Raw genomic sequence first — 66003 nt, 5'->3', positions numbered from 1 at the left:
AGAAGGTAGAAAGCCTCTTTCATAGAAGACAATCAAGACAGCTCTAGCAACACACAATCAGGGTAGGAAGAACTTTATACTGTTACAATCTGAGCTCTCTGTGAAAAATTAGGAGACCATGCTGTTAGAGGATACACTAGTGACTTTATTTTTCCTGAGGAGGTATCTTTTTGTTTTAAGAGCTGAAAAGGAAATCTAGCAGAATCCTAGGTTTATGGATAATCAGGAGAGGAAGGACAGTGGTTAGGGTTCTGTTAGGAGGTTGATGGCCAAACAACCTGACTCCTGGCTAGCAGGTCTCTCTGGGTATGGCTGTGAGAACAACTGAAGGGCTGAGCTAAGGGAAGTGCTGTATTCCTGGGCACTGTGTCCCTGGGTGCCTTAACCTCAGCCTAGCATTTTGTGGGTAGGCTTGTCCACATGCATGACTGTAGTTGTCCACATCCGTTCTTGCTTGTACTGAAACTTGGATGTTCCAGTTAGCGGCATAACAAACTACTTGAACTTAGAGTCATAAAGCAACAGCAGTCCTTCATCATCCATCTCTGGGAGACTGGTCTCCGTGAGGCTCTTCTCACATCGGGTCTCCCATGTAGCTGTGGTCAGGAGTTAGCGGGAGTTTGCTCACTCACGTCGTCAGTCAATGCTGGCTGTTGACTGAAATACCTACACCTAGCCTCTCCAAGTAGCCTGGGCTTCCTCACAGCCTGTGCTGTGGATTCCAAGAGCAAGCACCCCAAGACAAAGAGCCCGACAGAAACTGTATGATCCTTTATGTCCTGGTCTCAAAAGTCAGGATGTCACAGCATGACTTTCACACCACCATAATTGTCCAGTCAGTCACAGAGACATGCCCAGTCTCAAGGGGAGGCGTACAGACTTTGCTTTGTAATGCGGGTGCAGCACACTAATAGGAGAGCATACAGAATGGGAGATAACTGCGTCCAGTTTTTGAAAATACAGTCTATTTGCTATAGTGAATTAGCAAATGTCCAGAATCTTCTCTTGAACAGGTTAGGCTCGCTGTCCTCAAAGGGAAACAGGAAACAAAATAAAAATTAGACTAAGCAAACTCCAGGCTTTCCCTACTTAGGTGTTTCTGTAAACCTGACAACTCTTTTTTTTTTTTTTTTTAGTTCTGAGGAATATTAAGTATTTTTTTACATTTATTGTGCACTTTATTTCTATTATTATTACATTGTAATATATAATGAAATAATTATACAACTCACCATAATCAGTGGGAGCTCTGAGCTTGTTTTCATTTGCCACTCACTGATCAGTTTTTTTTTTTTTTTAATTGGGGTATGGTTGTTTTACAATGTTGTTAGTTTCTACTGTACCCTAAAGTGGAGTTCCTTGTGCTATACAGCAGGTTCTCATTAGTTATCTATTTTATACATATTAGTGTATATATGTCAATCCCAATCTCCCAATTCATCCTACTCGCCCTCTTTGCCCCCTTGGTGTCCACATGTTTGTTCTCTACATCTGTATCTCTATTTCTGCCTTGCAAACCAGTTCATCTGTACCATTTTTCTAGCTTCCACGTATATGCGTTAATATACAATATTTGTTTTTCTCTTTCTGACTTACTTCACTCTTTATGACAGTCTCTAGGTCCATCCATGTCCTACAGATGACCCAATTTTGTTCCTTCCTGACCACTCTTTTTGAAATGCTTAAGTTCCAGGGATTCTTGGAAAAATGAAGGGGAAATGTGAACAACTCCTCCCCCACCACCACCACCAAAAAAAAAGAAGAATCTAGATCTTCTGCTAATCTAACGTTAGACACTTGAGATGACATTAATGAGTTATAAAGTAAAATAGGTATATATTTAGTGCATTACATGATAACTGGAAAGGCAAACCAAAGTTCTAAACAATTTCAAAATTAACAAAACTCTGCCTTGGCTGACAAGAAGATTTTGAAGCTACTGGTTGCGATTTGCCTATGGGCTTTTGTATATGTTACATTTGGTGTATGTTATGATCTTTCTTTATTTAAAAAGTATTTATCATATTTAATATAGCATATCATACTTATAAAACACTATGTTTAAAACATGTCGAGATGCATAACAATAAAATAAACATTTGGAATCCCATCACTCGACTCAGGAACTACTCGACTCAAGAATCACTTAGGTAATTCTCATTTTTCCCACTTCCTTATCTCTTTGCACTGCACCCCCCTACTCTCACCCTCAGCCCCAACAGTTACTACTATCCTGATTTTTATGTTTATTTTCATTTTACTTATTTTATACCTTTATTATATGTGTATGTGTGTTTAAACAATACATTTTTTAGTTCTGTTCTTGAGCTTTATAAAAATGATATACTGTATACAGCTTTTTGAGACTTGTTTTTTAAAAAATTCAGTGTTCCTTTTCTAAGATCCAGAATGGAGCTATAGTTTATTAATTTAACTGCCTTACGCTGTTCCATCATGTGAATATACCGCAGTGTTTTTTGTCCATTGTCCTGGTGTGGGATAATGGGGTTGTTTCCAGATTTTTGTTATTATAAATTGTAATGTTTCAAATATTTTACTGCATACTTTCTTGATTAAATGTGCACAAGTTCCTCTAAGGTTTATATCCTTTCAATAAATTACTAGCTCATGGAATATAAAAAGTTTCAACTTTACAAGATAATACTAAATCGAATTTTGTATTGGTTGTACCAATTTACACTGTGACAGGTGAAGAATAAGAGAAGTTCCAGTTGATCTACATCCTTTCCTCCTTGTTATTAGACTTGCTAATTTCTGTCAAGCTAGTAGGTGTGACATGGTTGTGGTTTTAATTTACATTTTCCTGAATAACAAGAGGTTGAACATCTTTTCAAAGTTTATTGGCTATGACTGTTCTGTCTTCTGCAAAGTACTTTTCATGTCTTTATCCACGTTTCCATTGGGTTGTTTGTGTTTTTTTTATTCAACCGTAGCAGCTTTATATGTACCCTGGACACCAAACTCTTGTCCTTAATATGTTATGCAAATATTTTCTACCACTTTGTGGCTTGTCTTTTCACTTCTTTATGGTTCTTTTTATGGAACAAAAATTATTTTAATGGAGTCAAATTTATCATTCTGGTCTTTTTTGTTAGCAATTTTGCATCTTCCTTGGAAAAAGAAATTTCTACCTCAGTGTCAGAATAGTCGCTTTTATTTTCTTCTAAGCCTATTAATATACTTTTCATATTTAAATCCATCTGGATTTGATTTTTGTGTATGTGGTAAGATAGATGTCCAAATTCATTTCTCTTTTTTCAACTGGATATCCAGTTCTATCAGCTGTTTGAAGAGTCCTTCCTTTCCCCACTGGTCTACAATTTTATCTCTGTTATACATTATAAATCTTTATAAGCATTGGTCAGTTTAGCCACTCCATTCTGCTCCATTGGTCAGTTTTATTCCATGTACCCAGATTACACTGTCTTAACAACTATAACTTTATAATAAATCTTAGTTATCAGGGAGATCAACCCCTCTTACCTTCTTTTATTTTTGTGTAGCTGGATCTTTACCTTTCCATACAAATTTTAGATCAGGTTTTTGGAATTGCATTAAACTAAAAAATCATTAGGGATGAACTGATATAGGCTCTCTCTCTATTTATTTAAAGGCTTTAATTTTTGTTGTCAGTCCTCAAGATCACTATCCAGCTAGGTGGTACTCTTAGAAGGATTCACAGGGTACAGAAAAACTGTTACAGTCATGGTTATAGTTTATTACAGCAAAAGGGCACAAATTAAAATTAACAAAGGGAAAAAAGGTCCATGGGGGCAAAGTCTAGGAGAAACAAAGCATAAACTTCCAAATGTTCTCCCCCAGGGGAGTCACATGGACATGAGTAATTTTCTCAGCAACAATGCAAAGTGACCATAGGTACAAAATGTTGTTGACCAGGGAAGCTCACCTGAGCCTTGCTGTCAGGCTTTTTATTGGGAGTCAGTAACGTTAGGCATGTAATAACCTGCATTACTGACCTCAGGTACTCAGACTCCAGCCCTTCGGAACAAAAACAGGTGTTCACCATAAATCACACTTTTAGCATAAATGATCTGATCAAGCAAATATCTGTGGTTCAAGGCCTCTGACATATCAAAACACTTATCAAGCAGAATTAATTCAAGAGCTCAGAGCTCATCTCCCATGAGCTGGCCGAGGTCCAGTCCTAAACACAAGCCTTTCTTGGGAATGTGCAGGATTTGAGCAGCCCAGGACTTCTGACTTAACCCTTTCCTGCACAAATATCTATAAAGAAATTGTAATATTTTTTTCACTTTTTTGAAACTTTTTAAATATACAATTGCAGACTTATAGAAAAGTTGCAGGAGTACTACAAAAACTCCTAAATGTCTTTGTCCAGGTAGCCCAATTACTCACATTTTGTCCCACTTACTTTATCATTCTCTTCTTTCATCTATAATCTATCTGTATCTATCTATCTATCTAACTTTTTTCCGAATCACTTGAGAGTAAGTTGAAGCCATTGTGTCACTTTCCTCCTAAATATTTTAGTGTGTATTCCCTAGGAAGAAGCTCATTCTCTTATGTGATCACAGTATAATTATTAAAAATCAGTGTATACATATACATGTATATATATATACAGAGAGAGCCACATACACATTAATATCAAATACAACAATACTATTACCTAATCCACAAATCATATTTAAATTACCCTATTATCTCATAATGTCCTTTATAGCAAAATTTTTTTTTGTAGTTTAGTATCCAATCCAAGATTACCCTTTACATATTTGTTTTCCTGTTTCTCTAGTGCCTTTTTATCTGAAACAGTACCTTACTTTTCTTTTGTCATTCTCTACCTTGATACTTCTGAAAAGTACAGGCCAGATATTTTATGGAACGTCTCTCAGTTTGAATTTATCTGAAGAGTTCATCATTTTCCCCTTGCACTTAACTTTGATTCTGTTTCACTTCTTTCCCTTCTTTGTACTTACTCTGATTTAATATCCTTCATGACTAGATTTAAATTTTGAATTTTTAGTAAGAATATCGTGAAAGTGATGTATCATTCTCAGTGCATCATACCAGGAACCACATGATGTCAATTTGTCCTAATATTAGTGATGTTAACTTGTTTAAGGTGGTGTCCACTAGGTTTCTCCACTGTAAACTTATTATTTTCCCTTTTTATATACATAATTTGTAGAGTGATATATTGAGATTAATATCCTGTTCCTCATCAAACTTTCACGCTCTGGTTTTAGGATCCATTGATGATTTCCTAACTCCATCATTTCTCCTATAGACTGATATTCTGTAAGAAAGAGGTACTATTTAGATACTAGTAGACTTAGATAATATAGGTACTATGAGATAATGTTAGTTACTATTAACATTATTTATGTTGATGTTCAAATCATCACAGAATTGGCAAGTGGGAACTGCATTAGTCTGGCTCCTTTGTTCTTCTGACATGTCTCCATTATTCTTTGAGCAGTTTTATTTTTAATTGAGGTATAATCGATATATAACTATATTAGTTTCAGGTGTACAGTATAATAATTTGGTATTTGTATATGTTATGAAATGTTCACCACGATAAGTCTAGTTAAAATCCATCACCATACCTACTTATAAATTCTTTTTTTCTTGTGATGAGAACTTTTAAGATTTAATCTCTTCATAACTTTCAAATATGCAATACAGTATTATTAATTATAGTCACCATGCTGTACATTACATCCCCATGGCTGACTTATTTTATAACTGGACGTTTATACCTTTTGACCCCATTCACCCATTTTGACCCCATTCACTGGCAACCACCAGTCTCTTCTTTGAGCACTTCTTTAACCTCAAGATAGAGACGTTCCAGGCTCATCTTGTACTTTCCCTGCACTGTTCCCAGAATCAGCCATTTCTCTGAGAAGCTATGGTATCTTTCAGTGGAGAATTGTATTTAGAAACCAAGATCTGGGTGCTAGGTGTACTTATTGCCACTGCTGTATATTTAATTTTAGACTCTAAAGCTAGAAAATGGGGGGGTGTATTAATATTTATATCTTAACAACCATGATTTATAATGATACCTCCAATTCTAAACTAATATCTCAGACTGTGTTCTAGTGTTCCCCCTTTCTCACTTCTTTTCCCAATGATAAGAAACCTATTATTCTCAGTATATTTGCATATTAGTTCAAGTTTAAAATACACAGAATTTTTTTATAAATTACTAATCCTTGCCATATCTAAAACCAAACCTGACTACTACAAGCAACTCTATGCCAATAAAATGGACAACCTGGAAGAAATGGACAAATTCTTAGAAAGGTATAAACTTCCAAGACTGAACCAGGAAGAAATAGAAAATATGAACAGACCTATCACAAGTAATGAAACTGAAACTGTGATTAAAAATCTTCCAACAAACAAAAGTACAGGACCAGATGGCTTCACAGGTGAATTCTATCAAACATTTAGAGAAGAGCTAATACCCATCCTTCTCGAACTCTTCCAAAAAATTGCAGAGGAAGGAACACTCCCAAACTCATTCTATGAGGCCATCATCACCCTGATGCCAAAACCAGACAAAGATACTACAAAAAAAGAAAATTATAGACCAATATCACTGATGAATATAGATGCAAAAATCCTCAACCAAATAATAGCAAACAAATCCAACAACACATGAAAAGGATCATACACCATGATCAAGTGGGATTTATCCCAGGGATGCAAGGATTCTTCAATACACGCAAACCAATCAATGTGATACACCATATTAACAAATTGAAGGATAAAAACCATATGATCATCTCAGTAGATGCAGAAAAAGCTTTTGACAAAATTCAACACCCATTTATGATAAAAACTCTCCAGAAAGTAGGCATAGAGAGAACCTACCTCAACATAATAAAGGCCATATAAGACAAACCCACAGCAAACATCATTCTCAATGGTGAAAAACTGAAAGCATTTCCTCTAAGGTCAGGAACAAGACAAGGTTGCACACTCTACCACTATTACTCAACATAGTTTTGGAAGTCCTAGCCACAACAATCAGAGAAGGAAAAGAAGTAAAGCTGTCACTGTTTGCTGATGACATGATACTATACATAGAAAGTCCTACAGATGCCACCAGAAAACTACTAGAGCTAATCAATGAATTTGGTAAAGCTGCAGGATACAAGATTAATGCACAGAAATCTCTTGCATTCCTATACACTAATGGTGAAAAATCTGAAAGAGAAATTAAGGAAACACTCCCATTTACCATTGCAACAAAAAGAATAACAAACCTAAGAATAAACCTACCTAGGAAGACAAAAGACCTGTATACAGAAAACTATAAGACACTGATGAAAGAAATTAAAGATGATACCAACAAATGGAGAGATATGCCATGTTCTTGGATTGGAAGAATCGATATTGTGAAAATGACTATACTACCCAAAGCAATCTACAGATTCAATGCAATCCATATCAGATTACCAATGGCCATTTACGGAACTAGAACAAATCTTAAAATTTGTATGAAGACACAAAAGACCTCGAATAGCCAAAGCAGTCTTGAGGAAAAAAAATGGAGCTAGAGGAGTCAGACTCCCTGACTTCAGACTATACTACAAAGCTACAGGAATCAAGACAATATGGTACTGACACAAAAACAGAAATATAGACCAATGGAACAAGATAGAAAGCCCAAAGATAAATCCACACACCTATGGTCAACTAATCTCTGACAAAGGAGGAAAGGATATACAATGGAGTAAAGACAGTCTCTTCAATAAGTGGTGCTGGGGAAACTGGACAGCTACATGTGAAAGAATGAAATTAGAACATTCCCTAACACCACACACAAAAATAAACTCAAAATTGATTAGAGACCTAAATGTAAGACCGGACACTATAAAACTCTTAGAGGAAAACATAGGAAGAACACTCTTTGACATAAATCACAGCAAGATCTTTTTTGATCCACCTCCTAGAGTAATGGAAATAAAAACAAAAATAAACAAATGGGACCTAATTAAACTTCAAAGCTTTTGCACAGCAAAGGAAACCATAAACAAGACAAAAAGACAGCCCTCAGAATGGGAGAAGATATTTGCAAATGAATCAACAGACAAAGGATTAATCTCCAAAATATATAAACAGCTCATGCAACTCAATATTAAAAAAACAACCCAATCCAAAAATGGGCAGAAGACCTAAATAGACATTTCTCCAAAGAAGACATACAGATGGCCAAGAAGCACATGAAAAGCTGCTCAACATCATTAATTATTAGAGAAATGCAAATCAAAACTACAGTGAGGTATCACCTCACACCAGTTAGAATGGGCATCATCAGAAAATCTACAAACAACAAATGCTGCAGAGGGTGTGGAGAAAAGGGAACCCTCTCGCACCATTGGTGGGAATGTAAATTGATACAGCCACTACGGAGAACAATATAGAGGTTCCTTAAAAAACTAAAAATAGAATTACCATATGACCCAGCAATCCCACTACTGGGCATATTCCCAGAGAAAACCATAATTCAAAAAGACACATGCACCCCAATATTCATTGCAGCACTATTTACAATAGCCAGGTCACGGAAGCAACTAAATGCCCATCAACCGACGAATGGATAAAGAAGATGTGGTACATATATACAATGGAATATTACTCAGCCATAAAAAGAAACGAAATTGAGTTATTTGTAGTGAGGTAGATGGACCTAGAGTCTGTCATACAGAGTGAAGTAAGTCAGAAAGAAAAAGACAAATACCATATGCTAACACATATATATGGAATCTGAGAAAAAAAAATGTCATGAAGAACCTAGGGGTAAGATGGGAATAAAGGCACAAACCTACTACAGAATGGACTTGAGGATATGAGGAGGGGGAAGGGTAAGCTGTGACAAAGTGAGAGAGTGGCATGGACATATATACACTACCAAACGTAAAATAGATAGCTAGTGGGAAGCAACCGCATAGCACAGGGAGATCAGCTCGGTGCTTTGTGACCACCTAGAGGGGTGGGATAGGGAGGGTGGGAGGGAGGGAGATGCAAGAGGGAAGAGATATGGGAACATATGTATATGTATAACTGATTCATTTTGTTGTAAAGCAGAAACTAACACACCATTGTAAAGTAATTATACTCCAATAAAGATGTAAAAAAATAGTAATAAAAAAATAAAAAAGAAGATGTGGTACATATATACAATGGAATATTACTCAGCCATAAAAAGGAATGAAATTTGTTCATTTGTTTGAGATGTGGATGTATCTAGAGACTGTCATAGAGTGAAGTAAGTCAGAAAGAGTAAAACAAATATATATTAACACATATATGTGGAACCTAGAAAAATGGTACAGATGAACCAGTTTGCAGGGGAGAAACTGAGACACAGATGTAGAGAACAAATATATGGACACCAAGGGGGGAAAGTGGCAGAGGTTGGGGGTGGTGGTGGGATGAATTGGGAGATTGGGATTGACTTGTATACACTGATGTGTATAAAATGGATGACTAATAAGAACCTGCTGTATAAAAAAATAAATAAAATTCAAAAATTCAAAAAAAAAGAGTAATTCACTTTAGAAAAGCTCTGAAAATTTTAATTAGGTGTTGAAATTAATATTGAAAATATTGCAAAGGGGATGAACTTTTCATTACATTCTATCACTTTTTGGAAACACTGATTTTGGTTGAGGTTCTCCAATTTTAAACACACACATACACACACACACACACACAAGTACACAAATACACAACGACATACACATACATCTCTAACTGCTTTGTTTCTCTGACCATGTAAGAGAGGTGCACTCTTCCTTTTGGACAAAGCTATCAAACAGCTGAGTGACATCCTCTCTTGAACAAATAAAGCAGATGCAGTTGTATGCAAAACAGTCAAACAGGCTTTAGTGTAATATAGAAAATAAGAAAATAAAATAAAACCAAACCTACTAAATAGAATTTAGGAATGTTCTCTGCGTATACCTGTGTATGTGTGTGTGTGTGTGTGTTTCCTTTTTTGTAATCCAAATGGACTGTATTCTGTGTACTGTTATATGACTTGCTTTTTCACATAACAATACATTCGAGATGTCTTTACAAAACAATACATGAAGGTTTTTATCATTCATTTGAACAATTGCATATAGTAAGGTAAGAGTATAACATAATTTATTTACCCTATTCTAAATATCCATGGATATATAGACTGTTTGCAGTTTTGGGCATTTTTAAAGGGTATTATAAAGAAAATCACTTTATATATAAAGTTCACATATAATTGTACACTTCTGGGAGCACATCTGTAGGATACATTCCTGAAAATAAGACTTCTTAGTGATATGTGCATTCAAAAACTTAATAACTATTACCAAACTGAAACCAAAATAAGATGTATTAATTTACACACTTTTCATATACTTATTAATCATTTGTACTTCATTTGCTGTGAATGTCCATTTACATACCTTGCTCATTTTTCATATTCTGTCATCATTTTCTTGTAAGAGTTCTCTAATAAGGAAATATGCCTTTTATTATACATGTTGCAGTATTTTTCTTCTGTTTATCATTATTACTGAGTTTGTGAGTTTGAAATTTTATTAGCATTTTATTTATGTGTTTATCAAGGCCTTCCTAACTCCAACATTATTTTTTTAAGTACCCATGTCTTCTATACTTTTTATGTTTCAGTATTTGATTCATCTGGAATCAAATTGGTTGTAAGAAACAAAGATGTACTTCTTAAAATGAAATCAGATGCACCTTTTATTATTACCTATAACTAGGCCATTGTCTCAACACCATATATCAAATAATACAAACATCTCATATTTTTACTACATTATGCTACCGTATGCTAAATCTGCCTCCCCCCAATTATTCTTGTTTGGAATTTCCCCAGTTATTCTCACATTTAACAATTAATGGTATTTTTATTGATTTTTCATTGTATTCACAGAAATTTAAGAATAAACATCTTTAGTCTATAATACTGAGGCTTTCTACCCAAAGCAAGATTTAAATGGTAATGTTTGTCTTCTTTTATGTGTTTCAGTAGGGTTTTAAAATATTCTTCATGTAGAAAATGAGTATTTTTGTGCTTCCCTGGTGGTGCAGTGGGAGTCCGCCTGCCGATGCAGGGGACACGGGTTTGTGCCCCGGTCCGGGAGGATCCCACGTGCCACGGAGCAGCTGGGCCTGTGAGCCGTGGCTGCTGGGCCTGTGCGTCCAGAGCCTGTGCTCCACGATGGGAGAGGCCACAACAGTGAGAGGCCTGCGTACCACAAAAACAAAAAACAAAAAACAAAAAAAAAAGAAAATGAGTATTTTCTATTTCCATGTATTTGATCTGTTTTGTTTCATTTAGGAATGAGATATCTTCTTCCATTATATTTTCTAAAGAACTATTATTTCCATCACTTATTTTTCCAGTTCATTCTCACTGGTATCTTAATCTAAATAATTCCTCAATTTATAAAGCCCTACATTTTATATCTATGTTTATTTCTGTCATTTTCAAAGTTCCATGTTACTGCCCCCTTTTGTCCTCTCTACCCTGTTAAAATTACACAGACTATCATTTCATTGCATTCACATTTAATTCACGTGCCCCTGTCTTACCTGGCATAATACCAATCTTGGTTAAATCAAATTTTCCTCTTGTGCAGAGCACCCATGCAGCTGAACTTCACTGGTGGAAAATATATTCTTATGATAACTGGTCTTACTTAGAATTCATAACATTTAACACTAAGTGGGGTCTTGATGTTACTGGGGAACCCCTCTGTATTCCTGCCTACCATTTTTTCTCTCACCCTCTTTGCACTTTTCACACATTCTTTTCTATTCTCTAACTTCCAAAGATTCTTCCTTATCCTTTTTTAAGCACATGACTTTATTTTCTGTTTCATTAAGAACAATTAAAGCAGTTAGGAGAGATCTTCCATGTAGTCCCACCAACACATCAACCCAACCATGTGCATCTGTGCTCAGTACCAATCCTCGTATACTCTCACTGTGGGGAGCACTCTGTATACATCGAACAAGACCATCTATGCACTTGTGCACTGTACCCCAATCGCCTTTCCCTTACTCAGGACTTTGCTTTAGCAGTTTTCCTCTGTGTCTTTTGAATCATCAAATTTGCATTAGATCACTTTCATTTACAAACTTATTTGCTTGTAATTTTCCTCATCCTAAAAGAACAAACATAAAGGCCAATAAAAACAACCTTCCTGTGATCCCGTATCCTTCTCCAGCTACGGGTTCATTTATTTGCTCCCTTTTACATCAAAACTCTTTGAAGGAATTGCATTGTCTTCAGTTTCTCTCCTTTGTTCTCTTGAATTCACACTAAACAAGATTTTATCACCATCTCTCATACAGATTTTTTTTGATGAGACCAAACACCTCATATTGCCAAATCTAACAATCAATTCTAACACAATGTACTTGGCATATTGGCAGCATTGGACCCAATTGACTAATTTCTCTTCCTTGGAAATCTCTTTTCATGTGGTTTCCAGGACACACACTTTTTTAGTTTTCATATTTTCCCCTTCCAATGTCATTTTTCTTTTCTCCTCGATCTCGTGATGTTGGACTACCTCAAGTTTCAGCCACAAACCACTTCTGTATTTACAGTTGCAACCTAGTGATCACTTCCTCTTCTGGCTTTAAACAATTTCCAAACTTAAATCTCCACTCCATACTTCTTTTCAAACTCCAAAGTTGTATGTTCAACCGTCATCTCATTTTCTCTTCTTGAATATCTCCTCAGCATCTCAAATAGAACATGTCCCCAGCTGAGCCGACAAACTCTTCACTCAAAGGGACACTTTGTTCCAAGCTGCCATCACCTCTAACTTGGACCACAGCAGCAAGGTCCTGACTGGCCTCTCCCTGCTTCTCCTTTGGGTCTGGGGGTTGATTACAGTAGCAGTCAGAGTAAAGATTTTAATGTCTAAATCAAATCAGGTAGCCCTTTTGCTCAGATGGCTCTACAATGAATTTTTAACCCTCTTAGAATAAAATTCAAAGTCCTTACCATAGCTTATAAGACCACAGTTTCAATCTTCCCCTTAATTGCCTTGGTCATTACCCTCCAGCCACACTGGCCTATTTTTTGTTCCTCACACATGCCAAGGTTAACCTCTTCCCAGATCTTATCTTAGCTTGGAGCACTCTTTATTCTATGTGGCTCACTCACTCCTTCATTCATTCTTCTGCTCAAACATCACCTTTCCCGACCACCTGATCTAAATGGGCTACTGTTTCCTGCTGCCAGGGATGACTATCCTTTTGTCCTTTCTTCCTTTTGCTTTTTCTCCAAACACTATCATTTCCCAAAATAACAGTACATATGACTTATATACTTTTAAAATCATCTATGTTCCTCTTGGAAAATAAGTTCTGTGACAGCAGGAACTTTGCTTCGTTGACTGCTTGTTTGTTTTTGTTAGTGATTTTTGTTCTCCTCTGTTTGGTATTTGCCTGGAATACAGTTTTCTATCCCTTATTTTCAACCTTCCTGTTTTGTTTTAGGTACTGATAAGTGCTAAAAAACCAAAACAAAACAAAAAAACCCATAAAACACCTAATAGAGTGCCCACATTGATGGGATTACAGTAGATGAAGTGATCAAGGAAGGAATCCCTAAAGATTACTTCTCATTTTAGTTGAGGCTTGAATGATAGAGAATGAACATGCATAAATGAATGAATGGGAATCTGGAGAAAAAGAGCACTCTAGACTGAAGGAATAGCAAGTATAAAGTTCCTAAGTGGGAATAAACCTATGTTGTTAGTTACCGGACTAGTAGGTAAGAGGTTAGACGTAAGAGATGAGGTCATTCTTAATGGCATGGAGTGACAAGGACAGGTAGGGCCTATAGGTCATCATGAGGAGAGTAAATTATATTCCAAATACAATGGGAATCCATTGGGTATTTTTAATTAGGGGAAGAGCATGATCTGATTTTCATCTTTAAAAGATAACTTTGGCTGTTATGGAGAGAATTGATTGGAAAAGAATAAGAATAAACAGGGAGAGTAGATACTGAAAGAAGATTGTTTCTGTATAGGAGCAGTTTCAGTGGAGATGGAAGGAAATGGATAAATTTGTTTTGTAGGTAGAACTGACAAAACTTGTCAGGAAATACTACTCGACATGGCCTCAAAGGCTAATTTTCTCTCCCCTTTCAGTAATTTGGCAAAGAGCTGACAGTGGAAGAATAGGTTGATACTAGCTGCTGAGTTCTTGATGCTCCCTCTTCTAACAAGGATCTTTCAACTAAGAAGCTCCTTTTGTTATGTAATCACTTAGATGTTTCCTGTTCCTCTTTTTTTTTTTAATAAATGTGCCACTCCTGTGAAAGATCATATAATTATATGAACTTGACAGAGACAAACATTTGACAAAATCCAGCACCCATATATGACAAAAACTCTTAGTAAGAATCAAAGGGAATTATCTCAATTTGATAAAGAGCATATCAAAAAAAATCAATAGGATCATAAGTTTCAATAGGATCATAAGACTGGATGCTTCCTTCCTAAAATCAGGGACAAGGCAAGGATATCTGCTCTCACCACTCTTATTTAACATGGTAATGGAAGTTCGGCCTACTGTAATAAGACACAAAGAGGAAAAAAAAGGCATATCGATCAGAAAGGAAGACGTAAACCTGCCCCTATTTATGTGGGTGACATAATTATCTACGTAGAAAGACCCAAGTCATTTGAAAAAGCAAAATAAAACAAAAACACTTCCTAGAAGTAGTGAGTTAGGTAAGGTTACAGCATACAGTATCAACATATGGAAGTTAATCACATTTCTATATACTAACAGTGAAAATGAGGGAACCAAGATTAAAAGCACAATGTCATTTACAGCAGGGGTCCCCAACCCCTGGGCCATGGACCACTACTGCTCCATGGCCTTTTAGGAACCAGGCTGCTCAGCAGGAGGTGAGCAGCGGGAGAGTGAGCAAAGCTTCATCTGTATTTACAGCCGCTCCCCAAGGCTCGCATTACTGCCTGAGCTCCACCTCCTGTCAGATCAGCGGTGGCATTAGAATCTCATAGGAGCACGAACCCTACTATGAACCGTGCATGCAAGGGATCTAAGTTGAGTGCTCCTTATGAGAATCTAATGCCTGATGATCTGAGGTGGAGCTGAGGCAGTGATGCTAGTGCTGGGGAGCAGCTGAAAATACAGATTATCATCAGCAGAGAAGTTTGACTGCGTGGAGACCATAATAAATCAACTGCTTGCAGGCTCATATCAAAGCCTGATCAGTGAGTGGCAAGTGAAAACAAGCTCAGGGCTCCCACTGATTCTGCATTATGGTGAGTTGTATAATTATTTCATTATATATTACAATGTAATAATAATAGAAATAAAATACACAATAAATGTAATGTGCTTGAATCATCCCCAAACCATTCCCCCCCAACACCGGTCTGTGGAAAGATTGTCTTCCACGAAACCAGTTCCTGGTGCCAAAAAGTTTGGGGACCACTGATTTACAGTTTCTCCAAAGAAAATGAAACATTTAAGTATATGCTTAACAAAACATGTATAAGATTTGTATGCTGAAAAATTACTAAATGACGGTGAAAGAAATCAAAGAAGACTTAAATGGAGAGACATACTTTGGTCATGAACTGGAAGACTCAACACTATAAAGTTGTCAATTTTCCTTAAATTGATCTATAGATTTAATGCAATTCCTATAAAAATCCTGGCAAGCATTTTTGTAGACATAGACAAGCTTATTCTAAAATTGATATGGAGATGCACAGGCCTTAGACTAAAGACCTAAACTAAAATAATCCTGATAAAGAAGAATAATGTGACAGGAATCACTCTACCCAAAATTAAGATTTACTATACATCTACATTAACCAAGATACTGTGGTATTGGTGGAGCAGTAGACACATAGATCACTAGAACAGGGTGGAAAACTCAGAATTTGATGCACATAAATACACTCAACTGATTTTTGACAAATGTGCAAAATGGAAGATGGTAGCCCTTAAAAAAAATTGAACTGAAGCAATTGGATATCTGTAGGCAAAAATTTAATCATGATCTAAATCTCACAGCTTATTACCAAAAACCTCACAGTGGATCATTGACTTAAATGTAAAAAATAAAACTGTAAAACTTCTAGAAAAAAATTATAGAAAAATGTGTAAAATATGGAAACAAAAAAGACCCCAAATAGCCAAGACAATCTTGAGAAAGAAGAGTAAAGCTGAGCTATCATACTCCCTGGTTTTGAATTATATTACAAAACTACAATAATCAAAACAGTATGGTGCTGTCATCAAGACAGACACATAGATCAGTGGAACAGAATAGAAAGCCCAGAAATCAACCCACTCTTATATGGGCAATTAATCTATGACAAACAAAGCAATATATAATGGGGAGAGGGCAACCTCTTCAATAAATGGTTTTGTGAAAACAGGACAGCTACATGCAAATGAATCAAACTAGACTACTCTCTCATACCATGCACAAAAATAAATTCAAAATGGATTAAAGACTTAAATGTAAGACCTGAAACCATAAAACTTTTAGAGGAAAACATAGGTAGTAAACTCTTTGACATTTATCTTAGTGATATTTTTTTTGGATATGTCTCCTCAGGCAAGGGCAACAAAAGCAAAAATAAGTAAATGGGACCACATCAAGCTTAAAAGCTTTTTCACAGTGAAGGAAACTATCAGCAAAATGAAAAAGCCACCTAGTGAATAAGAGAAAATATTCACAAATGATAGATCCAATAAGGGATTTTTAAAAAAGTTCATACAATTCAACATCAAAAAAAACCAAACAACCCAATTGAAAATGGACAGAAGGCCTGAATAGACATTTTTTCCAAAGAAGACATACAAATGGCCAACAGGCACATGAAAAGATGCTCAGCATCACTAATCCTCAGGGAAATGCAAATCAAAACCACAATGAGACATTACCTCACACCTGTCAGAATGGCTATTATCAAAAAGATAACAAATAACAAGTGGTGGTGAGAATGTGGAGGAAAGGGAACCCTCATACACTATTAATGGAAATGTAAATCGGTAGAGCCACTATGGAAAACATTATGGAGATTCCTGAAAAAATTAAAAATAGAATTACCATTTGACCCAGAAATTCCACTCCTGAGTATTTATCAGAAGAAAACAAAAACACTAATTAGAAAAGTTACATGCCCCCAGTGTTCATTACAGCATTATTTACAATAGCCAAGATATGGAAGCAACCTAAGTGTCCATCAATAGACGAATGGTTAAAGAAGATGTGGTAAATATTTACAATGGAATATTATTCAGCCATAAAAAAGAATGAAATCTTGCCATTTGTGACAACATTGATGGACCTAGAGGGTATTATGCTAAGTGAAAGAAGTTAAACACATACTGTATGATTTCACTTATATGTGGAATCTAGAAAGCAAAACAAATGAATAGATATAACAAAACAGAAACAGAGTCATAGAGAACAAACAGGTGGTTGCCAGAGGGGAAAGGGATGGGAGGAGGAAAGAAAGAGGTGAGGGATGTTGAGGTACAAACTTCCATTTGCAAAATAAATGAGTCATGGTTATGAACATAACTATGTACATCTTTGTATGGTGACATCGTAACTAGGGTTATCATGGTTGATCACTTTGAAATGTAAAAAGTAAAAAACAGAAGGAGACTTAAACCAATGGAAAATAATACTATGTTTTTAATATGGAGGCTCAAGATCATTAAAATTTTAGTTTTTCATAAATTAGTTAATAAATGCAATAGGATTTCAATAAAATAATACCAGAGTTTGGTTCGCTTGTATGTATGTAACTGTGCTGAGTATGTGTGTGTGTTCGGGAGGGGTGTAAGTTAAATAAGCTGCTTCTAAAATTTATATGAAAAATTTAAACAGGCAAAACACCTAAAAATATTCTGAAGAAGAATAATGGCAGGTAACTATCTCTATTAGATAATAAAACATTTTTAAAAATCTGTGATAATTAATGTTGTTGACACATTAAATAAATATATAAATGCAACAGAATAAAAATTCTACATTATTTCCATATTTCACATTGTTTCAGAGGACTTTCATTTGCTCCAGGGAAGGGTAAGCCCAAAAGAATCCAGAAAAAAAAGGTCAATTGAATTTCAAAAAGAGTTTTTTAAACTCATAACTAAAACATTTGTCTTAAAAGATGAAATAGTTTTTAACTTTAGCAAACTTTTCTAGAGAGGAAAGCTACATTTAGTTTACAAAGAATCATTTTGAATATCAAAAGTCTAAGCACCAAAAGTACTTTGTATGTGAAATGTATAATGTAAACTACTACAGAGTTAGGAATAATTTAGGTTTTTCTGCCAAAATAAAATAAAGGTATCCAGCTTTGTGGAGAAGATAACACTGGAGTTAGTTGGATATTGGGGAAGGCCCACTCTTAGATCTACCAGCAGAGACCAGGTTTACCCTGCTGTAAGGAAGGACCGGTGGCAACGGATAAAGCAGAAGGGATATGTCCCTCACTTCCCAGCCTCAGAAAACACGTGAATCCTGGTGGAGCAGAAACAGTTGAGTGATACATCCAAGTGGGTGCCTTGGTGACACCCCACTTTGTCTTATTTACTCCATTATAGGGTCAAGGGTGCAACTGAATGTCCAATTGCCCTCAAGCAGTGGTTGAGAAAGGGCCAGTGGACCTAGAGTAGTCACAAGGAAGATGAGGTGCAGGAAATTAAAGAGCATGATAAAACCAGAGTCATCACAATAGATAACAAGGATGACCACGGGAGTCATGTATTTACATAGAAATCCAACATGGACAGGCAGAAGTGACCATGGATCAGGTTCCTCTTCCTCCATGCTAAGAAAACTAGAAGGCTTTATTACCAACCCAGGGTTCTTGGACTCCTTAATCAATAGAAATTGATAAGAGGTCAAACTAGAAATTCACGCAAGGCTTTATTGGGACTTGTGTTGTGGCACAAGGGACTGAAAGCAAGTAGCAGGTTCCCTTGCTTGCTCCTGAGTGGGGGTGAGCTGGTCCCTTAAATGGGGTGAGGGTAGGGGTGGACCCTTGGGTCAAGCCAGAGGGGTGGCTTAGGTGGTCTGCGCACCCCTTGGTGGTGCTTTGTGCAGGAATCATGTGCAGGACCCTGATTTTGCTTGACACCTCAGAAGTGGAAGTTGGGTTTTTGGTTGTTTTGTATCTTTTTTTTATGAATTTATTTTTATTTATATTATTTATTTTTGGCTGCGTTGGGTCTTCGTTGCTGCGCACGGACTTTCTCTAGTTGCAGCAAGGGGCAACTCTTCATTGCAGTGCACTGGCTTCTCATTTTGGTGGCTTCTCTTGTTGCAGAGCACGGGCTCTAGGTGTGTGGGCTTCAGTAGTTGTGGCACATGGGCTCAGTAGTTGTGACTCGCGGGCTCTAGAGCACAGGCTCAGTAGTCATAGTGCATGGCCTTATTTGCTCCGCGGCATGTGGTATCTTCCCAGACCAGGGCTCGAACACATGTCCCCTGCGTTGGCAGGTGGATTCTTAACCACTGCACCACCAGGGAAGTCCCAGTCATTTTGTATCTTATTGCTCATAATTGCCTGACTGCCATGTGTGCAGTTACTTTTAGGTCCTTATAGTTTCTTTGTATTCTGTTGCTGGAGGAGAGTTTTGTCCAGGTGCAAGCACTGCAACAAAGGGTCCCAGGTCCCAGGTCCAGCCTGTCTCACCTGCACCAGAACTTGATTCACCCAGAGGATAATGGGAAAGAAAGGGCAGGAGCAGGACCTTGAATTTCATTGTTTACTCATAAAATGACTTAATTACTAAATTGCCCCAGTTTACTTGAAAAAGACTAGATGACTTTTTTTCTGTCAGGCAGATTGGGAGCTCAGAATTACAAAGTAGACTGAACTGCAGAACCGTTTTAAAGTTAGATTTTTATGTGCTTGCATGCATAGCCTATAAAATGCATGATCATTTTAGAGATTTTGATATTTCAAAAATATTTTATAATGAGAATACTGTGTACTCATGTGTATCTTATGTATCTTTTAATAAATAGATCAGTATAATAATTTTTATTTGCTCAGTAATTATCAATTTTGATCATTATAGTTTGATTCAACACCTATCTTGTGTCACAAATTGAGTCTAAAGTTCACCCTGATTCTTTTTTATATCTTTAAGGTGAGGAGCAGTAAATTGCCTTTTATTGTTCCATTTCTAACTCAGTTGCTTTAATTTTATGGAAGTTTTCATGTCAAAATCCTTTACTGTCGACTCTTTTCAGATTTTCAGGACTAATGAAATTACCTAATTTATCAGAAAGGTGTTATGCTGACTTTTTTCATATTTCCGTTTAATTCTCTTTCTTTGCCTTTGTGACTTAGCTTATAAAGGGCAGGAGAGGACCCAACCTGAAGGACCTTTTCTAAACTCTCTTTGGCTCCTCCTGACCCTCCCCTTGTTCTTCTGGCTTCTCTTGCTCTCCTACCACAGGAAGCTCCAATTTGGATCTGCTTCTAACTTTTCTTTCTTTTCAGCCAATTTCACAGCACTCTTTCAGCAGTTTGCTCCCTGAGCTGTTAGTCTTCTCTTCCTCTGAGCCTGCTGTGCATCCTGTCCATGAGGGAGACCCTTCTTTCAGCCCTGCAAGGACTTCTTTATGTGGCTCATCTCTAGCCAGAAGAAGCGAAGCATCAGACCAAGTCATGTGTGCTGCATGCCCATCATATGCAGTTAGGAGTTCTCTCCAATTAACTCCTTCACTTCCCACCCCATGGTTCCCTTTCCTTTGAAGTCCCACATGGTTGAAACTATTCTCTCTAGAAGGATTTTAGCTCACTGCAAACCCATTTCCTAAAAGATATCTATATTTTTGCTTTGTCTATCTTATTAAAGCACAAGGCACTTAGATTTCTACACAATATCCTCCCTAGTGACCACTTGTTCAAGCATCCAATTTATGTTAAAAGAGGATTCAATGGCGTGGCGATTTTAATGTAGTTTATACCACATTAAAAAGTGGACTGGTCACTTTAAATTTAAGCTTGAGGTAAACACTAGATCACATTCTGACCTTGTAATTATCTACTGGAATACAGCCAATGGGTGTCTTTGAGTGACTTTTGCTTTTATTTATGCTAACAAAAGGTTGAGGAAGTGAAAATCAATTATTAGAGGCTAGACCCCGGCTCCACTTTTGCCCTGGCCGTGATGTATGAGACTTCACTAATCATTTGAAATCTTGGTTCTGTAACTTTACCTATATAGGCTTCCTCCTGGAAGGCATGCACACCTATCTGGGTAGGGATTTCATCTTAGGAAAGGGATTTCCTACCCACCACTCTCCACAGAGCATCCTGGACTTCTTTGTTTCTTAGACTACACACAACAGGGTTTTGTAAAGGTGTGATGACAGTGTAGGTCACTGAGATCATCCTTGGTGTTCTCTGACTTGGGCTTGGGGTAGGGAGTGAAGGCACAGTCGTAGTGGACGATGACCACAGTGAGGTAGGAGGCACAGATGGCAAAGGTCTTCTTCCGGCCCTCAGCTGAGGTGATCTTGAGAATGATGGAAATAATGAGGATGTAGGAGATGAAGAGGAAGGTTGCAGGGCCTGTAATGACCAAGAGACTGATAATTAAGGTCAGGATATCATTGATGATTGCGGTAGCACAGGCCAGGTCCAACACAGGTTGAACATCGCAGAAAAAATGCTCAATCAGTGCCTTGCAAAAGGGCAGTCTGAAAATGGCCACAGCCTGAATCAGCGAGAGTGAGAACCCCATGGCACAGACTGAGGATGCCAGCCTGGCACAGACCCTCCAGTTCATGATGATCGAGTAATAAAGTGGCAGATGGCCGCATAGCAAGCATACCCCCTTATTGCCAATAGGAGGCAGTTGGTGATGGCAAAGCCAAGGAAGGAAAAAGCTGAGTCCCATAACCCTCCAGGGAAGTGGATTGGCTCAGACCTACAAGGCTGGAAAGCATGCGAGGGATGATGACCAGGGAGTAGAAAGTGTCTGATAGGAGAGGACACTTAGAAAGAAGTACATGGGGGTGTGGAGGTGATGGTCAATGCGGATTACAGTCACAATGATGACATTGCCAGCCAGAGTTAGAATATACAGGGTAAGAAATGCCACAAAGAGTGTGAGCTGATGTTCTTGGAAGTTGGAGAAACCTTGGAAACAAACTCTTACCTCTGTGTGGTTGGCTGTCCACATTGAAGATCTCAGGTCTGAAAGACAAAGTCAGCACCATCTCTTTGGACCAGAGACTGCCCTGCCCTCTGGTGAGCACACTGTCCAGAGCAAAGATTGAACACCACAAAGACCCAGTTCAAAACTTCATGAATCACCTGCCTTTTCCAGGGACACGGCAGACTAGGTCCTAGAACTGGAATTAAAGATACAGAGATTTTGAGCAACAGTATTTAAAAGTTTGAGGTAAAGCATTCTTTTCAAGTACTCCTGGGTCATGTAAAAAATGACAACCTATGTATGGCCCATGGAATTGGTCTCAAATTTTTCTTAAAACTGGATTTTCTTAAAATGTAGACCACAGTCTCAGGCCACAGTGTAATTAAGCTAGAAATTGTCACAAAAAGGAACTTGAAAACTTACAAATAGTTGATAATCTAACCAGTAGTTCAAAGAGGAGCTAATAAGGGAAGTTAGAAAATATTTAGAATTAGAGAATAATAAAAGAATCATGTACCAAAACATGTACAATGTATTTGGAACATAATTAGAGGAAAGTTCGTAGTTTAAAATGCTTGTGTGTTACAATTTTTTTTAAAGGCTGAAAATTAATGAGTAGAGCATCCATCCTAAGAAGTTATAAAAATAAGATAAAAAAAGACAGTAGAAGGAAAAAAATAATGGCAAAATGTTAATGATATATAAAAGAAAGATAAAACAGACAAGGTCCACAAGGGTAAAAGTTTATAAACTTTAGGTAAACTGCTAGTGAAACTGACCAAGAATAAAAAAAAAAAGGACATAAACTCTAGTATGAATTAATAAAGGGACACAATAACAGAAGTTTCAGACACAAAAAGATGAAGAGCAACATTATGAACAACTTAATATCAATACATTTTTAAACTTCAATGAAATTGATGCATTTCTAGAAAAATAATTACTTACCAATATTGAATGAAGAAGATACTTGAAAACTACTGGAAATAAAGACAGTAATGAAAAATCTACAAATAAACCTCCAGGCCAAGAACAATTTACCAATACGTGCCATAAAACATTCAAGGATAAATTAATTTCAGTCCTACACAAACTATGTTTGGTAATAGAAAAAGTGGGTATAGGGGAGCAAAAGAGACCAAAATGTGTCTCTTTAGCATGAGGGTTAAGTTAGACTGATATTTTTTTAAATAAATTTATTTTATTTATTTATTTTTGGGTGCGTTGGGTCTTCGTTGCTGTGTGTGGGCTTTCTCTAGTTGCTGCAAGCAGGGGCTACTCTCCATTGCAGTGCATGGGTTTCTCATTGCAGTGCCTTCTCTTGTTACAGAACACGGGCTCTAGGCGTGCGGGTTCAGGAGTTGTGACACGTGGGCTCAATAGCTGTGGTTCATGGGCTCTAGAGTGCAGGCTCGCTAGTTGTGGCGCATGGGCTTAGCTGCTCCGTGGCATGTGGGATCTTCCTGGACCAGGGATCAAACCCGTGTCCCCTGCATTGGCAGGTGGATTCTTAACCACTGTGCCACTAGGGAAGCCCTAGGTTGCTTATTTTTAAGGTCCAAAGACTCAGGAAGAATCTTTGACCTTTCCTCTAACTGACTAAAAGAATGTAGATGGAGGACTTGTTCCAGGAAGGGAGCTAGCACAATAGATAACTATGGTATGAACCAGGTATGGTAGACAGGGAGGAACCTAGCAAAGTCTGCTTGTTAAAATTTCTGTGTCCCATTGTTTCTGCCTGGCCCAGCAAGCATTTGTTTACCAAACATTTGCTTTTCCGTCTCCTTGTGAATTGTCTTTCTCTCCTTTGAAGTCCCAAACCACTACTCCCAACATTCTCTTTTTTCTTTGGCTGCAGATGGTATTTAACATGAGGGTTTTAACCATTTTGGTGAGTTACTCAGTTTTCCTTAATCTCTCCCATATATACATGTTATTAAACTTTTGTTTGGTTTTCTCTCACTAATATGTCTCGGGTCAATTTAATTCTTAGACCAGCCAGAAGAACCTTGAAGAGTAGAGGAAACTTTCTTCCTTCCTGACTGGGGAATACTCCTTACCTCATTTATTGCAGCTGGAATTATCTTGACACCAAATTTATCAGGCCAATCTCATGCACAGAAATAGATGCAAAATTCTTAAGCAAAATGTCACCAGACCACATCCAACAGTGTATAAGATGGGTATGTGACAAAGTTGGTTTTATTTTAGGATGCAAAGTTTGTTTAACATTAAAGCAGTCCAGTTATATATTTCCTCACATGAATTGTTTAAAGGAAAAGAGACATGATTATTTCAATAGTTGCCAAAAAGCATTTTTAAAATTCAGTGTCTACTTATAAGAGCCCTTAGTAAACAAACAATAAAAGATTTTTTTTAGGCTGATAAAACATGTGTACAGCAATTCTTCAGCCAACATATACCTAGAGGTGAGATACTGAAGGATTCTCTTTAAGATTAAGAACAAGATAAGGGTGACTGCTTTATCCACTTCTCTTCAACATTGAATATTGAATATTCTAGAATATTCTAATTTCTTGCCCAGTAAGGCAAGAAAAAAGGAATTAAAAATACAAGGATTGAGGAGGAAGAAATTCTTTATAGATTATGTGGTTGTGAACATAGAAAATCTAAGAGAAGCTACTGATAAATTATTAGAATTATTAAGAGAATTTAACAAGCTTTCTGGTATAAAATTTATATATAAAAATTCATCACATTTCTGTACATAAATAAATCGATATCAAATTAAATTTAAAAGGGCTATCATTTATAATAGCTTAAAAATAGAAAATACCTAGGAATGAAGACCTTTATTAAGAAAATTATAAAACCTTAATAATGAACACTAAAGAAGACTGAAATGAATGGTGCGATACACAATGCTTATGAATTGGAAGATCTAATATTATGAAGATTCCAATTAAAAATCCATGAATTCATACTCTGAATTCTGTACAATTCAATCAGAATTCCAAATGGATTGTTTTTGGTTGGTTGGTTGTTAGATTGATAACTGATCCTAAAATTTATATGGGAGTACAAAGATCCAAGAGAAGCCAAAACACTCTTAAAGGAGAAGAAGAAGTAGAGAGGGTTGCCTTTCAAATACCATTACTTATTATAAGGCTATAGGAATTAAGAAGGTATGGTATTGTCACAGGGATAAGTGGTCACACCAATGGGCAAAAAATGGAGTTCTGGTATATGGAAACTCTTTGCACCAGAGCTGGCATTGCAGATTGGTGGAAAGCACAGAGTCATCAATTAATGGTCCTAGAATAGTTGGTTTATCCATATGGGAAAAAATGAAATTAGATTAGCTTACACCATTTAAAAAAAATCAGTTTCAAATGTATTAAAAGGAAATGAACAAAACATCCTATGAAATGTCTAGAAGATAATATATGAGAATATTTTTTAAATTTGGGATAGTAGAAGATACAAAACATAAAAGAAAATAATGATAAATTTTATTCCATGAAAATTAACTTCTATTTTTCAAAATAAGTCACAAGAAAAGAAAAAGGTAGAAACCAGAAAAACATTTACAATGAAATAACAGATAAAATAATAATATCTGGAACATCTAAAAACCAAAAAGATCAGCTTAATATAATGATAGTTTAAAAAGAAAACAGGAGTTTTATATGAGAGGAAATACAACTGGCATGTGAACAGATTTTTAACGTCATTAATAGCCAGGGAAAAATAAGACCACAGACTACAAGCTAAGACCACAGACCATTTCACACTTATCAGATTGCAAAAAATCAAAACTATCACAAATATAGAGTAATGGAAGCTCCAGTTCCCTGTTGAAGAGAATGTGAACTGATAAAATTATTTTTGGAAAACAGGTAGAAATTACCTGTCAAAGCTGAAAATGAACATATCCTATGCAATTCTACCATTCGATATTTAACCCAGAAAAACTAAAGAATCACAGGCAAGAAGATTAAAGCAAGTTTGTTTATTATAGAAAAATAAAACTGAAACAAACCATGTTTTTCAAAAGCAGAAAGGATATTTAAATTGAAGTAAATTATTACAATGAAGTATTATAGAGCATTGAATGAATTAATTATAAAGCTGGGGTGGGCAAACTACAGCCCATAGGCCAGCTGTGCTTATAAATAAGACCTTATTAAAACACAGTCACACCCATTTTTTATGTATTATGTGTGATTGCTTTTGCACTAAAATAGTAGAGTTAAATAGTGGCAACAAAGACTGTATGGCCTGCGGAGACTAAAATATTTACTAACTGATCCTTTACAGAAAAAGTTTGCTGACTTCTGTTAAAGATCATTAAAGGTACTAATTACATTTTCACAAATCAACACAGATGAATCTCAAAATCATAATGTTGAATAATAGAAGCAAATCAAAGATTGTATACATATGTTTGTGTGTGTATTCCATTTATTTAATGTTCAAAAGAAGGCAAGATTAAATAATATATAGTCTAGAAATAAATATGTTCAGTAAAGCAGTATATTCTTTAAAAACATGGGAAATTTAAAACATGGAAATTCTGTAACCTAAAATTCATGATAGTGACTATTTGGCATATATTTGAAGTACTTGAAAGTATTTGAAGTATTTGAAAGGAGCATATGTGAGGCTTCTGGCTTTATGGTGATGTTCTGTTTCTTAGCTTTGGCAGAGGGTACCTAGGTATTTGTTTTGTTATTTTTCTTAAAATGTGCATTTGTTTTAATGCACATTTAAATGCACACTGTATTTTACAATAAAAATTTTAGTGTTATAATCAAGAAAAGTGTTCATGATATTGTTAAATGGAAGAAATGTTGCAAAATAATAAAGGTCATATGATCCCAATATTGTAATGAAAAGCAAAGATATATACCCACATAAATGTGGATATGTATGCACAGGAAAAAGACTAAGAATATAGAAATGAATATATGTGTCAGTTGTAAACAGAGACTAATACTAATGTATTATTCTTTAAAAATATATTGTTCAGCTTTTAAATGATGCATATGAAAAAAATTTAATTCAATGGAAAATAATAGGTTAAAAAGCAGGATATGGTATGGTATATGCAGAATTATCAAAGTATGAATACAGAGAAAGCTAAATAGAGATCATCAAAATGTTAGTAGTGCATGATTCTGCATGGTATAACTCTGGGTGAATTTCTACTATCTCCTGAAATTTTCAGTGTCCATGATGAATATGTACTACTTAGGCAGTGGGGTAGAGGATAGGTTTAATTTTTTTAAGCCTCCCTTGAGGTCATTCTTATCACCTTCTTTCTATCTAAGTATCCCTCCAGTCTTGGTTCTGTTGGCATTTTTCATTCTCATATGATGGCACATCACATTCAGTTGAAATTATTTATTATCTAACTTTTCAACTACATTGTAAGCTTTTTGATGACAGAGATCATACTTAGTCATTTCCACATACCCAGAACCTAGCCCAGTATTTGACATTTCTTAAGCTTTTGATAACTATGTAAACCAATAAACGAAGTAATACTCTCGATGTACTTCTAGTCTGGAGGAGGAGACCCATGCCTCTGCCAGGTATATACAGCAGTGCTGCCTTGGGCACATGGAAACCAGGACAAAGTATTGAAGTCAGAATCTTCACTTAACCCCATTAAGTTGCAGAAATTGAGAGACTACCAGAGAAAAAAGATATGAAAGAACAATATAGGAAAACATGAAAAACCATTATCATTAAGAAGGGACATAGATAATGCATCTGGAGTAGTTTTCCAATCCTTAATCTGACTTTTGGTGAACAGCTCTTTTCTCCAAAAAGATGGTAGAAAATTATACAAAATTTTAGCATTTTACAGTTTCCTTTATTCTTCAAAGTAATAATACATCTACTACCCAAAAGTAACTATGTGGTAGAAATGTGAGGTTGCTTAATTCCAAAAAGGATGAAGGTGTTGCCTAATATCACATATTTAGTTCATGGCAGAGAGAATTTGGGAACCCAGCTCTCTTTACCTTGTACTCTGAGTCCTCTGCTCTTGAAAGATCTCAATACTGGAGGGAAGATGTCCTTTTTATCTCAGCTGAGATACTGATACATGTGACATTGATACACAGAATTTGATGAGCTTTCTCTAGGAAGACATTTAAAAAAAGAGGAAATCGGGGCTTCCCTGGTGGCGCAGTGGTTGAGAGTCCGATGCAGAGGACACGGGTTCGTGCCCCGGTCCGGGAGGATCCCACATGCCGCAGAGCGCCTGGGCCCATGAGCCATGGCAGCTGGGCCTGCGCGTCCGGAGACTGTGCTCTGCAACGTGAGAGGCCACAACAGTGAGAGGCCCGCATACTGCAAAAAAAAAAAAAAAAAAAAAAAAAAAGAGGAAATCACTTTATCTTGTTCTGGGTTGTTTTGATGTCTCTGTGAAGAGACAGGGGCATGGGTTTGATACGTATTACCTAATTTCCTTTTAGTTCTTCACATAGTTACTACTGTCTGGTGGAAGGGCAAGGGTCAGAAAAACACAGTACTTCCTTTATTTGTTTTCTTCTGCTGCAAGGCTAGCATCTATCTGTCTAGAAACTCCAGCGTCAGCCCCATTCATATCCACATCTCACATCCCACAAACACACACATACACACACATAGAGATTATGTTAAGCATATTTCTCTGGAAGTAATGATCTGGATGCCCCCATGTAACACTGCTGGATGAGACCTGGGCAAAGAACCTGACCCAGGATTGAGCATAATAAGTAAGGGGAGTCAAAGCAACATACAGACCTCAAAAGCTGATGGAACAATAAAGTTGGCCCTTACACTCTGAATGTCTGAGTTAGGTTTTGCATTTACATTTACTAATGAACATTTGATTAAAATATACTATATGCTGGCCTATTAAGACACTCTGCATAACTTACAATTTAGAATTACCCTACAAGGAAATAAAATACATACTCCCATTTTATAGATGGATAATTTGAAGCTGGGAAGGATAAACTACTTGTCAGACTCACATATCTAGTAATTGACAAGACCAGCTGTGAAACACAGTATGTGTGACTCCAAATTCTACATGCTTTCGTTGAGTCAAAACTCTACTGAATGTTCAGGAATGAGGTTCTGCTTAGAGGGGAAGAAGACAACAGCTGTATGAAAAATGCCTGACCCTCAGCCTTATTCACTGAAAAGATAACAGGGACATCACTGGTAGATGAAAACTCTGGGATTGTAAAGGTTTTTAATTTACTATCTCTCCTTCATGATTTTAAACAGATTCTTCCATTAATTAAGATGAAACTATGAGGATATTCTTGTTCACTTTATAGGCACCTGGTCTCAAAAAGTCATCATGCAAAACACAGGAAAAGTATGAAACTCTAATGTTCAAGAAAATCATCAGAAAACCGGGACAAGAAATGGAAGAAACTTAGAAAAATTGAAAACAGTTCTTCTCTCCTTTTTTTTCTACCATCAACCACTTCTTGCAAAGTTGGCAAAGGAGATGAGAGATGTTCTCTTAATTGCTGTGCATCTGAACTTAAAACAAAACGAAACAAAACAAAACAAAAGAACAAAGGTAGGACTCTCTCCAAGAGGCCTATGAGGGAGAAATTGAAAATCCCAAGCCTTAGAAGTCCAGCATTTCCTGAGTGTCAGAAGGAAGCTCAGGGTGTGGGGACCAACTTAAGGTCCAGAGCATTGCATCCTCTGGCCTGAGAGGATCTTCCTGCAGAGTTGAAGCCTCTTGAAACCCCAAATCCAGGAACTCTGTTTATTCCTGAAAGAGGACCAGATCCATCTGATCTAGGACTCTAGGGACTTCCCCCTTGAGAATCATTCCAGGGCACAAGGGACAGCAGAAAAAGAGTTTGAGGCTCTATCCCAGGGGGCTGATTGGGAACTTGGGCAATTAGTAGAACAAAATTCTGCCTTTGGTTACTGACTCACAAGAGAAGCTTGCATTGTAGAAACTGAAATACGTTTTGTTAAAAAACCATTGAACCCAGAAGGAACATGCAAAATAAAATACATGTCAATTATTCTGTGCCTGAGGATTATTCCTTCTTTTAATGAAGCAGCAAATATTAATGAACATCTACTTGTGTTCCATGTAGTATGCTGAATTTTGGAGGTACAAGCAGAACAAAAACAGTCATGGTGTTTGCTCTCATGGAGCTTATCAAGGAGGGAGGCATATAGAGCTGTAGCTAATCCATTGGGTATCTTTGTGCAAATTAGAAAAAAAAGCCTCTTTTGGGTAGATGCAGCCCATGTGCACACCACTTGGTGAGTAGACAGTATATTTTTGTAATTTGTAAAAGAGCATCTCTTCAATGGATGGATGGAGCTCCATACCAGGATATATGACTTGTCAAGTGGACTGTGGGCTGCATTTTATCCTTCACTCTCCCTCTTGATTAGGTATCCCTGTGCAGTGCTTAGCCTGCACACTAGGCAGGTTTCAAACAGTCTCAGAAATAAAAACACTATTATAAACAAAAATAAATGCTATAAGGAAAAATGCACGGTCTTATGAGAGCATATAATAAAGGAGGGTGAGTTTTGCTAGTCTGGGGAGTCTTGCAGTATTTTTCAGAGGATTGATGTTTGAGCTAGAATCTTTAAGATGAGTATGGGTCAACTAGGTGAAGTTAGGGAAGAGAATTTAAGGCAGAGAGAAAAACATGAGTGAAGGACTTGATAGATTCATGATAATAACTCATTCCAAGAACTGAAAGAAAGACAAATTGTGCACAGAGAATCTGAGGGAGAGATGAAGTTAGAAGGTAATGGGGAGGAGATTGTGCAGGGTTTTGTACCACTTCAAGCTTATTGTGAGGCTGATGTGGAGCCAGGCAACGCTTTTAAGGAGGTGAATGGCACCATCAGATGTGCATTTCCAAATGTCTGGTTGCAATGTGGAAAATAAATTAAAGAAGAGTAAGTTTGGAAGTGGAAAGGTCAATTAGGAGGCTGCTGAGGTTTTCTAGTGGAAACATAGGAGCTAGAACTTGGGAGGCAGATGTGGAGATGCTTTAGCTTGCTGAGACACACAAGACAAATTCATGATAGGCATCCTAGGTCCCATGGTCCAGCGACCTTCCTTTACCAGGACTCAGAAATTATGCGGGAGTTATTTCTCAGAAGAATGCTCATCTAGAGAAACAAAGTATGGCTTTTTATAGAAGTCTGAGGAATCTGAACTGTGATCCTCCTGTTGGAGTCTGACAGAATCTTGACTTAGTTCACCATCATGGAGAATCATCACAGCCTCTCACCTAGTTCTCTAACTAGAACCTTTGAATGAATGGGTAGCCATGTCCCCTTGAGGACAGACCCTGTGGTACTGCCACAAATAAATATTGTAAACACATACATCTCAATCTCTATAAAAAATTGACTCTCTTTGAGTACATTGTATCCTTGGGGTCATAAGGCTTTAGTGATAGAGTTGCTTGTACTATATCTTGGACCAACTTAGGAAACTTCTCTTGTTCTAGGCCCGCTCAAAATTGACAGCATCATGGCTTACTCAGAAAATGGGTTGAAGTAGCAGATGTGCAATATGTTGCCAAGCATGTCTATTTAATAATATATTTGAAAATGGGGAAATAAACCAGATTGTGTTTGGGAATCAATGGCCCTACTGTGAAATGAATTCAGGCCTGAATTCCATTTTTTACTTGACCTTCATGACTTTCCATGCTAAACTGTGTTTGCTATCGAGAGGATAATGTCAGTTCAGAGATAGTGGCCAGTATTCGCCCCAAAATATATCCCTTATATTCAGTCATCCTGGCAAATAGATTCAGGTTCCTTTAAGGAAGTCTACAGAGTGATGAAAACTTATTTTACAATACTTTCAAAGAATTAAAGGAAACTATGTTCAAAGAATTAAAAGAAAAATATGGTAGTGAGTCCACAAGTAGTAAATCTCAAAAAGGAAGTAGAAGCCATAATAAAGAAGCAACTGCAAATTCTAGAGATGAAGACTATAATAACTGAAATGATGATATAAACAGCAGATTTGAGATGGCAGAAGCAGGATCAGTGGACTTGAAAATCAATCAATAGAAATTATCCAATCTGAAGAACAGAAAAACAGAAGAATGAAGAAAGGTGAAGAACCTCAGAGACCTGTTAAAAAAAAAAAAGTAAACTTTTCAACACAGGTGTAGTAGGATTCTCATAAAAAGAGGAATAAAAAGGCAGAACAAATTTGAATGTATAATGACTAAAAACTCAAATTTTATTAAAAACGTTAACAGACTCAGTAAGCTCAAGAAATCTTAAGGTAAATGCAAAGAGAATTATATATAGACACTTCAAACTGCTGAAAGCCAAATACAAGGATAAAATCTTGAAAACAACCAGAGAAAAGTGACTCATCATATACATTTTTAACAAAAAATTCTATCTAGCAACAATATCCTTCAAAAATGAAGGCAAAATAAAGGTGAACTCAGGTAAACAAAGATTGACATTATTTGTTGCTAACAGACTTACTATACAAGAAATACAAGAGGAAGTTCTTCAAGCTGAAAGGAAATGACAATTGACAATAACTCATATCCACAGGGAAGAATGAAGAAAACCGGAAATGCTACCTATGTAACATATAAAGGACTGTATGTATGTGTGTGTCTGTTTATATATATGCATTTCTATTTTCTTCTTTTAGTTTCTTTTTAAAAAACATAACATTGTTTAAAACAGTTATATAATTATACTGTATTTTTGGATTTATAAAAAATAAAAACGTAATGCATATGACGATAATAGCACAAAGGAGAGAGAGGAGGAAATGGAGTTATACTGAAGTTAAATTGCTATATGTCTTTGAAATCAAATCAGTATTAACCTGAACTAGATTGTGATAATTTAAATATTCATAGAGCAGTCACTAAAAAATGTAACTATAACATCAACAGAGGAATTAATATGGTACAATAAAAATATTTTAACAGAAAAAGCAGTAAAAGGAAGCAAGAATGAAAAAGACATGAAACATAGAAAACAAATAGCAAAATGGAAGACATTAATTCAGTCATATTATTAATTACATTAAAAGTGAATGCATTAAATCCTCTGATTAAAGGGGAAAATTGTCATATTGTATTTAAAAAAGCAAGATCCAACTATGTGCTGTCTATAGGAGATACACTTTAGAATCAAAGACACAAATACTTGAAAGTAAAAGCTTGTAACTGGACCTATCATGCAAACAGTAGCCATAAGAGAGCTAGAGTGGCTATGTTAATTTCAAACAACATAGACTTTCAGATAAGGAATATTGCAAGAGACAGAGAAATATATTTACTTATGATAAAAGGTCAATATGTTAGGAAGATATGAAATTATAAATGTATACCTGACGACAGAGCCCCAAAATCCATGAAGCAAAAATGACAGAATGAAAAGAGATAGGTAATTCAACAATTATAGCTGGAGAACTCAATAATTCAATTTCAGTACTTTATAGAACAACTAGACAGAGGACCTGTAAAGATATAGAATACTTGAACAACAGTCATTATTAACCAGCTTGACCTAACTGACATTTATGTAAAACTCCCTACAAAAATATCAGAGTACATCTTCTTTTCAAGAGTATGTAGAACACTCTCCAGACGAGACTGTATATCAGGCCACAAAAGACCTCAAAAATTTTTTAAAAATTGAAATCTTCTTTGGCTGATACTAACATAAAACAATTACTTTCTTTTAGTTATTGTTTATATCGTATTTTTTTTTATTCTTTTGTTTTCAATCGTTCTGTATCCTGATAATTAAGGTACGCCTCATCTTAACAAAACTTTGTTTTCCTCTCCATCTGACAATCTATGTCTACTAATTGGATTATTACTTTACATTTAATGAAATTTACATTTTAAATTTAATGAAATTACTGATATATTTGGGTTTAAATATACCATGTTAGGATTCATATTCTTTTTTCCTAGTTTTTTTTGTGACTACCTTTCCTCTCATCTTTTTGTTTATTTTGGAGTAATCAAGCCTTTTTATTATTTCTTGCCTTTTTCGTTTGTTACCTTTATAACATTTTTTTTTTTTTTTTTTTTTTTGCAGTATGCAGGCCTCTCACTGTTGTGGCCTCTCCCGTTGTGGAGCACAGGCTCCGGACGCACAGGCTCAGGGGCCGTGGCTCACGGGCCTAGCTGCTCCGCGGCATGTGGGATCTTCCCGGACCGGGGCACGAACCCGTGTCCCCTGCATCGGCAGGCGGACTCTCAACCACTGTGCCACCAGGGAAGCCCCCCTTTACATCATTTTAATGGTTATTTTAGAATTACATTTCAAGGACAATGCAAAGACTATATGAAGCCTTAATTTAATTTATTACCATTTTCATGTTATTGTTGTATATTTTAACTCTATAAATATTTAAAAATTTATAATACATTAATTTATTACTGTATAATATTAAGTATAATACTAATTTATACTTGCCCATGCATTTATCTTTTCTGTTCTGTTATTTTAAAATTCATTTTGGTTTTTTTTGTTTTTTTCATTTTTGTTTCCATCTAGGATAGATTTTCCTTCTACCTGAAGAACTCCTTTTGATATTTCCTTAATGCAGGTCTGATGGTGAATTCTCTCATTTTTTTTCCATTTCTAAAAATGTCTTTGTTTTTCTTTTTTAGTGAGGGAGATTTTCCCTGAATATAGAATTCTAGTTTGGCAGTTATTTTCTTTCAGAACCCTGAAGATGCCATTCCACTGATTTGTGTTTTCCATTATTGCTACCAAGAAGTCATTTAATAGTCTTACTGTTATTCCTTGAAAATAATGTATCTGTTTTCCTCTAGCTACTGTAAAGACTTTTTATCTTTTTTTTTTTAGTTATTTTACATGATATGCCTACGTGCCTTTTGTGTGTAGGTGCATGTGTATATATCCTGTGTGTATTTCAGAGTGATTCTCGAATCTGTATCTGATGTTTTCCTCAGGTTTGGAAAACGTATGGCTATGATTTCTTCATATATTGTGTCTGATATATTCTACCTCTCCTATCCATGGGCAACTCCAATTACACATATGCTAGACCTTTTAACTGGGTTTCATATGCCTCAGGTACTCTTCCAAGCTTACACGGTTGTTGGCAGAATTAGTTCCTTGTGGTTATAGGACAGAGGTTGTGTTTTCTTACCAGCTGCCAACCGAGATTGCTCTGTTCCTAGAGGCTGTCCACATTCCTTGCCAAATGGCCTTCTTGTAAGCCCTCTCAAAACTTGGTAGCTTATTTCTTCAGAGCCAGCAAGGAACTATCTCTTGTTCCTGTTTACTGAGGTGAATTTTTATAGATGTATTATAAACATGGGTGTGACATCCATCACCTTTGCTTTATTCTCTTGAGTAGAGGCAAGTCACAGTTCTGCCCACAGTCCAGAGGAGAGGATTGTATTATACATGGGTGTGACTCATTGAGGGTCACCTTAGGTGCATTTGCTACAATCTATTTATCTTAAAGTTGTATCAGATAATTTTAATACAGTGATTTTTTTTTATGGGTCTGTTTCTGTTGAGTGCTTTTTTTTTTTTTTTTGTTCTTGATCTTTACCCTTTTGGTCTTTTCTCCCAGTATGTTTATTGTATTTTTATCATATCCTGGACACTCTATATCATTTATAGATGTAAAAACCATTATACAGCTTGCAGGCTGTGCAAAAACCACTGGTAGGCTCATGGGCCAGTAGGCTGTAGTTTGCCTACCTCTGTTATAAATGAAAAAAAAAATTGTAAATTGTAAAAATAAATTGAGGCTGTACATTATATTACCTTCCTCTAGAGAAGCAAGAGCAAATTAACACAAATAGGTATTAAGTAAAATTGAGCTGGATTCAGTCTTTGTGAGGGTTAACTTATTTCCACTTTACCCTTTTGCCTAGGGTATAGCCCTTAAGCATATGGAGACTGCCATTTTTTCAGTCTTTTGACCAAAGAATACAGACAACAAGTTACAGTTCCTCAAGGAAACTACAAAGAATTGGGTGTCAGGCTAACATTTCCACATATCTTTTCTTTCTTTCTTTCTGGAATCTTTGCCCCTCAACTCTTCTCTTACTTAGAAGCTGTATCTACATCTTACAGTCTTTATAACATCATTCTAGGGATGGAGGAGAACTAGTTCTTTCCTTCAACTTTATAGGAATAGGAAGGGTAGCAGGGTGGAAGGAGCCCTGGTAATGGTCAGGGCAACTCTTCCCTCCAAAACATTAATCTCAGGATTAGGAAGTGAGCTGACTGAGTAATAAGGTCTCCAAGTATTCTGCTGTTTGGATTGTGTCTTCTGATATTGATCACTTGGGAGCAGTCAGTGCTGTTTTGGGAAGGAGACCCAGGAGTCTGGAACAGACAATTTGCACCTTATAAAGAAACCTCAAGCCGGAGTTACTGCTTTGTGACTCAATGAGGAGCTTCTTCCAGGAGGAGGGGCTGTGAGAATCTAGAGGAAATTAATGTGACTTTGTCCTTCACTTCTAATCTCAGACACTGGAAGACTGGGATAGGCATTGTTTCCTTCCTGTCCAGTTCTTTTATATATTGCACCCAAGAGGTATCTAAAGATTTGCCAGTGAAGGGGAAATTGCTATTAAACCATAGCTCTGCTTAGTAAGACATTAGTGACCTTCAGATTAAAAAAAAAAAAAAGTAGACTATTTGCTCAAATAGCAAATTTTTACAATGTGGTCTAAATTTAAATAACTGATAGGTTTTAAATAATTATCAGGAAAGGCACTGATAATGATCTGGGAAACATTCTATAACTATTCGTAAAAATCCATATCTAATTTGCAGGCAGTCAAATTCCCAGAGTCGGGGGTATGACCCTCAGGAATGAATACAGCTCTCTAGAATACCCGAGAAATAGTCCACTTGGTGAGTTTCACTTCCTGATATGCCAGAATGTTTATTATAGTATATATTCAGTTATCACACAGCCAGTGATAAGTCTATACAAGGAGGAACATGATCTCTCCTAGAGAATATTGTGAATTCTATGATTTTGGAAATGCGGATCTGTAAACTAACATAAGAAAGAGGGACATAAGACTTCAAAGGCCTGTAATTGGGTCCTTTACAAAAGGCTGTTCAAAAATCTAAGCTCCATGAGGACAAGGACCATTCCTCGGTCATCTTTGTTGTCCTAGTATTAGCACAGTACTTACACTTTGTGACTATTCAACACATTGAACTATTGAAAAAAAATGGTTTTGTTTGGATTTGAAGGAAAATTTTACTATTCACAGGAAACAAACAAGAAAACCAGAGAATGATGAGATAAATAAGCTCTCTTCACTGGAGGAAAAATATAAATAGTATATTCATCCATGATTAAGTCAGGGGAAGGCTTCGTTTCACTTTTTTTGGGGGGGGTGTCATTTATTTGAAAGAAATAAAAGGTAGTAAAAATTCCAAAGTCAAAGACATTATCTGAATTTTGAGGTTTCTGTCCATCTGTACTCTCCCTATTTTTTGGTCTCTCATGTTTCCTTCCTACACCCTAGATGAGTAATCCTACCCCTGCCAATGTTTTTCATTTCCCCATTCCACTCTGCACCCCTTTACTGATTGTCCTATCTGTTAGAGTCTCCCACATTATGGTGCTGGGGTACAGTTTTTTAGGGTGTCAACAGTTAGTGCTGATTAATGGTCTGGAGGAGAAGAGAAACAGAAATATTGTAGGCTACCAGCATGAGTAAGATCTTCTGGCCAAGAAAGTGGAATTAAGTTATAAGAATAACATGGATGGGGGCTTCCCTGGTGGCACAGTGGTTGAGGATCCGCCTACCATTGCAGGGGACACGGGTTTGAGCCCTGGTCCGGGAAGATCCCACATGCTGCGGAGCAACTAAGCACGTGCACCACAACTACTGAGACTGCACTCTAGGGCCCGTGTGCCACAACTACTGAGACTGCACTCTAGGGCCCGTGTGCCACAGCCCGTGTGCCACAACTGCTGAAACCCATGTGCCTAGTGCCCATGCTCCACAACAAGAGAAGCCACTGCAATGACAAGTCCGTGCACCACAACGAAGAGTGGCCCCCACTTAACACTAGAGAGAGCCTGCATGAAGCGACAAAGGCCCAACACAGCCAAAAATAAATTAATTAATTTTTAAAAAAATCAGTCACAGGACTAGAAGGGACTGAGGATACTATGCTAACTCCATTTAAAAAAAAAAAAAAAGAATAACCTGGATGACTTTCAAATCAAGTGTGCAAGTATAATGAAAACCGTGATTTTATAGTGGTAGATTCCAAACTATTACTTATAATCCAGAAATGCAATCTAGAAGTCACTGAATGTCAGTCTTAGATATATTATCTGGGTGAGCTACTGTGATCTAAGGGAGAAGTAAAATGTTGGGCATCTTCAAGAAGGGGATTAGAAGCAAAAATGAAAGTCTTATTCTACCTGATTCATACCTGTGTTGATATAGTACATGTAGCAGTGCATTGTTCTGATCAGTGTACCTCAGGAAAGATTTTTAAAGTGTATGAAAAAGTCCATATGAACAATTGGAAGGGAAATGATAAAATTTATAAAATCAAGGCTAGGATAATCACAGGCTTCTTTACACATCCTAGAATGCTAGGCTGAAGCCTGTCTATCTCCTACTGCGTCTCTTAAATATTTAAACTGGTTCATATGTGGAAAACAAAAAGAAGTACTAGGGAATTCCCTGGTGGTCCAGTGGTTAGGACTCAGCACTTTCACTGCCAGGGGCCCAGGTTCAATTCCTGGTTGGGGAACTAAGATCTGTGCATCGTGACCAAAAGAAAAAAGAAGAAGAAGTACAAATAAAACTACTATTTATTAAGGGCTTCCTATGTATCAAGTGCATGTCAAACTCTTCAAAGACATTAACCCATGTAACACTTATGGCAACTCTGTGGAGTATTACTATATTCAATTTATAAATGAGTTTAAATATTATGCTTAAAATGTAGAGGGGCTACTGAAGGAATTTATCCATTAGCAGACTTTTTTTTTTAAAGAATGTTATGTTAGCATAAGGTATTTGTTTTTCTCTTTCTGACTGATGAACCGAGGGGCAAGACAGGAATAAAGACACAGATGTAGAGAATGGACTTGAGGACACAGGGAAGGGGAAGGGGAAGCTGGGATGAAGTGAGAGAGTAACATTGACTTATATACACTACCAAATGTAAAATAGATAGCTAGTGGGAAGAAGCTGCATAGCACAGGGAGATCAACTCAATGCTTTGCAACCACCAAGGAGGGTGGGAGGGAGACACAAGAGGGAGGGGATATGGGGATATACGTATGCACATAGCTGATTCACTTTGTTATACAGCAGAAACTAATACAACATTGTAAAGCAATTATAGTCCAATAAAGATGTTAAAGGAAAAAAGAGAAAAGAAAAAGAATGTTATGACAACATTCGGAAGAAGGACTTGGACTAAGGTCAACTGAAATGAGGGGGATTAGTTAGGAGACCATTGCGGTCATCATAGAGAATGATGATGGTGGTCGAAAGTTGAGTGTTGGTAGAAAGCATGGAGAAGAAGGGACAGAGTGGAGAGAATTTCAGGAGGCACTGTCTTCAGGATGGAAAAGGGAAGGGAGATAGTTAGGATGGTTCTCAGCTTCCTGAATGGAGGTAATGGTTAAACATGGTGGGTAATCAGGAGTAGATATGGGTTTAAGGGCAAGGTTAACTCTGTTCCAGTATAGTCTCCAATTCTGAGCTCATGTGGAATAAGCTCAATTCTATCCTCATCACAACTTGGAATATGTAAAATTAAAGTGAAAAATAGAACATCTGGCCCTTCACTGATTAAATGAGCTTTATCTTTGCTCTCACACTAGGAAAACCATTCCCTACTTGAAGCGACTTGAAGGGATATCCTCATACTTATTCCAGCCTCTCTCCTGCCTTTGGCTAGAATTCAAGGAAATAAGCTAAATACCTGCATGGCCTTAGAATATCTATAAGTGCTCCCTTTTTGAGTCTTTCATGATCACAGTAGACTTTAGCACAGGGTTTAGGGAAGTGAAGCCTGGGACCTAGGGTTCTGGGGAGGAGAAGCCACTCTAGGACCTTCATGGGACATTTGATATTGACAGTACATTTTGACAGTGTTGAAAGGTTATCAGCCTCAGGTATCTTTTGTCTTTCACTTAGGTCACTGTTCCTCACTGGATGCTTAGAGGGCTAAATCAAGAGTGTTGGAGGAGGAACTATAGAGCTGGGCTTCTTCCTGGACCTGGACTCACCTCTTCAATGGCTAGGTAATTATTTCTACAAATCTATCTTTTGATGTGTCTGTATTTTCCTTCTCAGATCTATCTCTGCCATCAACCCCAGGGTCCTGGGGTAACACTTCCATAGCAATAAAGAAGAGGGTGGGGGGAAGGTGATGGCTCTGAGCAAGTGACCAATAGCTGAACACTGATGACCCTTGAGGTCTTGGGCATTGTTCAGAGGATGGACATACCTTTTACTGAAGGCCTTGGTCCAGCCTACTGTCTTTCATGATTATCATCACACATTTCTTTCCTTTGCCCAGCTCTTTTAGACCTAGACCTCCCTCAGTGCTAAAGCCAAACTCCACTGTTGTGACTGAGTTCCTTTTTGAAGGTTTCCCCAGCTTTGGGTGGTAGCACAGGCTTGGTTTCTTTGTTGTCTTTCTAACTTTGTACGTGCTGACTCTCTTTGGCAATGTCATTATTGTGATTGTTATTCACCTGGACCATCACCTCTATACTCCCATGTACTTTTTCCTGAGCATGCTGTCCATCTCTGAGACCTGCTACACTGTGGCCATCATTCCCTGTATGCTTTCTAGCCTCCTGAGTCCTCATCATCCCATTTCTATCCAAGGCTGTGCCACTCAGCTCTTCTTCTGTCTCACCTTTAGTATCAATAACTGCTTCCTGCTCACAGCCAGGGGGTATGATTGCTATGTGTCCATCTGCAACCCACTACAGTATTCAGTCATCATGGGTAAAGAGGTCTGTATCCAGTGGCATCTGGGTCCCTGGGAATTGGCCTGGGTATGGCCATTGTACGGGTAACATCTGTTTTTGGCCTGCCCTTCTGTGATGCCTTTGTCATCTCTCACTTCTTCTGTGACATGAGACCCCTGCTGAAGCTGGCCTGCACATACACCACTGTCAACGAGATCATCAACTTTGTTGTCAGTGTTTTTGTCCTTGTTCTACCCATGGGCCTGGTCTTCATCTCCTATGTCCTCATCATCTCCACCATCCTCAAGATTGCTTCAGCTGAGGGTCAGAAGAAGGCCTTTGACACCTGTGCCTCCCACCTCACAGTGGTCATCATCCACTATGGCTGTGCCTCCGTCATTTACCTGAAGCCTAAGTCCCAGAGTTTCCTGGGTCAGGACAGACTCATCTCAATGACCTACACTGTCATCACTCCTCTGCTGAACCCCATCGTGTACAACCTGAGGAACAAGGAGGTCAAAGATGCTCTGTGCAGGGTCAGGGGCAAAAGCCCCTCTCCTCTTAGTGAGGAGGTCGTTGAAGGCCTTTTCTTTCATTTTGTAAATATGTATTAATTTTAATGCTGCATCAATAATACCTTTAAGTACGGGATCAAGAAGAATAGACTAAATTGAATTGGGTGCTAAAATTGGAGACTTCCATTTGAGCTAGTCATGGTTCTCTGTGACCTCCTTTAGAGAAGATAGAAAATGACTTGGCATACACTTAAGAATATAGGGGAAAGATTTACCTGCCTGGATCACTCATACCTATGTTATACACCCATGCACACATCTACATATGCCCTGAGAATATATTGGGTTATACAACTCCGGTAAAGCACAAAATCCAGCAAGTTTCTAGAAAGCTAATGAACAAAGTGTTTGTAAACCACCTCAGAAAAACCTCTGTTGTTGTTGTTAAGGGTGTATGAGTAATTTATGCAAAATTTTAACAGATAAGTGTGGAGACACATGCATGTCCTTTTCTGTGGACGTTGAAGGCTTTCTTGTAATCTGTTTTTGCTGCTTACTAATATCTCATCACAGCCTGAGGACTCTTCAGAAGGCCAAAAAAAAAAAAAAAAAAACAAAACACTCTCCAAGTGGATAGAACTGCCCTAACTGACCATTCCTGGAAATGAGGAGTACAAATGTGGGAAGGCAAAAAATCACCAGTTACTAGAACACAGAGGTGGGTTGTCCATAGTCCCAAGATGCTTAGGTGAGAAAACTCCAATTTGGAAAGGAGAGCATGCTGAACAATTCAATGCTTTTCACATCTCCAGTGCAGGAGTGAAAGAGGATGGAGGCTGGAAGAAGCCAAGCAAAATCATAGTTCCTTTTGCAGGGTAGACTTAAATCTTTGAAATAGTGTTATAAATGTAAGCACTTTAACTACAACTTCTGAAATTATTTATTAATGAGCAGAAGTCTGAAGCTTGACTTAATGAAAAAAATTTCCAGTAAGTTCCTAAGCTGTCAGAGGTTAATCTTCAGAAATTTCTTCTTAGATACTCCCAACTTAAAACCTGAGGTAAAAAACAGCATTTCATGTTTGAGCATCACAGAAGGTGAAGGTGTATACCCTGGTCCTCTCTCCCTCATCCTTCCACTTCACTCTGGCCTTCTATACTGAAGAACAGGTATAACCTGAGTTTCAAACCCAGTTCTTGCCGTCTCTAGAATCCAGCTGATCCCATGGGGTGACGCTGCAGAGGCAAGATATCACTTGTAAGAGTGTCATGAAGTTAGCTGGGTGCTGAAGATAGGACAAGGCAGTGGAAATTAACAAATCTTCTAAGTCAAGCTAACATGTCTTGCTTTGCCAAGAAACACTGGCATGTGCTATCTGACCAGAGATAAAAGATATCTTTGCCTTTGTGACCAGATTTCTAGCAATGATAGAGTCAGTTTATTTCTGTTAGGATAGCCAAGAATTGCCAAAAACAGTTAAGAAAAACTTTTTTTGCATTGTGTTCTGCTTAGTCTAGATAAAGCTGTTAGGTAAAGGTCTGATGACCAGTGTCAGTTTCTGATAAGGCACCCGATAGGGACTTGGGCTTGGTAACTAACTGTCCAGGGCTGGTAGACAACTTAAGGCAGGGAAACAATAATACTCTCTGAGTTTCTCTGGGCACCCAGGCTGGCGAGTACCTCTGCCATTCTCAGCATAAAGCTCCCATCTCTGACTTCAAGGAGATTCTCTTCTTGTCCCATTTCCCATTTAATGAGAAGAGAGAAATAGCAGAGCTTTTCTTCAAGTACTCAATTTCCCAAAATACAAGGTGTATCTTTTGTCCGAGTTTCCACTCTTGAGGTAACCAAGGAAATTTGTCTTCCATTGGCCACTAGTAGGGAGCTACCAACTTGATTTTCAAAAACCAATCCTAATTATTGGGAGTTTGTGACATTTTGTAGCAGACAATTTGGAACAGCCATCATGGGAAAGATATTTGCTCTATGGACTGGCCTAGACCAATCTGGTAAGATATTGGAGGTAACAGAGGAAGCCCCAAGGGTGGAGCTGGGGTGAATTATTTCTATTCTAATCATTTGTATAACCTCCATACTTCTTCCCTGGCACAGATAGACTTTATGTATACTGAAATAAAAAAGCACCTTTATAAATGCCATATTTTGGGGGTCCACAAAATACTCAAGAACTCACTGTGTGTTCCACATTCCCTATGGAACAGATGTATGAATATCAGGAAGAAAAAAGGTGGAAATAAATGGTAGACATAAGTCTGGTATGAACCTGAAATTTAGATACATGGGAGAGCACAATGAAGGGAGAGACCAGTGTGTAGAGGATGAAGGAGAAATTCACACCAGAGCTCTTTTGGGAATGTGTTCTTAGCCTTTGTGCTGGAGAGTCACCTCATAGAACTGGGTTCCCACGTAATGAAGGACAAAATGGGCTCAAAGGGAGCTTAGAGACCACCTAGTCCAAATGCCGCTTGTTACAAAGAAGAAATGAAATCTCAGAGACTGGCAAGAACTTGCCCCAGTCACACAGCTGGTTAACAACAGCTCAAACTTCCAGGTTTATGCTCTGTCCATAGCCCTTGCCAGCTGGGAGTGAGGATGAAAATGGAGGTAAAAGTGAATTGGAGGTAAAGTGAAAATAGAAGTAAAAGTCACTCAGAGACTCAGAAAATCCCTCAGAAGATGTATCTGAAGCTTATAAAGCCTCGACTTTCTATTCATGTTCAGTCTCTCTCAATTCTTAACTCCGGGTCACTTGGCCTCAGACCAAATAAAGGAGGAAGTAACTTGCTCTTTAGCCTGATGCATAGCTGTGTGTTAAACACTGTGAGACAAGATGTTGTTAATGAATGTTCTGTAAGACTGTGGTCTCAAGGTTATAACTTCTAACAGACCTCCTGTCTTTCCTTAAAGGTAGGGAAGTGTCCAGGAACAACACCAAGGAGCATGCTGTAGGGACTTTTCCTGGCCTATGGCTGCAGGAAAAATCTCTTCTCCACTCACCAGGCTTCTTTACACAAAGCCAAGTGCCAAGGCCATTCCCTGAGAATCTGGTCATTTCCTATCTCTCTGAAGTGATTTTAAAAAAAGAGACAGTGTTAAGGAGGTTCATACCAGCGTTGGGGACCAGGGTGGGCTGCCCCTAAATGTGCCACAATGACATATTGATTATTTTGAATTAAAGTTACTTAAGAATCAGGGATGGATGGATTGGGAGTTTGGGATTAGCAGTTACAAACTATTATATATAGAATGGATAAACAACAAGGTCCTGCCGTATAGCACAGGGAACTATATTCAATATCCTGTGATAAACCGTAATGGAAAAGAATATGAAAAAGGATATATCCTCATATTTTTTCATATTCTTTTCCATATATATTTCTTTTTTTTTTTTTTTTTTTTTTTGCGGTACACAGGCCTCTCACTTTTGTGGCCTTTCCCGTTGTGGAGCACAGGCTCCGGACGCGCAGGCCCAGCGGCCATGGCTCACGGGCCCAGCCGCTTCGTGGCATGTGGGATCCTCCCGGACCAGGGCACGAACCCGCATCCCCTGTATCGGCAGATGGACTCTCAACCACTGTGCCACCAGGGAAGCCCTCCATATATATTTCTGTCTTCCTGAAAGTAGGAAATAAATCTCGCACATGAGAGGTGTACTCCTTGCATCTGGAGATAGAAGGACACCCTTACTGCCAGAGAGAGGGAATTCGGGGCTTAGAAGCCTATATAAACAAACTTGTTACTTATTTTATTTACCACCTCAAGCCCAAACTCTGTTTAGATTCTTCACGAATTGAGCACACCAATTCTAAGCTTCTTTGTCCTGTCAATTCCTCTCAAATGTATCATTTCTTTGTCTAAAAAGTATAAAAGCTGCCTGCTTTGACCACATTTTAGGTCCCATTTCTATGAGACCTCTGTGCACATGAATTAAAAAGTATTTCTTTTTCTCTTGCTAATTTGTCTTGTGTAAATTTTATTATTAGTTCAGCCACAAAAGCTCAAGAGAGGTCAAGGGGAAATTTTTCCCCACCTCAACAACAAATACCTATATATATTTTTAAAAGCTTTAATAATTATTCTCTGCTTTATGGCCCCAAACATCCTTCAGAGAAAATGGGCCTTGTCAGTCTCATGGATATTTACAAATTTTCCCCTAGTTCACTTCATCCTTATGTTACGTTATTAATTGTTCGAAAACACAGGTAAACTAAAGGTGCTCTGATCCTCCATTGCCTGTTGTGAACTCTTGGTCAGCACTGATAGTATGTTGCCTCTCCTCCCTAATGCTTTCCCCAGGCCCCCACTATAACTGTCTCCATAAGCAGAGGTGGGGTGTGGGTGGGGGAGCAAAGACTGTGTCTTTGTCTGAGATCTTATTCAGTCCTGGATTGTTTTCAGAGTGAGAGTCATGATTATTATTTGCTAGAATTTCACTAAGATGCTTAATTCCGGTGCTGTAAGAGGGTATACAAGATTTAAATTGGGGAGATATTAGAGGAGTGAAACAATCACAGGGAAATCTTAGACTGAGCCTCATCCCCAGAGACCTATGGCTCAAGGCTGCCCCAGGTTCTGCCAAGAACTAGAAGTTCATATGATAGTAAGTTGAAGAGAGAGCATAAAAATGATCAACTTCATCAGCATTCTACCATGTCTTCTCATTCCTAGATCAGACTTACAATGGAGATAACATTAGAAGAGAGAACATTTCTAATCTAGACCTTCATGGTTCTTGCCTCTAGAAGCAGAAAAGAAATTAGCAAGGCTCAAATACTTAGGAACGTCATGTTATGTGGTTTCATACTTCTTTTATTCAAGTTGTACGTCTCTTTTAATACTAATAAATGAATCTATTCATTCTTTTACTTATTTAAATGATGTTTATTGAGCACTTACTATTACATGCAACTTGACCAGTTTTGATTGGTTTAATGAAGCAGTTCTATAAAGCCTTGTGCACTTGGTACCTTGTGAGATGTGTTTAACAATTAAGAAGCAATTGCTAATGCCAGAAAGAAATTGCTATTGCAGATGTTTCTTGAGCAGTAACATCAGTTCTTTGGGGGTTCTGGTCTGGGCTGTGGGTCCATAAATTTGTTGCCTTTCCTGGTTCTCTTAATCTTCAAGAGAAATGTGAACTGCTGCTGGGTCGAGATAAACAACGCTGTGTCCACAACAAACAGAATCTTCACCAACAATGGGATAAGATACTGTAGCCAGAAATATTTGCTTCGGGAAGCTGGAGTGGAATCAACAACAAGAAACATAACTCATATTAGAAACTGATAAATGAGTTTAAGGGTGTCATCCTCCCTCAGAGAAGGACCCAACATGGTCTTTCATTTTCTAGCATGATATGCCATCCAGAAGCAGAGAGAAAACACTCATGAGTTTGAATTCCTCAGTCTGTGCTCCCTGGAGCCCTAGGGAATCCTGAGTATTTCCCCCACAGCCCCTGTCTAATGGTTTGTCTAGCCATTATGCCCAAGGGGAAAGGTCATAGGAAAGATGGCCACGTCTTTGGAGCTGACAAGACCAACATCCACATATGATTCAGAGGTGGAAAGGAGACAGAATGAGGGCAGGGGGTCACCAGTGCCTTATTTGTCAATCAATCAATCAATCAGTCATCATTTATTGCATGTCTGTTGGGTGAATTGAAGATATTAGACTAGATCATATTTAAGTTGCCTTCCAATTCCACTGTTTTGTGATTCCGTTACTCTATTTGCAAAGTACTGATTTTTTTGTGATTGCTCTAGAATTATAGAACCCTAGAATATTACAGCCAGAAATTACTTACAGATCACTTAGACTGATGGCTCTCAACCCTGGCTGCATATTACCATTACCTGAAAGAGATTTTAAATACTGATGCCCAGGCCTCATTCCAAACCAATTAAATCAGAATCTCAAGGGATGATATACAGATATCAATTTTTTTTTTTAATTTCCCAAGTGATTCTAGTGGAGTCTAGTCCAAATCCTTTATTTTACAGATAAGGGTACTAGAAGCCCAGCAACAATAAAATAACAGGTCTCAAATTAGTGAACAGAGAGCAACCATTAGAGCTTAATTCTGGCTTCTGGTCTCATGCTTTTTAAGATATTAGCATGAGCAAAGTCCACCAAGCAAAAGTCTGATTTCTTCATTGCAAGGCAAATATTTCAAAGTCTTACTTTTTTATATGAAGTTTGGAAAGAGCAGCCTTCTTCATTGGCTAGAGAGGTAGCCCACCTGCCTATTCTTTCCTCATCAAGCCCTCTCTCTCATCTCCTAATTCACAGGCACACAGCCTATTGACTTGTTGGTTTCCTTTCCCATCCCTCCTAGGCTAGAATAGACTCTTCAAGCTCTTTATAACTTTTGTTCCTTCAACTTTGAAACTCTCTTTCAATTTGTTAAATATAAATTTCTCCCCAGGAACAACAGATGACTTTGCTTGGCTAGTATTTAACAATCCATTTCACAAATATTACATTTAATATTTATAAAAATTCCATGTGAGCAGGTATCACTGTTGCCATTGAACAAGTAAGGAATCTAAGACAGACTGAGGGATACACTCTACCCCTGGTCCCCTCATTGCAAGTCTAATAGACTTTCCAAGGGATCACAGCTGCCCCCATTTTATAGCTGCTATCACTTTAGGCTCAAATGCTCTTTCTCCTTTCCCCTGCTATGAACTCCTTCCTTTTACTTCACCAACTTACCTTTTATTTTAATGCTGAGGCGATTAGAAGTATGGAGTATCTGCTGAATTATGCCCATGCAGTAATAGGTGCCATTGTCCCCTGCTGTGACGTCGGTAATGGAGATGTTGTGGTTCTCATACCAGTACTTAAGGGCTTTGTCATTCTTGAAGTAAGTCACCTTGTAGACATTCAGATTCCTCCAGCCGTGGCACCTGAGGAAGAGGGGCTCGCCCTCCGACACTATCTCAGCAGAGGCCTGAAGGAGCAGCCAGTCTGAAGAGCATTTTTTATGTCATTTATTCAACAGTGATAGATAAAATTAATAATAAATAAAAATAAAATAAAAGTAGATAAAAGAGGTCATGCAGAGAGTGTGTGTCAAAAACCTTTATCATTAACCCATTTCTTGGCTCATAAGGTCAATAAAAAAGAAACAAAAAATAATGCTTATAGCCTGTCTCCTCTATTGATAAATCCTCTCTCCAGAAAAGTAATTCTGGGACCACAACATTGCTGACCTTTCTAATGAGCCCACCCATAGAAGGCCTGAAACCCATTATCACACTCAGCTCCATTGTTGCATTTAGTCACTAAGGGGGAAATAAACCCACTATGCCTGGGGAGTCTTAGCCTAGGAGAGTGTCTGTTTTGTCCTCTCTAACCTTATAGGTGCTTCCCAGTTCTATTAGTCACAGTTAGCCCCTGACTTCTTCAGAACATGTATCACACTTTTAATTAGTTATTTGTGTAAGTACTGATTGGATGTCCTTTTCCTCATTGGGCTCTATACTTCAGAGGTCTGGGGCATGCCTGTTCCTTACATCATATCTCCAATGCCTAACACAATACCTAGGAGTTGGTAGGTTCTCAACAAACGTTTGTCAATAATGAGTCAGTAAAATATAAGAGTCAGGTTGCATGGCTAATGTCATTTTAAGAATTGAAAAGCATTCACCAAAGGAGACTTTTCAATGGAAATGTGGCTAGGTTGCACAAACATATTTTATTTAGGAACGATCCTTGAGGACTTTTCTAGAATCTACTCCAAAGAAATAAAGAAGATGTTTTACACTGCTTTAGTTTCTATTTGGAATTTGTACACAGCTGTTGAAACATCTCTTTTTACTCGAGAAAAATACAAAGTATGTTTATGCTCTAAAATATTTTTTTATTTAAAAATATAAAGCAAAATATAACAATGAGCTAGCCATGCAAATGAAATCATTGCTTTGTTCATTAAACATTTACGGACTAACCCACATGTGCCTGAGCATGCTGCACTAATTGTTGACAGTAATAAAGATGAAGCAAACATAAGATTTGTTCTTAAGTAAAAGCAGAGGACATGAGGAATGTACAGAGAGGTGTTTCAAAATGAAGAGTGCAACTTAATATTCAGGTTGTGATACATGGAAATTGCAGAGCAAATCTTTAAATCAATCTTTTGATCCTATTTAACATATACAACTATTTGCAATGTTCACATATCCAACATGCCATTTGACCATAAAACATGCATCTGCACCTATGTAGAAAAGATAGTCAGAAGTGAAATAGAGTAGAGGAGTAACACTGGGAGATTGCCAGAATCTTGAAAGAAGGCAGAATGGCTGACAGAAGGAGTAGAGGTAGAAGAAGCGAGATGGACAGGTCTGGTGAGAGACGCTGAGTCCCACCTTGGTGCCCTAAACCTTGGAATAACTTGCTTTCTCCCCATCTTCAGATGGGCCATTCCTCACATGAGAGAACTGATATTTCCATAACCCTGGAACTTACCACTGATGACATCTAGGTACACAGGTTCACTCATGTTAAATCCTTTGCTTTGGCATCTATAGTCCCCACTGTCCTGGATGCTTGCATTTATGATGTCCCAACGTGAAGTTTTTGCTTCCAAAGAGTTGTTGTTGTGGGTCCACAAAGTGGAGTCATCTTCATGAGAATTGCTCCCTCTACATGTAAGAGTCACATTCTCTCCTCTAAATATTCTGTTCCATGGGGGATTCAAGGATACCTTAGATCTCCAGATGGCTTTCAGAAGAGCAGATTGTGGAGAGAGACATAGAAGGGGGAAAAATATCATTGAAAACTGTACAGACTCCAAAGTACAGACATACAAATAGTCAGACAATCAATGGTCAGTCTACCCTTACTTATACCATTGGTGATAAGAAGCTGTCCTGATTCCTAGGATTAAAGGAAGGAGACAAGGGTGTTGTGGCTCCACAGAGCTCCCAACCTAGGGAGAAACATAAGACACAAATGCAGCATATTCAAAAACAAACAAGCAAATTTACTATGTGATGTAGGATAACTCCCTCTAATTCTCTAAATTTCAGTTCCAATGTCTGTAAATGAGGACTGCAGTCTCTTCAGGCAGAGATTATATCTGTGATGTTCAACCATAACTCAGCACAGTGACTATTACACAGTAAGTGTTCATTAAATATTTATTGAGTTGATGAATGAGTGAATAATGGATGAATTAAGGCATTGGACTAGATGAAATACATGATCTCTCCCAGCTCTAAATTTTTATGACTATTTAACTGTGAGTGAATATGGAATTAAAAATATATGTCAATTCTGGATGGTAGTGAGAAGTGCCAAGAGGATCAGTCTTAAAAGTCTTTCAGGGACAAAGAGATATGGCACAAATTTGAACAGAAACTTTGGAAGAAGCCAGGTGGTGATGAGGAAGAGATGAAGCTGCTGAAAGACTTGGATTCAAGGGACTTATGTTACAATCCAGTCCTTTGTTAGCTGTGTAACCTCCAGAAAATGACTTAATCTGAGTTTCAGCATCCTCAATTATAAAATGGCAATAATAATAACAGTGATGATGGTGTAAGAATTGAAATGAGAACTACAGGCTCTTTGGTGGGGTTAATGGTGGACGCTGGGAGGGCTCATGCCAAGGAATGCATCCGAGAACTTCTGCTGCCAGTGCCTTGTCCCTGTGGTGAGCCACAGCCACTATCTACCCCACCTTGAGCCCCCTGCAGGAGACCCTCCAACACAAGCAGAGCAGAAACAAGAAAAACAACAATCCTGCAGCCTGTGGAACAAAAACCACCTTTACAGAAAGATAGACAAAATGAAAAGGCAGAAGACTATTTACCAGATGAAGGAACAATATAAAACCCCAGAAAAACAACTAAATGAAGTGGAAATAGGCAACCTTCCAGAAAAAGAATTCAAAATAATGATGATGAAGATGATCCAGGACCTCAGAAAAAGAATGGAGGCAAAGATCGAGAACATACAAGAAATGTTTAACAAAGACCTAGAAGAATTAAAGAACAACCAAACAGAGATCAACAATATAATAACTGAAATGAAAAGTACACTAGAAGGAATCAATAGCAGAATAACTGAGGCAGAAGAACGGATAAGTGACCTGAAGACAGAATGGTGGAATTCACTGCTGTGGAACAGAATAAAGAAAAAAGAATGAAAATGAGTGAAGACAGCCTAAGAGACTTCTGGGACAACATTAAATGCACCAACATCCTCATTATAGGGGTCCCTATAATGGAGAACAGGGAGGTCCCTATAAAAGGAGAACAGGGAGAAAAAGGACCCAAGAAAATATTTGAAAAGATTATAGTTGAAAACTTTGCTAACATGGGAAAGGAAATAGCCACCCAAGTCCAGGAAGCACAGAGAGTCCCAGGCAGGATGAACCCAAGAAGAAACACACCAAGACATATAATAATCAAATTGACAAAAATTAAAGAAGAAGAAAAATTATTAAAAGCAACAAGGGAAAAATGACAAATAACATACAAGAGAACTCCCATAAGGTTAACAGCTGATTTCTCAACAGAATCTCTACAAGCCAGAAGCGAGTGCCATGATATATTTAAAGTGATGAAAGAGAAGAATCTATAACCAAGATTACTCTACCCCGCAAGGATCTCATTCAGATCCGATGGAGAAATCAAAAGCTTTACAGACAAGCAAAAGCTAAGAGAATTCATAATCACCAAACGAGCTCTAAAACAAATGCTAAAGGAAATTCTCTAAGTGGGAAACACAAGAGAAGAAAAGGACCTACAAAATCAAACCCAAAACAAATAAGAACGTGGTCATAGGAACATACATATTGATAATTACTTTAAACACGAATGGATTAAATGCTCCAACCAAAAGACACAGGCTTGCTAAATGGATACAAAAATGAGACCCATATATATGCTGTCTACAGGAGACCCACTTCAGACCTAGGGACACTTACAGACTGAAAGTGAGGAGATGGAAAAAGATACTCCAAGCAAATGGAAGTCATAAGAAAGCTGGAGTAGCAATACTTATATCAGATAAAATAGACTTTAAAATAAAGAATATTATAAGAGACAAGGAAGGACACTACATAATGATCAAGGGATCAACCCAAGAAGAAGATATAACAATTATATATGCACACAACATAGGAGCACCTCAATAAATAAGACAAATGCTAACAGCTATAAAAGAGGAAATCAACAGTAACACAAATAGTGGAGGACTTTAACACCTCACACCAATGAACAGATTATCCAAACAGAAAATTAATAAGGAAACACAAGCTTAAAATGACACAATAGGCCAGATAGATTTAACTGACATTTATAGGACACTCCATCCTAAAAGAGCAGATTACGGTTTCTTCTCAAGTGCACACAGCACATTCTCCAGGATAGATCACCTCTTGGGTCACAATCAAGCCTTGGTAAACTTAAGAAAATTGAAATCATATCAAGCATCTTTTCCAACCACAATGCTGTGAGATTAGAAATGAATTACAGGGGAAGAAATGTAAAAAACACAAACACATGGAGGCTAAACAATACATTACTAAATAACCAAGAGATCACTGAATAAATCAAAGAGGAAATCAAAAAATACCTAGAGAGAAATGACAATGAAAACATGATGATCCAAAACCTATGGGATGCAGCAAAGCAGTTCTAAGAGGGAAGTTTATAGCAATACAATCCTACCTCAAGAAACAAGAAAAATCTCAAATGAACAATCTACCTTACACCTAAAGGATCTAAGGAAAGAAAAAACAAAACCCCAAAGTTAACAGAAGGAAAGAAATCATAAAGTCAGAGCAGAAATAAATGGAATGGAAAGAAAACAATTGCAAAGATCAATAAAACTAAAGGCTGATTCTTTGAGAAGACAAACAAAATTGATAAACCTTTAGCCAGACTCATCAAGTAAAAGAGGGAGAGGACTCAAATCAATAAAATTAGAAATGAAAAGGAGAAGTTACAACAGACACTGCAGAAATACAAAGCATCATAAGATACTACTACAAGCAACTCTATGCCAAAAAAATGGACAACCTAAAAGAAATGGACAAATTATTAGAAAGGTAAAACCTTCCAAGATGGAACCAGGAAGAAATAGAAAATATGAACAGACCAATCACAAGTAATGAAATTGAAACTGTGATTTAAAATCTTCCAACAAACAAAAGTTCAGGACCAGATGGATTCACAGGTGAATTCTATCAAATATTTAGAGAAAAGCTAACACCCATCCTCCTCAAACTCTTCCAAAAAATTGCAGAGGAAGTAACACTCCCAAACTCATTCAACAAGGCCACCATCACCCTGATGCCAAAACCAGACAAAGATACTACAAAAAAAGAAAATTACAGACGAATATCACTGATGAATATAGATGCAAAAATCCTCAACAATATACTAGCAAACAGAATCCAACAACACAGTAAAAAAGATCATACACCATGATCAAGTGGGACTTATCCCAGGGATGCAAGGATTCTAAAGTATATGCAAATCAATCAATGTGATACACCATATTAACAAATTGAATAATAAAAAACATATGATCACCTCAATAGATGCAGAAAAAGCTTTTGACATAATTCAACACCGATTTATGATAAAAACTCTCCATAAAGTGGGCATAGGGGGAACCAACCTCAACATAATAAAGGCCATATACAAGAAACCCACAGCAAACATCATTCTCAATGTTGAAAAAAGTGACAGCATTTCCTCTAAGTTCAGGAACGAGACAAGGATATCCACTCTCACCACTCTTATTCAACATAGTTTTGGAAGTCCTAGCCATGGCAATCAGAGAAGAAGAAGAAGTAAAAGGAATCCAAATTGGAAAAGAAGTAAAACTGTCATTGTTTGTGGATAACACGATACCCTACATAGATAACCCTAAAGATCTAGAAAATAACTAGAGCTAATCAATGAATTTGGTAAAGTTTCAGGATACAAAATTAATGAGCAGAAGTCTCTTGCAGTCCTATCCACTAACAATGAAAGATCAGGTCAGAACGACCTGTATGCATAAAACTATAAGACACTAATGAAAGAAATCATAGATGATACAAACAGATGGAGAGATATACTATGTTCTTGGATTGGAAGAATAAATATTGTGAAAATGACTATACTACTCAAAGCAATCTACAGATCCAATGCAATCCCTATCAAATTACCAATGGCATTTTTTACAGTACTAAAACAAAAAAATCTTAAAATTTGTATGGAGACAAAAAAGACCCTGAATAGCCAAAGCAATCTTGAGAAATAAAAACGGAGCTGGAGGAATCAGACTCTCTGACTTCAGACTATACTACAAAGCTACAGTAATCGAGAAAATATGGTACAGGCACAAAACAGAAATATAGGTCAATGGAACAGGATAGAAAGCCCTGAGACAAACCCACGCACCTATGGTCAACTACTCTATGACAAAGGAGGCAAGGATATACAATGGTGAAAAGACAGTCTCTTCAATAATTTGTGCTGGGAGAATTGGACAGCTACATGTAAAAGAATGAAATTAGAACACTCCCTAACACCATACACAAAATAAATTCAAAATGGATTAAAGAACTACATGTAAGACCAGACACTATAAAACTCTTAGAGGAAAACATAGGAAGGACACTCTTCGACATAAATCATAGCAAGATCTTTTTTGATTCACATCCTAGAGTAATGGAAATAAAAGCAAAAATGAATAAATGGGACCTAATTAAACTTAAAAGCTTTTGCACAGCAAAGGAAACTATAAACAAGACTAAAAGTCAACCCTCAGAATGGGAGAAAATATTTGCAAATGAATCAACAGACAAAGGATTAATCTCCAAAATATATAAACAGCTCATGCAACTCAATATTAAAAAAAACAACCCAATCCAAAAATGGGCAGAAGACCTAAATAGACATTTCTCCAAAGAAGACATACAGATGGCCAAGAAGCACATGAAAAGCTGCTCAACATCACTAATTATTAGAGAAATGCAAATCAAAACTACAGTGAGGTATCACCTCACACCAGTTAAAATGGGCATCATCAGAAAATCTACAAACAACAAATGCTGGAGAGGGTGTGGAGAAAAGGGAACCCTCTTGCACTCTTGGTGGGAATGTAAATTGATACAGCCACTATGGGGAACTGTATGGAGGTCCCCTAATAAACTAAAAATAGAATTATCATATGACCCAGCAATCCCACTACTGGGCATATACCCAGAGAAAACCATAATTCAAAAAGACACATGCGCCCCAGTGTTCATTGAAGCACTATTTACAATAGCCAGGTCATGGAAGCAACCTAAATGCCCATCAACCGACGAATGGATAAAGAAGATATGGTACATATATACAATGGAATATTACTCAGCCATAAAAAGGAGCGAAGTTGGGCCATTTGTAGAGATGTGGATGGATCTAGAGACTGTCATACAGAGTGAGTAAGTCAGAAAGAGAAAAACAAATATCGTATATTAACACATATATATGGAATCTAGAAAAATGGTACAGATGAACTGGTTTGCAAGGCAGAAATAGAGACACAGATGTAGAGAACAAATGTGTGGACACAAAGGGGAGAAAGCAGGGATCGGGTGTTGTAGGATGAATTGAGAGATTGGGATTGACATATATACACTAATATGTATAAAATAAATAACTAATAAGAAACCGCTGTATAAAAAAATTTAAAAAAAGAACAAGTTTACATGATAGTGGCTGGAGGAGTGGCTGAGACACTTAGATGCTCAACAGACATGATTGTTGGCATTAAAGAGGAAAGGGTGACTTGAGAGAATGAAGTGGCATGTGGGAAACTTTTAAATGGGGGGATAAAGGAAGATTATGCAAGGTGGAAGTGGGTTGGACAGGGAAGAGCAGATTAATAATCATTAGAAAATAGATGATGGGATGAAGGGAAAGAGTGAAGGGAGGGCAAGTCCCAGACACATTGAAATGCTGAGGGAACAAGGACAGAGGTCTCACCTGCTGATATGCCATCTGGAGCTGCAAAAAGTCCAGAGAGGATACGTTAGTGTCTATCCCCAGCCTTCTGGACACCTAAAGACTGGGATCTGGAAGTGGTGATGAGGTTTACATCCATGAAGTTTTAAGGGCCAACCATCTTTCCAGGAATCTGACTCAGGGAAGGAAGGAGCTTCTGTCTTTCCTCCCTTGCCCTCTGGAAGATGCCAGCATGATAGCAAGGACCAGACTTTCAGTCCAGCTTCCCCCTTAGATGGTGTTCAGCCCCACTTCCTCTGCTATCCAGCTTGCCTTCCCTACAGAATCCCTGGGAAATTCCCCACGGTTTGCACATAGACTAGAAAAAGTCACCAGTAAAATGATCAACTTTCCCACTCCAGCTGCTCTCCCAATCCATTTTGGCCCCTTCAGGGGTCAGTAACTGATCTCTACTTACAGAAGAGCAGCAGAGCTATCCACAGCAGGGCAGGGGTTCCCATGGCAGTAGGCATTTCCTCTGTGGCTGCCAGGTGCCAACTGGCCTGGAGAGACCTCGGGCCTTAGAGTAAGCTTGAAACTAAAAAGGAGAAGGAAATGTTCTCTGTTTCATATCTCATTAACTCATCAGCTGCACCCAGGTTTGCTTCCTTCTCTGGAGACAATATTCAGGGTGGTGCCTAATAGGACAATTTTGTATTTACCCGCATACTGCACTCTCCATCCCACTTCCGTGTACACATGTGGAATCTAGTGGTAAAGAGGCATAGAGCTAGGCACACGGGCACAGAGCTTTCTTAAACTGTCAATGTATAGCTATGTCATTTGCAACTTAGAAAAGTGGGGTGCCAGGGAGAGCAGAATAAAACAACAACAGTTAATTATTCAACACCTAATATATGCCAGGCACTATGATAAATACATCTGGTATTTCATTCATTTCTCACAATAAACCTATGAAGGAGGTACCATTGTTATTGACATTTTATAGATAAGAAAATTGGAACTTAGAGAGGTGAAGTAGCTTGTCTTAGGGTATTCCCTAGTAAATGGCTAATTTGGGACTCAAAATATTTAAAAAATCTAATCCCAGAGTAAAACTCTTAATCATGATGATATATTGTTTATACATGTCTACAAGTATGGCCAGCAATTGCTGAAATTCTGTTGTGGTTCTGCAGAGCTACCAATCCTCTTATTACCTAATTTCCTGCTGATACATTAGTTCACAAAGTCACAAATTTTCATCTGCTTCCCTGATGATCCACTATCCAACCAGCCAAATTAGAGATATTTTCAGAGACTCCTTCTCTCCCATGGGGTCCTGATGGGGCTCACAACACAGGAAGGCAGACATTAAGCCTTAACTTACAGGGATCTCGGTCATATAATTTATTTTATTTTATTTTCTTTCCCACCATTTTTCCCTTTTTATCTTTCTAATCTCCAGCACGATCACCCTTTCTCCTCTAAATCCGCATCTGTTCTCCTCCCTCCAGGACCCCTTTGCCTAATTCTTCTGTTTTTTAAATCTAGGTCAGAGTTGGTCACCTTCTTCCAGGATTTGGTATTGATAGTGATACTGGAGATAATAACCCCATAAATAGCTACAATGGTTTGCCCTTTACAAAGCTTTTTCATATGCAGTGTTATTGTTTGGTCCTTGGCAGAACTCTGAAGTAGGCAGAGGCAGTACAAAGTAAGCAAGGCCCTATTCTATCATGCTATGCTTTTCCTCACAGACTCTTGAGTTAGGTCTAATGAATTAAACATAAAGTCACTGCACGTAAAGATCTAACCAAAGCTTCCAGCTTCTATGAAATTAGAGAATATGGGGCTACGAATTCATAAATAGAAAGTTTCATATAAGAAAGATTGTGACTGGTCCCAGGTCATGCGACGTTTTAGTGACAGATCTTTAAAGAAAGAAGCCATTTATTTTGGAAAGCATAAGTATTTAGAGATCTGAATTCAAATACTCCTAGTATTTATGTGATTAAGGTTTACCTGTAAAGTAGGGACAATAATGGTATCCAGGTCATGTCTTTATTATGAGGTTTAATAAGATAATAAATGTGTAAAGTGCATTACACAGCATCTGGTATGTAAAAGCTGCTCAGTAAATCGACCTTTGCCCTCCTTTATTATCATTATTTATTAAAGACTCAGGAGAAACATGCATTTCAACAGGGTTAAGGCAATCAGCAAATACACAGGATGCTTGATTTGATAACCAGTATCTTAACGCCAGTATAATTTATGTAAGCAATGTCACTCCTCTCCATAGTCACGAAGAAGGGAGCATGATAAGAGAGAAGAGAATGGAAAAAGTTGTTTGCCGGTGGGGGCGGGTGGGGTGGGGAGGAGAAAGAAATGGGGAATATGCAATTTTTGAGGCACTGTCAGAAGGCAGTACATATTTGAATATATCAAGATCCTGGAAGAGACAGACAGAAGCTATTTCACCACTTTGCTGAGTTTGTCCAGGGGAGTTATCAGATATTCTTTTTCCCTAGGACAGCGATTCTACAATAAAATTGTCCTTCAGAGACGATCACTTTCCTGCGACTCAAATAATCTATTTTACAGCTTCCTCCTTCAGTTATTCCCTGCTTGAATGGGAGGTAGACTGAAATTCATCAAGACATACTATTTCCTAGCTCAGAGAGTATAAGCTTTGGAGTTGAGACACTACTTTCATTTCCTCCACCATCCTAAAGACTTTTTTGCTTCAGTGTCCAGTAGTGAAATGAAGGTAGTATTTTGGTAGCAGTAATGGCAAACATCAGCAGATTCAACAAAAGTAGTTCACTAAAAAAAAAAAAAAAAAAAAAAAAGTAGTTCACTAAAGCTCAAAAAACAAAACAAACCATGCATTCATCAACCTCTACAACAACAACAAAATCAACAATATCAACCTCAGGAAGAATAAACTATACCCTAAATGCCATAGTACCCAAAGGAATAAAATGAGTATTCAGAAAGGACAACACTTAAGATTAAACCATAGTACTACTCCACTCTGCCATAACTGGTTGATGTGCCAGTTGAATTCCACACATCCTTTATCTTATTAAAAAAAAAAAAGAAAAAGTTCTCCAAATTTTATATACACTGTCTGGGTGGAATGTGCTGTTGATTCTTGTATCCTGCTTGTCAATGTCAGGAACATGTGTTCACTGGGATCAATAGTTTGTGTCTTAACCTCACTTCTTACTACAAGCTTTGAACCCGGGTACTCATGTGTTCAACACTCATAAACAGCATCTCTATCCCCAAATTTTGACCTGTTACTGGTTCTCAGAAACCTTAATCTATTCTTCACTTTGCAGCAGTGGGGAAATGAAACTCAGTTGGCCATGCATGAACTATAGGGCCTATCCACTGTGACGTGTCCAGAGTAAAAGGCTTTTGCCAGGAACTTTGATGATTTGGGACATGATGGCAAAGGAGGGATCAGTCCATAGTGTGTCTGAGCCTTTGTTCCTTCCAAAACTGGGAAGCAGAAGAAAAGCTAATCTACTGGCTTTTTCCTCTCTGTTTTCCAGTATCAGGCAAGATCGATATAAAATTGGATATGAAATGATGAAACAGCAAAACTGCTCTCTGTGTGTATGTACCCGATAAATACTGATTTCTTTCTGAGGACTGGGAACAAGGCTAAGTATGCAACATGCCTTATCTACTTGGCTCCTCCTACCAAGGTTATGTGGTTAAAGAATGAGGAAACTAAAGCACAGAGAGGTTAAGTGACTTGTCCAAGAACATGCAACTGCTAAGTCGAAAAGTTACAATGGGAATCTGGCTGAAGAGTCTACACTCATGACCACTTCTATATAATATGTATCCTTACTCATCCAATCTACACATTGTCCTTAAAGTCGACATGGGTTCATAGTCTCCATGCAAAAATTTCATGGATTCCAAGGATCCATAACCCACCCACAAATGGAGAATCATTGATCTAATCCTACCTCTAGAAATTGTAGAAAATGCAGTCCTACGATTTTTTCTTGTTTTTGGAAATGGCATTTCAATCCACAGCCACAATGCTATGAGCACTGTGGACATACTAGTTATGTATATTTCATTGATGTACCTAAAAAAGAAGAGAGAAGAGAGAGAGATTCTTGCCTTTTTACTCTGGATTCTTAGGGCAAGGAGGACACCAGCTCCTGCCACCTTGAATAGGAGTCTGCTCAGCAAAGAGCTCTGAATAGCTGGTGCTGACTGCCCAGTGAATTTTCACAATAACATCAGTGGCTTTAATACTTTTAAAATGTCTTGATTTGAATGGTTACCTGCTTTGGGTGGATCATCAAGAAATAAATAGAAGCTCCTAGGACTCCCAAAGTAAATGCACTCAGGAAGAGATGGAGACAGGGGTTATGCAAGCTAAAACTTTAGGTGTGGACAGAGATTCTTCCCCCCGAAAAAGAAAAATGAGACTTCAGGAAATAATCCCAAGGTTGATAATTTCCCTTCCATTTTTAGAGACTAACTTCTGTCTATCGTGGAAGGGAGAATCGGTGGAATTTTTCACAGAAATAAGGATTTGAATGGAGACTAGTTGTAAAATATACTTCTGACACCTGATTTTATTTTATCTTTTTATTTCGAAAAAAGTATTAATTTATTTATTTTTGGCTGCTTTGGGTCTTAGTTGTGGCATGCAGGACCTTTCGATGTGGCACGCGGGCTTCTCTCCAGTTGCAGCATGCGGCCTTAGTTGCCCTGCGGTATGTGAGATCTCAGTTCCCCAACCAGGGATCGAACCTGTGTCCCCTGCGCTGGAAGGCGGATTCTTAACCACTGGACCACTAGGGAAGTCCCCTGACACCTGATTTTAATAACAAAATATGCTATAGCTCAAATTCAAAAGTGATCATACTATTTGGGTATTACAAATTGATATTGATAGAGCTAATATCTTACAGACTACTTATAGACAATATTCTACAGATTGGTTATAGACAGGTCTACGAGATAGCCAATTAAAGGTCATCAGTGGAAGCCTAGAGGTCAAAGGGTCTGGGTCAGGTTCATGGTCATGTACTGAGTGAACATAAAAACGCAGTACACTGGGAAAAGATTTCCTAACTAGTGATACAATTCTGAGGTATCCCCTAAACCTATAAAATACAGAGAAAATCCTTGAGTAGGTCTCCTAAAATTCCTCCAGGCTGGACCACTAACTGAGCCTAATTCCTACTTTTTTATAGAGTATATTGTGGGCAGCTGGGGTATCAAACTGCCTGTCTTTGAGATGTGAAACCAGTTATTCACCTTCCAATTGAGGTATCTCTGCAGGGCCTTGCAGTTAGGAAACAGTCTGAACCATAAGGTGCACTCAGGCAGATTGACCCGGACCTTTGCCTTATAAATACTGTGTTCCAGCCAAGGGACCCAGAGGGCCTCCGGCTTGCCTTCCTGCCTTCCAACAGATAACAGACGTTAAGTGAGCTGATCTTTTCTTCAGAGTAGAGAGAAGAGAATTATAAGCCTGCTGAGGAAGATTCCTAGGGAGAATGATGGCATTTAAAAAAAATTTGCTTTTTTAATGCTGGACTATCATATTAAATTTTAAAAATTAAAAGAAAACAATTATTATCCAGGTATATTTTAAAGAGATTAAGAGTAAGACTGATTAGGCGTCCAGGCTCTGAGCAGGCATTGGAGTTTGATTCTCAGCTCGGATCACGTATTGGCTTTGTGGCTCTTGTCAAGTTACTCAGTCTTTCTGTGACTCAGCATCCTCTCTGGTAAAATGGAGATAGTAACAGCACTTGTTGAGAGTATTAAATGAGTTAATATAGTGAAAGATTTAGAAGAGAGGCTGGTAGATAGTAAATGCTGTATATGATAGTTATTACTGTTATTATGATCATTTTGTTAGCAGCCTTTGGACTTGAGAGCAGCAGAGAAAGAGACTCCTGTTCATAAGAAAAAGATTTGGAAAGGTTACCGGTCCAGAAGGCAAAAACCCTCCTCAGAGGGTGCAGCCCAGATCACACAGGAGCAATTGTGCTTCAAGCAGACCCTATCTGCACTCACAGGCTGGGGGGCTGAAGGGGAGGAGCTGCTCTGTGGGGGTCCTGAGATCATTCCCAGGTGTGAGTCTAGACAGAGAAACCCCAGTCTTGCCGAGTCAGCCCTCAAGCCATGTGCAGTGCAGGCTAGATTTATTTTAAGCTTCCTTACAGAATTACACAGTTAAAAATGGAAACAACTTTCTCTTAAAGGGATTCTTAAAGGAATCCCTTTTAGGCTGTTAGCAGATAAGGACAAGAGGTCTTAGCCCAGCCAAGGATATTTGCATTTTAGTAAGTAACTTTCGGAAGCTGGGAGGAGTTGCTTGTTGCTTGTCTCAGTGATGGGTGTGCAGGATACATTTTTAGCATTTAGAAGGCAGCCCAGTGTCCTGTAATACCCAGGACAGGCTTGCATAATAAAGAACTTGTTCTGCCTTTGCAATGCTTTTGAATGTCCAGCCAGATATTTTATAATTATTTGAGCCTTGCATCTGACTGCTTGACAAATAATGCAAAGTATTTTTACTTTTTTTTCATATATACTGGATTTTACAGGAGAGAAACTATTGTGTACACTGAGGGAAGATTATTCTTTGTGTTACTTGAAAACTGGGTTTGCCTCTTGGTGGGTGTTGAGCCAAAGGATACAACCAAGCCAAAAGATTGGGAGAAAGAAGGATTTATTATTACTTGCAGCAAAAAGGAGAACACGGGGGATATTTCCCAAAGCAGTGTCTCCCGGAACAGCAAAAATTGGGAAGTTTTAAGCTAAGGTACATGCATATTCGTGAAGGGGCTCGAGCAGAGGAGAATCAGCATAGAATTGGGGTCAAGGTCAAGTCCAAGCTTTAGTTGATTGAAGTCACAAGGGTCAACATCATCATTCCATCCTCCACCTTGGTGGGGACCTTAGTTCCTGCAGAACTCAAAGACTGTATCAGAGTGTCATGTATATCCCTTGAGGAGGAGCTAGGACTCTGTTTTATAGCCGTACTATTGTTTCTTGACTGCTTTTCCTTTATTTCTTCATTCCCTCACTTCCTGATTACTGAGATCTGCTCATGGGCAAGCATTGTGGCCAAGCTTAGTTCACAAGATGACTTAGGCCAAAAATGGCTTCTCTTATGTCAAGAAAGCCATGCCCGGTTCTCTTTCTATGGGGAACCCCTACCCTATCTGCTCACATTTGCTTTTCCTGGAACAGCATCCTTGAATTTTTCACTGTTTGCCAAAATCAGATCACCAACAGCTACACTGTTCCTGATCATTGTATTGTTACCAAATAAGTCAGCTAGACCCCAGCAGGGTCCTGGCCTGGGCCAAGACCCCTTGTCTCAGCCAGGGAGGTTCTTTTTCTGCTTGGATTTGTGCAGCCAACAAGAAAACTGATGCTGAGGCTGGAACAGCACAAACTTTATTCAATGGCCAAAGAATGAAGAAGCAGGAACTTTTTGCAAATCAACTTCTCAATCCAGTTCTGGCAAAGACACCAAATATATAGGAGGGTCGAGGTAAAAGGGAGGGAAATCGGAAAGAGTGAGAGGAATATTCATGAGTTATCCAAGCACAGGGGTGTGGTTTGGACCTGAAACTGATGCAACACTCCTGTTCAGTCCTTGTATGGGCTTTTCCAGTTGTTGTCATGGCAATTGTCAACTGTCATGGCACCTGTGGTGTATCATTTAGCATATGCTAATGTTTACAATGAGCATATAATGAGGCTTAAGGACTACTAGAAGTCAAATCTTCTGCCATCTTGGACCTAGTTGGTTCTAACCAGTTCTTGTTTTTCTCTGTACAGCTTCCTCCTGAAACTTAGATAACAGTAATTGGTTTCTTGGAGGGAGGGGCAGGGGTATGACTCTGGGGTAACAGCCTTGGTATCAGTATCACCAATACCTCACTATCATGTTAGGCTACATTTATAGCTGTCATATTCATCATGGATATATTTTCTTACTATAAAGTCAATTCATTTTATTTCTTTTTTATATTAAGACTGGGAATTATATTGATTTTTTTTTTTTTTTTTTTTTTTTTGTGGTACGCGGGCCTCTCACTGCTATGGCCTCTCCCATTGTGGAGCACAGGCTCCGGACGTGCAGGCTCAGCAGCCATGGCTCACGGGCCCAGCTACTCTGCGGCATGTGGGATTCTCCCGGACTAGGGCACAAACCCGTGTCCCCTGCATCGGCAGGCGGACTCTCAACCACTGCACTGCCAGGGAAGCCCCTATACTGATTTTAAAATCTATATGTGTGTGTAGTTAGGAGCGATGAATCCAGTTTCAGGTGCCTGAAACGTCCACAATTTGGGGTGTCTTCCTTAAAAAGTTGAATAGAAAATTATGAATAAAATATTAGGTATTAGAATGACTACTTATTTAGAAAAAAGAAAGCAAACTACAACAAACTGCTAAATGTAAAAGCTGGAAAATGACATGAACATTATAAAATCCAGAAATAATTTTCTTTTTCTATATATCTTTACTACATACACTGATCTCTTCTTCATTAGACGGTTATATTGTAATATCACTTTTTATAGAGTGTTGGGAAGGAAAAAACTTTCCTCTATCCTTCTAGATTCTTCAGGCTGATCTAAGAATTAAATTGACATGAGACAAATTAACAGGAGAAAATCAAACAAAAGTTTAATATTGTGTATACATGGGAAGAATCCAGGAACACTGACTCCAGATATTTCAACCTTGTCTTCCTTCACTGCCCACAAATTTCCAGTGCTGAGTACTGGGGGATGCATTCATGCTTCAGTGTGACCTTTGCCCCTCCGTCTTTGTGTCCTAAAGTCAGGAGAGCTGGCTCTTGGTGGCGTTTGCTTGGAAGACATTTCTATACCAGGGTGACTTGCAATACCTTCCCATACCTGGAAGTGACTGTGAACCATGTACATCTATTACACTAAACCAGAACCAAACAAATCCTTAACTCAAGTTCATCTTGGCTGGATCCCAAAAGCTTTCTGCAGCTACTCTTATGCTGCCAGTTAAAAAGGAAGCATGACAGAAGGAAGTCTGATGGGGAAAAAACAGTGGTCTTATCCAAACGTGGCTAAAATATCTTACTTTTGCAAATTTTATAAAAATATTTGACCTCTTCCAGTATCTTGGAGGGGCCCATGCAAAAGAGGGGTCATGAAGTTTAACTTTCATTAGCTTCACCATAACTCCAACTCTGCTAGGTGAGTTCATAATTTCTTATCAGCATAGCAAAGAAAGTGTTAGAAAATATAGACCATAAAATGGGGTCTGGTAGGATTTGAATACC

General features: G+C 37.9%; 2 protein-coding genes and 1 pseudogene across 4 annotated transcripts; 1 reads left to right on the top strand and 2 right to left on the bottom strand.

The window, feature by feature from the left end:
- Nucleotides 1-21359: 21359 nt before the first annotated feature.
- On the bottom strand, nt 21360-22272 carry LOC307198163 (olfactory receptor 10J1-like; annotated as a pseudogene). Its single transcript has one exon. The product of its transcript is annotated as an olfactory receptor 10J1-like (transcript).
- Nucleotides 22273-31000: 8728 nt separating this feature from the next.
- On the top strand, nt 31001-41808 carry LOC307198760 (olfactory receptor 10J4-like; the record flags this gene model as incomplete). Its single annotated transcript, XM_079945949.1, is given in 3 exon segments — nt 31001-31099; nt 40889-41266; nt 41272-41808. Coding segments are annotated over 3 exon segments (1014 nt in total).
- Nucleotides 41809-46624: 4816 nt separating this feature from the next.
- FCER1A (Fc epsilon receptor Ia) lies at nt 46625-57199 on the bottom strand (the record flags this gene model as incomplete). 2 transcript variants are annotated; one of them, XM_079944948.1, is made up of 6 exons in its annotated part: nt 46625-46969; nt 47534-47582; nt 48445-48699; nt 50203-50457; nt 56709-56729; nt 57145-57199. In XM_079944948.1, the coding sequence occupies 6 exons, from the start codon at nt 57197-57199 to the stop codon at nt 46846-46848; spliced, it is 759 nt and encodes a 252-aa protein (XP_079801074.1). In that variant the 3' UTR covers nt 46625-46845. The 2 variants fall into 2 exon arrangements, with proteins under 2 accessions (XP_079801074.1, XP_079801073.1); XM_079944947.1 differs by lacking the exon at nt 47534-47582.
- Between the last annotated feature and the right edge of the window lie 8804 nt (nt 57200-66003).

This window comes from Stenella coeruleoalba (genome assembly GCF_951394435.1).
Source record: "Stenella coeruleoalba genome assembly, chromosome: 1".
Lineage (NCBI taxonomy): Eukaryota > Metazoa > Chordata > Mammalia > Artiodactyla > Delphinidae > Stenella > Stenella coeruleoalba.
Note: the sequence above shows the minus strand (reverse complement) of the source record. Positions and strands in the feature narration are given on the sequence as shown.